The sequence below is a fragment of the Dipodomys merriami genome, unplaced genomic scaffold, assembly GCF_024711535.1.
Source record: "Dipodomys merriami isolate MVZ:Mamm:240054 unplaced genomic scaffold, mDipMer1.0.p SCAF_4, whole genome shotgun sequence".
Classification (NCBI taxonomy): Eukaryota; Metazoa; Chordata; class Mammalia; order Rodentia; family Heteromyidae; genus Dipodomys; species Dipodomys merriami.
The window spans coordinates 25,929,909-26,001,997 of record NW_027205603.1 but is presented as its reverse complement, the minus strand read 5'-3'; positions in this window follow the sequence as shown (position 1 = coordinate 26,001,997).

The following is a 72,089-nucleotide window of genomic DNA, read 5'->3' as shown; positions in this document are numbered from 1 at the left end:
TAGCCAAAGTATCATATTCCTCCTGTGTATTTCTTTGGGAACACTTGATTTTCAAAGTGCATTAAGTATTAATCTGTGATGTTTTATTAAGGTGCACAGTGTGCTTAAAGAGCCAATTATTCATTGCTATGAGAACAGGGAGTGTGGGCTAAGTTATTATTTCAGTGTGTTGAGTAGAATCTCCAGAGACAGAAATCTCCAATACCCATTTGATCAACAATCTCTGAATTTGTGCCTATAATTGAGGACACTGTCAGTGATAGGAAGATTGTCTCATCTTAAGTGCAAGTAGAAGTCTCCAGCATAGCTTGAGAACTATTGCATCAGCTCCTTTAGAACCAAGTGTTCTTGGCTTCCAAATAAGGAATTTAACATTTAATATAACCATTAGTAATTTGTGCTCATTTGGCAGCATTACAATTGTACAATTGTGGAGCATAATCTCACTATGTGTATAGCAGTGCTCAAGGGAGTAATGGTGAGGTGAAGTGATCCAAATGTGCACACGTACATATACCATATACTCTCACACATATGCACATAACACACACACACACACAAAATGCCTTCATACATATACATGTTCACACAGTGTATGCACATGAACATGCATATACTACATACACATAAGCACACCCAAACCACCATTCATGCACACACATGTGCACACCCCTCACATACATATAAATGTACACACACACATGCATACACACAAATAATAACAACATGCAGTAAAATTATTATTCTTAAAATCTTTTATCATGTAAGGCACCTGTGGATCAAATGTGAGGTGCCTTTAATCCTAGTTACTCAAGAAACTGAGATTTGAGCATCCCATTTCTTGATCTGAACTCTGTCCCAAACAGACAAATCCCAGAGACTCTTATCTCCAGCTAACCAGCAATGAGTCAGAAGTGAAAGTGTAGATCAAGTGGTAGAGCACCAGCCTCAAGTGAAAAAGTTAAACAAAGTATGAGACCCTGAGTTTAAATTTCAGTACCACCATAGGAACAAAACCACACTCAGAGGCTCTATTAAAAAAAAACTCCAATTGGTGTAAATGAAATTGGTGTAAATTGAAATTAGTGTAAATGAAATTGGTGTAAACAAAATATAATTCATTACAAAACAATGCATTTGTTTTTCTATTATGTACAGATGAATTTCTCATACTAATGGCAGTAACTAGGAATTTTTGCTGCCTACAAAAGGAACTACAGATTGACTTTATATTTTATCAGGTTAATTAAATAGTTAACAACTACTTGTTTGCCTATTACATTATCACTTGGTTATAAACAGATATCACGTTTTTCTGTATGAGAAAACTGGGAATCAGAAGTGAACACTGCTATGATTATACCTAATGATGTGGTTTAGAAATCTTTTGAAGTGATTTATGGGAAGAGTTTGAAAATATTTAGAGAAGAAGACTAGAGAAAAGTTAGAGCACTGTAAGCATAGCTTAATGAGAGATTCAAGTGAGAGCACAGAAAACTAGAATGCTGATTCCTAGAAGAGTGTGAAGAGCTAAGGCTCTGCTCATGAGGTTTCTTGTGGGAAGGAGGAGCCCAATGGTAATTAAACTAGAGGCTATATGTGTTATGTAGGTTATATACTACCAAAGAATTTGGCTACATTTTGTCTCTGTCCTGAGACTCTGTGTGAGCCTGATTTTGAATATTACAGGCTAATATACCGAGCTAGAGGGAATTTTACTGCAGAGAAGCAGTCAGATTGTGGTATGAATATTACTGGTTGCTAGTAGCCAGATTTAAAATGAGTATTGGAAGCAAGGGAACAGAGTAGAAAGATTTAAAAAAAATGGTTTGGCAAAAAAAGCAGCTCATGTCAAGTTGCAATCAAGAAATGTACAGTTGATATGGAAATCGATGTTATTAAAAAGAAATCAAGGGAGATTGCTGTCATAATATTAAATGCACATCCTTTGAAATTAAGAAAATTGGGGTGAAAGGTTAGGTTAGGAGGGATGGGGGAGAATAATGAAAGGGGTGATGTTATTTAAAATGCATTGTACTTTTTTTAAAATTTCTTATTGTGAAAATACCATACAGAGGGTTTACAATTACATGGGAAAGATAATGAGTACATTTCTTATCAAGCATTGTTGCCTCCTCCTTTGTTTCCCCTTCCCATCCCTTCCCAACTCCCCCCCCCCCGCAACCCCCTCCTTACCCCTCCACCACCATCAAACTTGGAAAGTTCGTTTTCGACATAACGACTTGTACATCTCATTGTTGCAATGGGTCCACTTGTATCCTTATTTAAATGGTTTTTTTTGCCCTTCCCCTCCACAAATTATACCAACATCAAATACAGTGAAAGCAAGGGTTATACCATGGGGAAATACAAAGCAACAAAGAAATCATCTTAACAAATATGTTAGAAACAATCGCAAGAAAGAAAAAAACATTTAAATAATTATCTTGGGGTTCATTTCACCTAACATCAACTTATCTGACTGTTTCTGCTTGTCTCAGACATATACTAGTTATTGCAAATAAGGGAAACCGTGATACCTATGTTTCTTTAGACCTGGCTTACTTCACTAATATAATTTTTTCCAAGTCTTTCCATTTCCTAACAAATGGAGGCAATGCCATTCTTTCTTATGGAGGCATAGAATTCTATTGTGTATATATGGCCAATAGACACATGAAGAAATGCTCAACCTCTCTAGCCATAAAAGAAATGCAAATCAAAACAACACTGAGATACCACCTCACTCCAGTTAGAATGGCTATAATCAAGAACTCTAATAACAACAGTTGCTGGAGGGGATGTGGACAGAAGGGAACCCTACTGCATTGTTGGTGGGAATGTAAACTTGTTCAACTACTTTGGAAAGTAGTTTGGATGTTCCTTAAAAGATCCACATAGAACTCCTTTATGACTCAGCAATCCCACTTTTGGGCATTTACCCAAATTATCACAAACAAGGCTATACTAAAGCTACCAGCACAACTATGTTTACTGCAACATATGGAACCAACCCAGATGCCCCTCAGTAGATGAATGGATCAAGAAAATGTGGTATATATGCGTTGTACTTATAAATTGACATGTTGACTGGTAACCCCTTTGTACAACTATATAAAGATAATTAAAATACAATATTTATTTTTGAAATCAGCTACTAACTCCGAATACTATATACTCTTCATCTGAGAAGACAGCCTTTAGACACCATGCTTCTAAAGAGACACATAGGAAATTGTTTCCATAAAACATTCCTTGTACTTCATGGTCTAGCCACTCATATGTGGTTATAGCTGTGGTTCATAAAGGCCTACCTACTGGTTAAACCTGTAGCAGACATGGTCTAGAACCATGGGATGCTGGTTTTGCTGACATGCAGAATGCAAGAATTGTGGATCATGAAGGCTTCCACCAAAATTTCAAAGGAAGTTCTTATAGTCTAGGCAACAGGTGATAGGTTCAGATTCTCTGAAGGCAATCTCTGAGAGGGTGATGCATAAAGCCTAGATGTTAAAGGGCAAAGCCTAGATGGCAATGGAGACCCCCATTGATTTAGAGACTCGAGGAATTTGGATGTTGTGTCAAAGGAGACTGCAAGAAGTGAATGGAGCCTGCTCAATGGCTTTTGTAAGTCCTTTGAAAGTTACATCACACCACCATCTGTTCTCGATATCAAAAAAATTCAGTATGTAATATTTACCCTTCTGGATTTCTGTATTGCTTTGGTCTGAGTCTTTGTTCTTCTCATTCTTTACTCCTTTATGAAATGGAAATGTTTACTCTGTTGTACTGTATCCAGAGAGTATGTAACTTATTTCCTGCTTTCTACATGGTTACAGCTAATTTTTTGGCCTCAGGTTTCAGGGGATTTTAGGCTTGTGTTTTGTTTTTTAATTCTTTTTTAAATATAATTTTATTGTTATTATTAAGTTGTTGTAAAGAGGGGTTACCATTATATAAGTCAGGTAATAAGTTCATTTGTTTTTTGGATAGTTACCCTTTCTTTTGCTTTCTCCCAGTTTTTCCTGTCCCTACCCACAAGTTGCATAGTTCATTTTCCACATAGTGTATACTGAATACCATGACTATGTTTGTTTACCCTTCCTTGACCCCCTTTATGTGCTTCTTCTTGCCCACTCAAATTCCAAAAAAGACAAAATAGACTTGTATTTTTGAGAAATGCTAGCACTATTGAGACACTGGGGACTTTTAGACATAGACTAATTGTATTTTAAATTATGAGGAGACACCTAGGAACTCTTATGGAATTCTGTTGGAATTGTACTGTCCCACCAAGGCTCATGTGTTGATCCCAATGCAGCAGTGTCCAGAGGTAAGACATTTTAGAAATGATAGGATCATTGGGGGCTTCAAGGTCATTAGGTTAAGCTGTTGGTGGATTTATGGCTGACTATGCTAAGAGGGGGTAGAGCCTGATTGGAGAAAGTCACTGGGAGCACAACTTTGGAAGATGTATTGTGTCTTGCTCTCTCCTCTTCCTTCTTCTGTTTCCTGGCATGAAAGAGGTGTGAGCAGCACTGTTCCACCACATGCCTTTGCCATGATGTTCTGCCTCACCAGAGGAACAGAAACATTGGAGTCAAGTGACCTTGGGCTGAAAACTATAGAACCATGAGCCAAAATAAATCCTTTCTATAGGAAGTCAATTTCATCAAGTATGTTGTCAGAGTAACATAAAGCTTATTAACATAGATTTTAGGGCTACCCAAGTCAGAATATGTGGACTTGGATGGCTGAGACCATAGATTCTTATTTTTCACAATCTTGCAAAACCATATAGTCTTATATTGTCACATGGCCTCTCTCTGTACATGCATAGAGAGAGAAAAAGAGACCTCTGGTTTACTCCTTGTTCTTCTTCCTGTGCAGATCTCACATTAGTTATCTCCCCCATACTTGTGATCTACTTTAATCTGAGTTACCTCCTTAATGTCCCAGTCTGCAAATAGTCATGTTTGGAGAAACTGTAGGATTAGGATTTCAACATATGAATCTTGGAGAGAAAATTTAGTCATAAGTGATACCCATTACATATATAATATTATATATATATATATATATAAAATATTACAGTAGTGAATTTTGCTGTTAGGGTAAACATTTATATCCTATTTTGTTATCATCTTAAACTCTTAATATATTATAAAATAAGTAAAATTAAATATACTCAGTTCAATTCAACTTCTGATAAGCAGCAAATAAGATTTAAATATAAATATATCTCAAAGATTGAATGGTACTTATTTATTATGAAAATATTTTCACTATAAATGTATTTTATTTACTTGAAATTCATGCTGAAAAAAATGAAGGAGGCAACAATGCTTGATAAGAAATGTACTCATTACCTTGCTCATGTGATTGTAACCCCTCTGTATAGTATTTTCACAATAAAAACATTAAAAAAAGAAATGTCAAATGACAAAAAATTCATATTGAACTAAGAATTTAATACTTTTGTTTATTAAATAAGTTCACTGTAACACTTCCTTACTACCCTCAAGACAAAATATCTACTCTCCAGCCACAGATAGCACAGTCTGTTTACAGGATTGCTTAGCTGAATAGACAGCCTTTGGACACATTTATGTCCCTTTGTTGAGCCTGCATGCATTCAATAGATGTTTCAGAAAAATGCATATATATATATATATATATATATATATATATATATGTCAACATATATATATATATATATATATTCCAATTTAAATCCAAAAGTCCATTCCAGATCCAGAGCTCTCTGATAGTTCCTGATAGTTCTGTCAAGGCCTTGTTATAGATAAAAATCTTCACTTTCTACCTACTCTCACATTCTGCACATCTTTTTTAGTAATGCATCCTTTAGTAATGCAGATACTAAGAATTGATTTTCTGGGGCCCAGATCCATTGGCTGGCTATCTCAGTGCCGCCCTTACTTTGAATGGGACCCAATGAAGAAAAGGTATCTGCAAAAGACTGGTTAGTCTTTTTGCATTATCAATACGTCTCTCTTTAACACATCTATAAAAAGCCTCATAGGCTCTTTTCTCTCTTGGTGAAAAATACTTCATGGAGTCTGGAGCAAGCCCCAATGATAAAATTACATTACCTCTGGGATATTGAGGTAATATTTAGCCATCTGTAGAAGAGAACCATGCATGGAAATAAAGCAATTTTGGGAATGCTTCTGGATCTGTCAGAGAAAGCACCTGACAGTGGTGCATTAAATGATCTTACATCAGAGCTCCTCATAGCTTTAAATGTATCAAAACCACTAAGTTATAAAACCACTGGGCCCAGCAGTAATGCATGTGAAGATGGATGAAATACCTCGTGAGTGAACACCGAGGGCAGGATGCACATGGCAGGGTCCTAGACAGTGTCTCTTACTTTGTAGTGGGGTTAGTCCTTATGGCAGTGGTAGATGGATAATGAGCAAGCTGTTCTTGGGCAGTACCTTAGCTCATAATAGAAAGCCTAAATTCAAATAGAAAATAATACGTTTGAATCCTAGCCATAGATGTACGGAAGGAAATGGTTAATGAGAATCTACCAGGAAACAGTACAGTATCCACTATATATGGAGAGAAAAGTGATGTGAGATAGGGACATATATCTATGCATGTTTGTCTCATTGACCAATGACCTAGAAAGAAAAAGATTAGAAGACTGAGGACAGTGATGTCTAGAAAAAGACTAGATGAATGGACTGTTTACACAGGCTCAGAATGAAAGGATAAGTGTGACTCATTGGACCATCCGTCTTCTAGAGTTGATCTACTATAAGTTTGATGCACATTAACCAGCAGAAAAGATCAAGATGATCACTAGGCCTGTGCATATCTCTGTTACTGGTTTTTATTTTTGATTTTGTATTTTTAGTAATCATGTAATTGAGTTAGACATCTTCAAGGCAGGAAAGGAGGTCGTGAAAGGGTTTCACATTAGGGTTTCTCACAAGACAGTGTCTTCCATTAAGTACTTGTAATCAAGACTTACACCACGTCCAAACATAGCACAATGCCCTGGGATGATGGCCATTCTATCTAACTTCAAGCCCATTAGGGGTCAGTGATTTCATCATAGGAGAAGACATGATTTTCAAATGCATGTTTCTTTGTCCACACTATTTTCCCACACAATTTTCTTTTCTGTAGACACCCAGAATGTTTTACTTACCAAGATATTGCTCCATAAAACATGGTATTCCACAAAACACTGCTTCCAGCTAAGGGATGTGCTCTACAGAGAAAGGACAGCGTATAAGCTTTAACATTGGCTCTTTGATCCTCATCAGCTGTTGACCTGATAAATCTGTGAATTGAAGATAAGAAGGCTCAGCCAGCCATAGTACCCAATACCTGGACTAAATGAGGCAGATAGACGATTACAGGCTGTATCTTCCAGGAAATAAACTTAGAGAACATTTACTGTGCTTCTTGGTATTGACATCTATGGGAAAGAAGGAAGGAACAGAACTGGTAAGAAAAGGCAATCCGTGATTCAGAACTAAATAGCCTGAGCAACCCTGTAAGGCATCTGAAGCCAGATAGAGCTAAACTATCCTTTGGCCAAAAGATGAATGATTTAGCCCCATCTGATTGGTCATTGGACATGGGACACATGGAGAAAGAAAGTGACCTTCATGGAGTCATCTTGCATCGCTCTAGCTGATGGGCTAACTCTGACAACCATCTGCTGATGACACTCCCATCACTGGGCCAATAGTCCTTGGACAGAAACTTAGTCATGTAATTCTGTGTCTCCTAAGAGCAGCACTTTAGATCTGGAATTTGACCCTGTAAGATGCACCATTGCTTTAACCACATGAACAATATATGATACTATTTTCTCCCCACCCCACAGCACATATTCAGATGAAAGACTGATGAAAGAGATTAAATACTAAGTTCTATTTCACCTGAAGCCAAAATGAAAAATTTCTTCCCATCTCATTCCTGAATTTGATGGTTTTGGAGGTCCTGATTCCTTAAGGAACTAAGAAGGAGCACATAGCACTGGATGTTCATCCTTGGGGCCATTAGGCCACTGTGTGTTGTGAGTCAGGAAAGCCGTGACTGTTAGCACAGAAATTGGATTTACTTGCCATGAGAAAACCATTTGGACAAATGGGGACAATGTGTATATGTCCCAGGTACTGCTGAACCATCTGTAAATGCCAGAACAGGCATCAGTGGCTTGTGACTATGATCCTAGCTATTCAGGGAGCTGAAATCTGAAGGACTGTGGTTTAAAGGCAGCCCGGGTAAGAAAATGTTTCAGACTTCATCTTTATAATAAAAAGGGAAAAGCTGACTGGTATAGCAAATGGTATAGCATCAGTTGAGCAAGCAAGCCAAGTAATCTTGAGGTCATGAGTTCAATCCCCAGTAATACCATAAATAAATTAATAAATTATTTTTAAACTAAATGGTGTGTAGACCCAGTGTGTGGGTAGAGACAAGATCAGTAAGGATGCAGCCCAGTCAGGATGGGAGTTTTGTATCACAACACCTCATTTAGTCCAGGTATTGGGCAAAGGTAAGAGAAACATAAACTCCACAATAGAAGGAAAATGTGTGCATAATCTTAATCTAATAATCATTTATGGAGGTCAATTGTGAGTGTTTTTAATTTAATTATTCCTTCCTACTTCTCATTCAGTATTTTCTTAGTGCATAAAGAGACTAACACCCTAAATTAGGTTTCCCAAAGAGGTACAATGATATTTACATTACATCAGACCAGATGATAGTGAATGACACTTAATACTCTGTGAAGTAGCTATGATTATTCAGTAAAACAGAAAATGGAATATATGATTAGAAGAGATGATTTACTAAACTAGCTTATATGATCAGAATCTAAATAGTTCCCCAGTACTGTCTGTGTTTGGAAATGGAGAAACAGGTAGATGTTTCTTTTAAGAACCTTGAAGCCTCAGGACAAGAGAGAGGGCCCAACAATGTAGCCCCAGTCTGAAGTTGAAGACTGATGGCTTGGAAAAAGAGACCTTAAGCCAGGCACTGGTGGGTCATGCCTGTAATCCTAGCTACTTAGGAGGCTGAGATCTGATGATAATGATTCAAAGCCAGCCTGGGCACAAAAGTCTGTGAGACACTTATCTCCAATAAACCATTAAGAAAACTGGAAGTGGCACTGTGGCTAAGCAGTAGAGTGCTGAAGGGCTGAGGGATAGTGCCCAGGTCCAAGTTCAAGCCCCACGACCGACACACACACACACACACACACACACACACACACACACACACACACACACAAAGAGACCCTATTGAAGCAAGTTCTTGGTCAAACATTGAAGGAGAATCTAGACACTGATGCCCACGGGCAATTGCAACAGCAAATTGTGCCTTCCTTGAGGGCAGCTCATAGACACACTCACAACATGCCTTACCATCTAGGAATAGCTCTGTTGAGTGTGTTAATAACAAAAATTAATCATGCACATGTTGTACTGAGGATAAAATTTTCTTCATGTGAATAAAAGGTAGATAAAGAATGCTCAGTAAAGCTGGGAGCAATGGTTCATGTCTGTAGTGTTCACTACATGTGAGGCAGATATAAGGAACATGATTTGATGCTATCCTAGGCAAAAAACATTAGCAAGACCGTTATCAAACAATAAGCTGGATGTGGTAGTTGATCTCTATATCCCTGAAGGATCTCTAGTCTAAGGCAAGACCCTCTTTAAAAAATAACTGACACAGGCCGTGTGCTGGTGGCTCACGCCTGTAATCCTAGCTACTGAGGAGGCTGAAGTCTGAGGATCATAGTTCAAAGCCAGCTCAGGCAGGAAAGTCCGTGAGACTCTTATCTCCAATAAACCACTAGAAAACCAGAAGTGGCACATGGCTCAAGTGGTAGAGCATTAATCTTGAGCTGAAGAGTGCAGGGACAAGGCCCAAGCTCAGAGTTCAAGCCCCATGACTGACAAAAAAAAAACTGACACAAAAATGGACTGAGAGTGTGGCTCAAATAGTAGAGTGCCTACCTACATGAGACCCTGAAATCAAACTCCAGGACTAAATACTGAATGAAGACATTTTTTAATTTACCTCTCCCCATCAGATTTTCTTCTCTATGGGTTCAAGGCTCTGACTAACATGAAAGACCTTTTGTCATTCAGCTTACCATTGAGGAAGCCTAAGAGGCTGTCACTTGAAGGTGGCATGAAACAGAGATCAGAACAGTTTTTAATACCTCCTTCATGTCACAATGCCATGCAACGCCTTGTTACTTCAGATATCTCAGCATTACTGGCTGTTTTCCCTTAACCTCAACCACAATCCATTAAACTAAAGTTGAAACATTATTGAAACCATTTTGGATTGAATTTCTTTTTGCCCTGTACACAATTTGCTACAGATTAATTGAATTAATAGTATCCATATGGCCAAAGGTTTCCTTGAAAATGCATCAATGTCTATGAACCCAAACACTCATTAGCCTTGTTCAAGTATGACCACACTGTCGCACTGAGTTACTTGCATTTCCAGATTCATTGGCAAGTGTCACTATTCAAGGTAATTGTCACTAATAACCTGCTCCCAATTAATTTGTCCTGGCTATCAATATAGGGCTTCGATCAATACTCAGTAAATTAAAGTGCACTCTCATTTGAATTGTCTGCAATATAAGAACAGCTTGGAAAAGAATTTTAATTGAATCAGAAAGAAAGGTAACAGGTACTGACCTGCTCTTCCCCCTCCCCATACCATACTACAGAGAAATGCATATGTGATGACTCATTTTGAAGAAGAGGCATGGCTTCTAAGGATGGGGTGACTTACTTGCACCATAGTAACTAGGGGAAGCTGGGCAACAAGAATCACACCAGTACCATTGCTTGGAGATGCAGGAGCCCCATTCTTACAATTTTCTGTTTTTGGATTGGTTTGGGGGCTCCTTCCTCTGTGTTATCTCTGTTTTATGAAAAATAGTTTAAGGAGTAGAAACCCACCAGAAATTAAATTAAATTAAACTTTAAATTAAATTAAATTAAATTAAACTTTAGATCACTCCTGAGATTGGGGGAATAATATATATTTAAAATGGAAATTTTACGTGCTTCAGGCTGGTGCATCACCTTATGAGCTCAATGAAAAGTCTTCTTGAAAGTAAGACATGCTTTTGACAGATTGCAAGGGTGTGGGGCAGAAAACATGAAGCTATTGCTTTAACCACGCTGTAGCAGCTCTGTGGGATCCATACTCCTTGGTGTCATCATTCATTTTTTATTAAATGCACTGGCTGCTACCACACGCATCTAGCTACTCCTTACAAAGTTATTATTTCTGTACTCTGTGACAGGAGATAGATCAATGTTGCCTGTAGAAATCTAAATACCATCAGTAATATAGACGAGTTGGTGATGTCATTTTGAACCTGTCTAGATCAGTTTTTTGAGAAGGAAAGTCTATAAGTGAAATTTTGAGAAATTTTCCTTTGATTGCTATTTTCAACCAATAGAGGAGTCATATTACTATAACAAGAAAAATTTAAAGGAGTGCATGTTGTTTTCTTCTGTAGTCACTTATATTAATAACTGTAATATTTTAATAGCATAATATATTAAACATATATTGTTCCATAAGAAATCATATTTGAAATGTTTCTGATTTGTGGTACTAGAATGAAACGCAGGTCCTTGCACATTCTCAATACTTTATCACTGAGTTGTAGCCTATTGAGACATTTTCAGAAGAAATTATGGACATATAATAAGACAGATGCCTGCCTAGTTAACAAACTCGAATGTGAACTATGAGCTTATCGTGTTTGTAGTAGTCTTTTTGGGATCTTGGTACTACAAACAAATAGTAAATATATGAAACATGTTAGAAGTTTCTAATATTCTAAGTTTAAATGCTATTGATCCAGAAAAGCACTACTTGAATATTTTAATTTAATAATTATTTGTTATATTGTTTTATTCAGCCTATAAGTACTTTGGAGAACCTAAAAAGGGAGTAATTTTTGAGCTTCCACTGTTATGTAGTAACTATTGTTAAACTTGAAAGTGAGATTGTAAAAGTTTCATGTATATATGTTTGCTCTACAATACAAATCTATAATTTCCAGAATATTTCTAACTATTACTCTCTTCCTTACTTATATTTTCATCCAAGAAATGCAAAAATATGCAACTTGTTATTATAGAGTGGTGATCATGGTCTGTGTAGCAAGCATCATGGGTGGTGTGTACAAGAGATGACTACTTACTGTTATTCTAATTGCTACAATTTATGGCGTGCTTCTATTCTAGCAGGGATTGAATATAAAACTTGCATTTAATACAGCAACCCAAGTACTGTCGTTGTCTAAGTGGTGCACATGAGAAAACCAAAGCTAACTCATAGTAAGGAACTTGCTCAAGGGCTACATTGGGCATCTCAGTATTTGAGCACAAACATTGCTATGAGAAGGCAAAATGCAGGCAGCCTGATGTTCTTCCTACACTTCTCTCTTCTGCAGAGTTGGAGCTCATCTGACTAAGAAAGTAGAACCTCTGGAGTGGTCTGCCTCCTGAAATTAAAGGAAAGACCTCCTGTGACACCGAAAGCAAAGTGGATATTTTTTTGGAGAAACATCACAGAGGAAAAATTATAATATGTGGTAAGTCTTGTCTGCAATAATAGTACCCTGGGTTCCAGTCCCAGCTGCATATTCTTCTACTAACATGGTGTCTAAATCTATATGAAGAAAATTCAGCTTAACTATCGCAACCTGATGTCTTCTTGAAACATAGCTGGTAGTTCTGCCCCTTCAGAGATGTATTAACTAACATCAGACAATTGCAGAAGAACACATTGACTGATACAAACTTTAATTTTCAAGAAAGTGTTGTATTTATATAGCAGGCATTTTAAAATGTTGATACCTTTGAACAGTATGAATGAACAGTATGACACGAATCACTACACAGCATGCAATTACTTGGTAATGAGTTGTAATCATAAGTAGTTTCCCAAAGAGTAAATTAAGCATTCATTAGAAAAAGTAATCACTATTAATTCTATTAATTAGAAATTGCATCTTTATATGAATCTGGGGATTACTTAGATTCCATCTTGGAAAAGCCTTTCATTCTCTGAACCTAATAAAAAGTAAGTTGAGGAGACTTTAATTTCCTTCTCCTACAAGGTGAGCAAGAAATGTTTTTCTTTTTTCCATTTCTTCCTACTTTATGTTATCCATGATAAATAAATAAATAAATCTATGATAAAATATCTAAAATATGTTGGGCATATAAATATATATTATGGAGATGTTCATAAAGCTCATTTATTGGCTTACTATTTGTAGAAGTTATGTAAAGTATTTTTCTTGTCTGTACTATATGATAAATCTTTTATATTTTAACATTTTAAACCTGTATGATGGCTAATATTTTAATTTTTAAGTATGATATTATTACAAAATCTATTCTCATAATTATATTAGAGTCAGACTTAGCTTTCATTAGTCCTCATTATTTTGTATTCTAGGACATGGGACTGTATCCCCAGACATAAATACTATTGGAACACTTTAACCTCTATATTTTAGTTTGCATGATTTGTTACTTTTCTTTCCATTTTTCTTGTTTTTTTTTTGATTCATCATTTCATTCAGTTATACTGAGTTTATTTGCACCACACATCATAAAATAGTGTATATGTAATATTAAATTGATAATTGGAAAAATAAACAATTAGACAAGTAGTATCTTATATTTCTGCTGGAGCTTTGGCTCAAGAGGTAGAGAGCCAGCCAATGTTGAACAATTCTTTCATCTATGTAAATTTGAATCATCCCAAAGGATATGAAGAGTCTCTAAACAGTGGTCCCTGTTTTCCTTTCCATCTTCTCTCAACTAGCAAAACAAAACTCACTGTAAGAATTTATACATTGGACATGATCTTGTACTTAAAGAATCCCTAGACTCCACTCCCAAATTACTCAAGCTGATTCAAAACTTTGGCAAAATAGCAGGGTATAAAATTAACCCTAAAAAAATCAATGGCTTTTCTGTATGCCAACAATGAGAAAAATGGGGCTGAAATCAGGAAAGCAACTCCATTTGTAATAGCCCCACAAAAAATAAAATACCTAGGAATTAACTTAACCAAAGAAGTGAAGGACCTCTATGATGAAAACTTTAAAAACTTGAAAAAGGAAATCAAAACAAAACCTAGAAAATGGCAAAAACTCCCATGCTTCTGGATTGGAAAAATTAACATCATGAAAATGACAATACTTCCCAAGGCTATCTACAAATTTAATGCGATACCTATCAAAATTCCAACCTCATTCTTCAAGGAAATAGAAGAGGCCATCCAAACATTCATATGGAACAATAAAAGACCCCGAATACAAAAAACGCTCCTCAATGGAAAGAACACTGCTGGAGGGTTATCAATACCAAATTTCAAACTCTACTATAAAGCCATAGTAATCAAAACAGCTTGGTACTGGCACAAGAACAGACCTCAAGACCAATGGAATAGAATTGAAAACCCAGAAATGAACCTACAGACCTATAGCCATCTAATCTTTGATAAGGGAGCTAAAATAATAGAATGGAAGAAAGATAGCCTCTTCAGTAAATGGTGCTGGCAAAATTGGTTAACTATTTGTAGAAAACTAAAGCTAGATCCTTATATATCACCCTGCACCAGAATCAACTCCAAATGGATCAGACCTCAGAGTCAAAGCAGACACTCTGAAAACATTACAGGATGGAATAGGAGAAACCCTAGGTGTCCTTGGCTCAGGCTGAAATTTTCTTAATAGAGACCCGGAAACACAACAAATCAAAGAAATGTTGGACAAATGGGATTGCATGAAGTTGCAGAGCTTCTGCATGTCAAAGGACAATTAACTAGCAAGATCAATGGAAAGCCCACGGATTGGGAGAAGATCTTAATTAGCCATACAATGGGCAAGGATCTCATATCTAAAATATACTTGGAACTCAAAAAATTAAATCCCCCAACAACAAATCCTCAAAGAAACAACTGCCCAATAAATAAGTGGGCTAATGACTTAAAGAGAAACTTCTCTGAAGAAGAAAGAAGGATGACCAATAGACACATGAAGAAATGCTCAACCTCCCTAGCCATAAAAGAAATGCAAATCAGAAGGATTGGGATTGGGGGGGAGGGTGGTGGCTGGGAAGGGATGTGAAGGGTAAACAAAGGAGGAGGCTGCAATGCTTGGTAAGAAATGTATGCATTATCCTGCCCACATAATTGTAACTCCTCTGTACAGTATGTTCACAAATAAAATTAAATTAATTTAAAAAAAAAAGAAATGCAAATCAAAACAACATTGAAATACCACCTCACCCCAGTTAGAATGGCAAAAATCAAGAACTCTAATAAGAACAGATGCTGGAGGGGATGTGGACAGAAGGGAACCTTACTGCATTGTTGGTGGGAGTGTAAACTTGTTCAACCACTTTTCAAAGTAGTATGGAGGTTCCTCAAAAGACTCCACATAGAGTTCCCCTATGACCCTGCAGTCCCACTTTTGGGCATTTACCCAAATGTTTACAAACAAGACCACACTAAAGCTACCAGCACAACTATATTTATTGCAGCATTTTTTACCATAGCTAAGATCTGGAACCAACCCAGATGCCCCTCAGTAGATGAATGGATCAAGAAAATGTGGTATATATACACAATGGAATTCTGTGCCTACATCAGAAAGAATGACATTGCCCCATTTGTTAGGAAATGGAAAGACTTGGAAAAATTATATTAAGTGAAGTAAGCCAGGCCCAAAGAAACATAGGTCCCATGATTTCCCTTATTTGCAATATCTAGTATATGTCTGAGTCAAGCAGAAAAGGTCAGATAAGATGATGTTAGGAAAATGAGCCCTAAGATATGTATTTTAAATGTTTTTTTTCTTTCATGCATTTGTTTCTAATGCAATTATAAGATTATTTCTTTGTTGCTTTGTATGTCCCTGCCCCACAGTATAACCCCTGCTTTCAGTGTATTTGATGTCGGTATCATTTGTGGAGGGGAAGGGGAAAAACAAGTCGTTTAAATAAGGATACAGGTGGACCTGTTGCAACAATGAGAAGTACAAGTTGTCATGTCGAAAACGAACTTTACAACTTGGGGTGGGGGAGGACTAGGTGGTGGGGAGGGAGGATGGGAAGGGATGGGAAGGGGAAACAAAGGAGGAGGCTACAATGCTTGATAAGAAATGTACTCACTATCTTGCCCATGTAATTGTAACCCCTCTGTACAATATTTTCACAATAAAAAAGAAAAAAATAAATTAAAAAAAAGAATTTATACATTGGGAATATATTGCATTAATGCTGTCTGGCATTATATTATGCTACGTATCTCTCTTGTTTCACTTTGCATAAGGTTTTTAGAAGTTTGAACCTTTTAGCTAATATGAGCACTTCATTCTTCTTGTGGATGAAAACATCCTTTTGTTCATATTCTACAATTTGTCACCCATACAACTGTTGATTGATATAGGAATTATTACATGTTTACTGCTGTGAACAGTGCTTCTATGAGCACGAGTATAGGTGTCTTTATTTCAACACTACTTTCCCCTTCTTGTGGATATGTACCCAGGAATGCAATGGCTGAATCATATATACATTTGCATTTAGCATTTTGACAAACTACACACTGTTTTTCCCAGTGGCCGCTGTACTATTTTACAATCTCACTAAATGTATATATGGTCCAACTTCAATTTCTTGCCAGCATTGGCTACTTTCTTATAATCTCTCCCTCCCTCCCTTCTTCCCTCCCTCTCTTCCTCCCTCCCTCCAACTTCCCCCCTCCTTCCCTCCCTCCCTGCCTCCTTCCCTCCTTCCCTCCCTCTCTCTCTCATCATTTTTTCCTTCTTTCCTTCATTCCTTTCCTTGATTAAAATTGATTAAAATTTCCCACCCCAGTAAGAATGAAATGGTATCCCAATAGTTTTGATGTACTCTAGGTGGCAGGGGAGATATGTGCCTCTAAATCTTTCAACCCCTATACACCAGGTACACTGCGTGAAAGTCATTCCAGCCAAGGACAGAAGAGGGGAGTCCCTCAGGGACCTCAGAAAGGTCAAAATGCAGTACTTCCACTGGGCACCAGTGGTTTATTCCTATAATCCTAGTTACTCAAGAGTCTGAGGACTAAGAATCATGATTCAACACCTGCATGAGCAGGAAAGTCTGTGAGTCTCTTATCTCCAACTAATGAGCAAAAAGCCAAAAGTGGAGCTGTAGCTCAAATGGTAGCATGCTAGACTTGAGCAAAAAGCTCACAGAAAGTGCTCAGGCCCTGAGTTCAAGCTTCAGGAATTGCAAAACAGAAATTTTAAAAAACCCACTTTAGTAACATGCATTTTCAAAGCCACAGAAGCTGTGAGAGGATTAGTTGCCCTTGGCTTTACCACACTACACCAGGGACATGAATCACCAAATCTCAGCCAAGAGCTTTGCAGTGAACAAGTCACCAAAACCTCATGGTGATTTCTTGTCATACAAATCCCATCTTTGTCTTCATTATGCAATCTAGTTGGCCCAAAATTTCTTTCCAAGATTCTCTTTTGATATGAAATTGTTTTCTTATATTTGAGTCTACATTGTTGTAGTGTTGTTACTGTCTGTCTTCAGTTTCAAACTAACTTCAGTTAAAGTGAACTTTTATTAAACTCAAGTTAGGCCTCTCTGACTTGCTTATCCCAGTAAATAACAATTTGGTTTTTCCCATTTTCTTTTAGTTTGTCTTACTTTTCTGACATTTAAGCTATATGACATCAAGACTTCCACTGAGTTCACTTACCTGACCTTTTTATGTAGAAAATCTAAGCACTTAAATATTTATTGAGTAGGTGTTGAGTTATCTACTTCCCATAAAATGTTACTTGGACTTCAGGTATGAATAAATCTCTCCTATTTACATTACACTTTGTCTATTCTTATAATTCATATTGCAATCTACATTGCTCAGCAGTCATTTATGCATTTAGCTATCTGGAGTAACAGACTGTAAATGCCAGAGAACATGTTTTGTTTACCTTCACAGTACTTGGCCAGGCATAGATAGATGCTCAGCTACTGTTCATGGTGTTTAAATTCCATATGGAACTTTAAAAAATTAAAGAGGAGATAACTGTAGGAACGATTAGAGACTATACAACTTGGCCTTTTCTATACATAGGTGCATTTCCATATCACTCTGTTCAATCAGTACAGTAAGTCAACCTTACTTGTGGATTTACTGCATAAAATTTTGATTAATCTCAGTCATCTTCAGTGTGTGAAAACAACTGAGTGATCTGAGTGTTCTGCCCTTAATTTACAAAATTCTGCCTCCTAACAAGGAAATGGAGCCCTCAAAGCAAGGTGAAAGGGGATGTGATTACTCTGAAAGGATAATATGAACATTTTAGATGTGCTGAAAAATGTGTGTCCTTAGTGGAAGTTGGGTGGTAGTATGGGAATTGCATATCAAGCATGCGCACTACAGTACTGAGGGCTATGCATCCTGAGCATGCGCAGTCTGCCCTTGAGGGTAGTCTCTTTGGAGCTGAGTGCTTGCAGACACCGAGGGGCTATGACACTAGATCCTTAATTATGGTGATTCATAATAATTTTTGCCTCTGGTCTCATGTCTTGTGGAGATTGACAATGTTACTGTATTTTTCGTTTTTGTTGTTGTTGAAGAGTTTATGTTTGGTTTACTTGGATCGTGTAATCATTGAAGATAATCAGGAGTTTGGGGAATATAGAATAAAAAATAATTTCAAGGGGCTCTAATAGGAATGATGGTTGTTTTCTCTATTTGCAGTGTTCTGTTATTTATAAACACAATATCCTTTCGATGAGTTGCAAATACAACTGCTTCTGATTAGTACATTTTTACTCATCATAGTATTTCCAATAAAACAAAATGGAAATAGAAAATATTTGGGATTCAGGATGAACTTTTTAATTTAAGCATTGATAACTATATTGATAATTATAAGCTGTTATTTATAGGTTCTTAAAATATAGTAAATATAAAATTTAAGATTATAAAATATTTGGTTAATAGGGAATACACACAAGAAAAATTTTAATTGTTAAATAGGCAATGAAAAGATTTAATTGGGACAAAACAACATTTTCTGATAATTCTACAGACTGACATGATTCAGATTTTATTACTATTCTCAAAATTACATGTTAGTTATTCAAATATGTGAAGGAAAAAATTATAGTATTGATACAAATTTGAACCTATTTATAATTCTAAGTGTTATCTACACTGTATTACAACCCCCCAAAAAAATCATATCTATTTTCTTGTATGTGCTAGTTCTGGGACTTGAACTCAGGGAGTAGACTCTGTCCTTGAGCATCTTTGTTCAAGGCAAGAGCTCTATGACTTGAGCCATAGCTCTCCTTCCATCTTTTTTGGTAGCTTATTGGAGATACAAATCTTACCAACATTCCTGTTAGAGTTGTCTTTGAATCACTCTCCTCAGATCTTAGCCGCTTGAGTAGCTGAGATTACAGGGATAAGCCATGGGTATCTGGCTAAAAATCACTTTTTAAACACATTTCCAACATTGAAATTGAAATACTAGTAAATTCATGAAAACACCTCGAATGGCCTTCAGCAGGTAAAAGTTAAGTATGCTGTCCTCCATCCATACCATGAAATATTAACAATGAAAAGAAACAAACCATCAATACATATGAAACCATTGATAAATTTCTAAAGCTTATACTCAAGGAAAATATCTAGTCCCTACAAGTTTAAATTCTATGCGTTTGTCTGTGAGTGTGTATGGTAGTACTTTGGTTTAAACTCAGGGCCTGGTTGCAGTCCCTTTCCTTTTCTGCTCTACCATTTGAGCCACAGCTCTACTTCTAGTAGTTTTTTGTTTTATTAAATGTTTTTTATTGTGAAAATACTGTTCAGAGGGGTTACAGTCACATGAGCAAGGTAATGAGTACATTTCCTATCAAGCATTGTTGCCTCCTTTGTTTTTCTCCTACCATCCCTTCCCTCCCACCTCCACAACTACACTCCCTCCCCCCCCCCATTAGTTTTTTTTTGTTGGTTAAAATTATGCACTTTCAGGCTGGCTTTGAACTCTGATTCTTAGATCTCAGTCTCCTGAGCAACTAGGATTATAACTAGCCTGTTTCTATGAGCTTTAGTCTTTTTATACAAACATTCATAAAATTTATGACTAGTTGTTGCCAAGGGACCAATATGGGTGGGAAGGAGGATGGTAGTATACAAATGTATGTGGCCCTATAGGGCAGCATGAGGGTTTTGACTGCCAATGTGATTATCCTAGCTGTGTTTGAAAGGATCTGGCATATCCATCTCAGGGGACCATGCAGAGGTGGGCAGGCACAGCAGAAAGATTATTACAAGGTTTATTAGAGGAGCCGTATTTGCTCCAGAAACAGAGAGAGGAGAGAGAGAGAGAGAGAGAGAGAGAGAGAGAGAGAGAGAGAGAGAGAGAGAGAGAGAGAGAGAGAGAGAGAGAGAGAGAGAGAGAGAGAGAGAGAAAGAGAGAGAGAGAGCACACATGGCAGCCTCTGCTATCTAGGTGGCAGCAGGATCTGGGGATAGGAAGTGAGGTAGATGGGAGTTCAGGTGGGCCTAGGCAGAGAGAGAGAGGGGCCAGCTGTGTGGCAGGAACTCCAGGGCTGGGAGAAGCTCAGGTTTGGTTAGAGCTGAGGACGGAAGGTGGGCATAATGCTTACAGTGTTTCTGTGCTGTGATTTTATAAGATTTCACCATTGGGGCTGCTGGTCTAAGGAGCACAGAATGTTTGCACTATTCCCTACAATTACATGTAAATCTATAATTATTTCAGAATTTAAGGATCAGTGCTCCAGATTTTAAAATAGTGCTTGAGCCTGTCATATCTACAAGTAATGGACAGTCAAGGATAATTCCCTTTGAATCTGAATTTTCTACTTGCAATGTGAGGCTCTTAGCTTGAACCTAGTTAGAGGTTAAAATTGGGATTTTAGACCCCAAGTCAAAAATTTGTCTGGCTGTTGCTGTTCACACAGCGAGACCCGGGAACACAGTGTCTGGTAGGCAGAAATGGACCATGCCATGTGGGTATAGACAAAGTTTATTAAAACATCATATGCTTATATAGGGTATAGGGGCATAGAAGGTAAGTCTGTAGTCAGAGGACATTCATGGGACAGTCACTGGACAATCACAGGACAAAGTTGACCTTAAACAAATTTTGGGGAATGTGGACAATTAGCAACCTTGAATCAGTGGGTGAGAAGAGTTATTCAAGATAATAAAAGAGGAAGCAGGGTGTAGGTGGGGCTCCATTAGAAAACACAAAAGGAATATCTTGAGGCATTGTTGGCCATGATTAACTAGGAGGAGCACAAATGGCACTTTCTGAAACCCATTGCCTGAACCTGGCACCTGGGCACAGGACCTTTGCCCTGCATGGAAGAAGGGGTGCTCCCTTTCCTCCCCAGGGGAACGTATGCCAGCATGCACCCTCATGGCACACAGGAACTCAGATGGGGTCTTGAGAGTCAATGCCTCCAACATCTGATGACTTTCTCTTACATACAAAATAAAGAGACTTGTTGAAGGGAAGCAAAAGGAGATTTATTACATTACAATCATGGGAAGATAGTACTGTATGACATTGTCAGCTGTTTTCAGATGTACAGACATTGGTTCAGGTTAAATAGAGAGAGTAAGTTATGCCTGGTTAAAACAGTCTCAAGCTGTGGGTAGAGTTCTGTGATTTTTCTCAGTCTTTGTGTCTAGACATCTGGAGGGTCATCTGTAGCCTTTGCATACTCCTTGTTGAGAAGATGGTAAGAAGATGGCATTGCCTGTCTGAAGGACAGTTTACCTTTTGTCACCAAATGCTTATTAGTTATTTTAGGTCTTTCCTGAAGCCTAAGATGATTGTAAAGTGACTGAACCAGGGACTAGCTCAGATCAAAGGGCACAGATGTAAAATGGCAGGGATGAAAGCTTGGTTTTCCTAACTTTAGTGAATTCACAGATGTAGAAAAAGCATGTTTTAAGTTGCCTTATTAGTGAGTAGTAAAGGAGATGAAAATCTCAGATTGTTGGTGTTTCCAACAGAGAATTGAATGAACACACACACACACACACACACACACACACACACACACACACACACACACACACACACACACACACACACACACACACACATGGGAAGGCAGGGAGTTTAATAGAAAATACATTGCAGGTTGGGGCTGGGTGTCTCAAGAGCAAACCCATGGTTAAAAACATTTCATCTTTCTCAGATTTAGAGTGTAGGAGGATTCCCTAATAAAGATGGGAAGTTAATGTTAGGAACATGAGGGATCACAAGTTGGAAGATTTTTGAAAGGGATATACCACTAACATTGCCATTCCATGGTTGTAAGTATACATCTAAGATGCAACACATATGCAAGAAGCCTTAAGAAGGAATTTGTTGAACAAAAGTCAGGCTAAGGACTCATATAGTTCCACTGTTAAGGCTTGGTTAGAACTGGCCTGGAATTTCTCTGAACCTAGGGAGAAGTCTGAATCACAAATGAACTAAAATTTCCCTCAAGGAGTGGCCATGGGCGGTACAAAAGAGAAGAAAGAACTCATAGATGCCTGCTAGGGCTTGGCCAGAAGTGGGGGTCAATTCAGCATTCTTTCTCTATGGCTAACCTACCCCACCCAGCCTTTTACAAGCTTATATACATAAAAGCATATATTAAAATAAAGTTTAAACATATACATTCTGATTTAAATACTCAAGAAAATCCAACATTTTTGCAATGTGTACATTATAAAAATGGTTTATATGCCCAGATTGGTATGTAATAACGTATTAGTTCCAAGCACTTAGCTGCAAGGTCTCAGTTTCAGAACTGTCACAGGTAGATTGAGGGCTGGGGCCACATGCCAGCTTCTCTCTCCCCACAACTGGGGAGACTCTAGGCTCCAAGAAACCCACATAAAAAATTACTGATTTCTGTCACATAGAATGAGACCTGTCAAAAGCACGTGCAAAACCACTCAAGAACAGGTACATTACCAGGTAGATTCAGGATGAAATATTTTGGGCTTTATGTGGATTAGCTCATTTAATCCTCTTAGTAACTAGAAAATTGATATTATTTATAAATCCATTATGTAGATTGAAATAGAAGGGGATAAATACGTTTTTTAAGTCATTCACCAGAGAAATAAAAAGGTGCATGCAAATCAAGTAGATTCAGGCCTCAACTTTCTGGATACTTCTAAAACCTAAGTATACAATTCTTCCTTTATCTTTTAACCTCTGTTTCTTATTAGTTAGACACATGAATATGTGAGCTGGGAAGGGCACCCTTTTTGTGCCTGTGGATTGAATCTGCCTGATGATTTCAGAGAAGGGTGCGGAAATTTGACTGCCAAATCAACTTTTTTTCATAGACCAGTATGCTTTTGATAGCCAAAACTAACATTGACTCTTTTAAAAAATAGGAATTATTGAGCAGCAAGGAAAGCTGTTGCAGTTTTTGATGGGTACTTGGAACCAAAACACAGAGGCTGTCCTTACATTTCCAGAAACGTACAGCTGTTCTTTCTAAACTCTGCCACTACCCTGGCAAAAAGACACAGCTTCACTGAAACAAGAGGCTGCCTTCTCCTGGGTAGACCCACTGGAAATCAAGGGTCTCTCTATAAGGAAAAGCTTCTGTCTGCTAGGATGGTGCCTGCAGGGCATTTACTAATTGACAGGAAATTTACTAATCCACCTGTCTTTTTCTGCCATTAGTTCTTTCTTTTCCCTGGTCCATAGTGCCTGGGACATACCCACTTCTCTTTAAGTGTTTACACTTTAAAGGTATACTGTTTAATTTTGAATATTTATATTGTGGCTATTCTACTTGCTGATTCATGGATATCATACATTCTATTATTCTAAAAGAGACTTATTCTTAGATTACTGCATGTAAAGAACTGGAGAAGAGCACTAACCAACTTCACAAGGAATATATTCGGCAGACAGGTACATTACTGCGTGAGAGTTCCTTCTCAAATGTCTGAAGTCTAGGTGCTCAGTTAGGACAGAAGCAAGCCCCTGTGGGGAGGTAATTTGTGATGGAACTGGACTAGTTCTACAAACTTGTAGTTTGTGATGGAACTGTGCACTAGAAAGGTTGCTTGATCAGCACCGAGACTGGAATGCTCCATATAAAGGTGGCCCAATGTTCTAATAAGGCTTTGGCATCTGTTACAAGGTAAAAAAAAAAAACAAAACTGTGTTCTATATTCAGAACAACTGTACCCCACTGGGTACAGTTGAAGTTGGGTGACTGAGCTAAGTAACTCCTAGAGGGTTGGCATAAGACATCACATTTGGGTACTAAAGTTCAAACTATGGGTATGGAATCAAGTTAAGGCTGCATTAGCAAACCTGGCCTGTCAAAACTTAAGCTCTAACGGATGACCTCTTTGGATGGATTCTTACTGTTCTGCTCAGTTCATATATCTTTCAAATATCCCAAATCTACTTCAGAACAGTTTGACACACTCAATGAATTGATAAAGTACCATTAATTAAAAAGCCGTTACTGATTCATCCATCTAAAAAAATGTACAAGCTACTGAATAGTTGTCTGTCAACATTAGACAAAGGGGACATCATTACATTATTGTCCTTGTCTTTGGCATAATTGGGTACATTTGCAAATGACTCAACCATCTTATTATAATAGTGTTTTATCTCTTTAGGAAATGCCATCAGCATTGGCTAGTCACCTATCTCTTGGGGAATCTTAGTTGTCTATTTTAATTACTTAAACTTTTCAGATAAGCATTCTATAATTATCATACCCCCTACTGTCAACATCAAAATAATTGTTGCTTATCACTGTACTATCTTCTGTCTCTAATCTAAAGTGATATCCCAGGTGAATTCACTGATAAATATTTCATTTCATAATATGAAAATAAAATAGACATTTCAAGGACATGACTTAATTCATTAAGTGTCAAGAATAAATTTAAACCACCTGAAAAATGGCCCTGACATTTCCTGACTACTGTCAGAACATTCATTTATTCATGAATTATTAAACTCATACTTTATAGCACTATTCCAAACTCAGAACAAAAGACATCTACCTCAACAAAATCTGAAACTTTGTAAAGGAGAAATTAATACAGTATGAAGATATATTAATGACAAGAATGAATCATTGACTACTGAGACAATTAATACAGAATTCTCATAAAATATTACATTTATGCAACTGAAAATACAAAAACAGCAGAATAGCCTGATACATTGAAAAAATTATATTCCAAAGTGAATATGTTATTATATTAACATGTTCATATTACCATATTATATTAACATAATGTTAACATTAAGTGAAATCAACAGATGTTCAGAGTTTCAACATATGACCAAGGTCTGTCACATTGCTGACAAGGTACTTCTAAAAGACTGGTTTATCTGCTAGATTTATTATTGGAAATGGTTTAGCAATAATCTCAGTAAAAAGAAACAGTCTCTTTCATACAGGAGTTCATGGTTGGTTCTAAGTATATTTTAAAGTATCTCATTAATAGAAATGGAGAGTGCTAGTGGCTTGTGTCTGTAATCCTAGCTACTCAGGGAACTGAGATCTGAGAATCAAGGTTTAAAGCTAAGTCATACAGGAAAGTCCAAGGGATTCATAATTTCCAATTAGTCATCCAAAAGCCAGAAATGAAAGTGTGACTCAAATGGTAGAGTACCATCCTTAAGATATAACAGCTAAAGGACAGAACCCAGGCCCTGAGTTCAAGCCCCAGGATGAGCTCCCTCTCCTGCCACTGAAAGAAAGGAAGAAAGAAAAAGAAAGAAGAAAGAAAGAAAGAAAGAAAGAAAGAAAGAAAGAAAGAAAGAAAGAAAGAAAGAAAGAAAGAAAGAAAGAAAGAAAAGCAGGAAGAAAGAAAGGCAGGAAGAAAGAAAGGCAGGAAGAAAGAAAGGCAGGAAGGAAGGAGAGAGAAAGAAAAAGAGAGAAAGAAAGAAAAGACAAAGAAATAGAAGCTACAATCAGCTCCTTATCTAAACAGAAAGAAAAAATGGAAAAAGAAGAAACAGATTGTGCAAAGGTACAAGGTAAAGAAAGAATGCTAAAAAGGAATAAATTAATTGATATGTGCTATGGGAAACAATATGGATCAGAGATCCTTATTTCAAGCCTGCAGAAATGTGCTGGTACCCGACTAATTGGTTCTTTAGCTGCTCCTGGGAGGAGGGGAGAGTTTACTTTGTAATTGTAGAAGAGTAGGAGCATCAGAGAAAATGTACTGCAGCTGCTGTAGGCAGCAGCAAATGCACAGTAAGAAGACCTCTTTTCAGGTTTCTGCTTGAAATCCTCCTTGGGTGTCTGAATCCACACTAATGATCTCCCTGTTTGCTTTGAGAGAGCCAAGAAAATCAGTCACCTGGCTTTATGTTATATATCTATTTCCCTTGACCATGAATCAATAAAAATAGCTTGAAAATTCTGACAATAAATTTCATGCCCATTCACATTTTTAGTGTTTATGTGGATTTGGTGGTACACTACTGGATAATTATCTTTTAGCCCCCAAACCTCAACATTTGTACTGTTATGCTACACTCTGCGGACTGAAATAGGACAATAGCACCTCGAACAAATTCTCCTCATAGGGAAGTGGCTGTGAAGAAGGAGCCTCCTCACGGCAAAGGATCCAGCAAGGTTCAGGTACAACATCAGGGCTTGGTGTGTGAGAACCTTTGGTGAAGGATGGGAACAGCAGCATTTCCCACACAAAGACCAATGTGCCTGAGGATGTTATGATAGAAATCAGAGGCTAAGGCAGGTCTTCCTGCAGAAGCAAGATTAAAAGAAAGGGTGGATCAGAGGATGTGTTTTGACAAATGAACCCAAAGCAATGCCAACATATTATTAAACAAAGCATTTCTGCTCTGAAAATAGACCTGTGTATTGGGAACAAAGCCACAAGAGAAATTACCAGTAAGTCGGCCCATGCAGGACTTTTTTCCATCTAAGTTTCATCAAAAGGCTTCAGACAGTACAGAGCAAAAAGGTGGGTAAGTCAAGCAATCTGTGTTGGTGATTGAAGTAAACAGAAAAATAATCTTGGAAATGGAGGGACTCAGAAAATATGTGCCTTCTTTTTCAAGAATTTTTTGAAAATATACTTCCTGTGTTTATAAGATGAATTTAAAAGGAGAGTTCAAGAGTTTCAAGGGACCAACCACATAAAAATGGCAGTATTTATATTGAACCTGGACATAAACACCCCCACATCTACCTCCTTGAGTGTGGGGAGTCCACATGCTCCTATCAAGCATGGATGTCAGTTTTGCCTTAGGGTACTTTCCCTTCCTCACCTCTGATTAATCCTAAATTTCTAAATTGTTAATGGGAGAAAGTCAACATGTTATCATGAGCTGGGATAGAAGGATGAGCAACAGTCTAAAAAGAACTTAGACTGAAGTACTACATCCAGTGCTTTCAAAGTTCGGCCACTAGCAGGAGGGAGGGCTGTCATCAAACCCACAGCACTTTGGCCCTTGGTGAAGCCCATGCATGCTCACACCCTCTTTCACACAAGGCTGTCATGAGGACAAACGTAATTTTCCCTGGCTAAGTCCCTAGTAAATACAAAACAACACTTTCCTAAAGGCAGCGTATTTTCAAACCTTCCCCTGCCCAGTAATGAAATACAAGGCAGGAGACCCAAATACAAAACTGAGTGTAAAGTTCTATAACAGAAACATGTTAATGAATCGCTGAGTGAAAATAAGATACAGGTTGTTTTTCTGTCCTTTGCTCACATAGTATTAAAAAGGCACACAGTTGCACTTTCTACATATAAGAGTATGAACCAAGGGAAGCATAACCATATCCACAATCCATGTTTAGTTAAGATTTTCTTTTGGTGTCCTCAAAAGACTGATTGTTTTTAGTCTTGCAAAGTTATTTCTCCCAGAATAAGAAAGAAGAAACCATCAGTCACTAACTTTATTTACTTGTGTGGCAAGGTCAATGCCTTTCTCTTTTGTACTTACTGAATTCTATTTTGCATTTAAGCTATATCTCCCCTTACTAATTAATTTCTATAATTTTCTTATTTTGTGTGTTTAGGTGAACCTGAGTGATTATTGAGGTTTTGCTTCTATTTTTAATTAAAACAAGTTTTAAAATCTGTGTAGAGTATATTAATTGAACAAGATAAATCTCATTGTGACATTTTCATATATGTTTATCATATACTTACCTCCCATTCCTCTGTTTTGTCTATCTTTCTTTTCTTTCTGAATCATTTATTTTCAAATAGTCTATTCTTTACTTTTATGTGTTCTTTTGTTTGGTTGTTGTTTTAAAATCTGGATTCCACATATGAAAGGGAACAGGAAGAACTTGTCCGGATCTGGCTTATTTTGCTTAATATCATGTTTGCCAGTTCTGTGCATTTTCTTGCAAATGACATAATTCTGTTATTTATGGCTAAGTAATGCTCTGTGTATGAACAGTACTTTATTTTCCACTAACTATTCAGAAGTATTGAGGATAATTTTATGACTTGGCAGTTGTGAATATTTCTGTGATAAGACACTGGACTGCTTTTCCCCCCACTTTCACAGTACTAGGATTTAAACTCAACATCACAGGCACTGTATCACTTAAGCTAAACCTAGGTTTTGCTTTTGTTTTTTACTTTTGGTTATGAGACAGGTTGTAGTTACTTTTTTCCCAGGATGGCTTAAAATCACTATCTTCTTTCTTCTATTTCCCAGTTGTCTGGGATTACAAAACATTCTAATCTTCAATGTCAGAAATAATCAATTTTTTTTTACTTACATTATTTTCTGCTTTTCATTGTTTATAGGCAGCTGTTCAGAGAGTGTATTTTCAGTAATTCCTCATGCCCACAAACATGATAGAAGTCTTTAGAACATATTAAAATTTTGATAAAATGTGGTGTATATTATATATATATATATATATATATATATATATATATATAATGGAATTCTATGTCTCCATCAGAAAGAATGGCACTGCCCCATTTGTTAGGAAATGGAAAGACTTGGAAAAAATTATATTAAGTGAAGTAAGCCCGAACCAAAGAAACATAGGTCCCATGGTTTCCCTTATTTGCAATAACAAGTATATGTCTAGAAAAGCAGAAAAGGTAAAAAATTATGTACATGTGACCATATAAGATGAGGCTAAGCAGAAGAATCCCAAGATAGAGACAAAAATGGTTCTATCCTTCTTGCTGTTGTTTTTAATGCATTTATAATGTACCATGTGGTTTTTCTGTTTCTTTTGTATGTTCTTCCTCCATGGTATAACCCCTGTTTTCACTGTATTTGATTCTGGTGCTCTGAATCTTGTATAAGCATTTTTCTAATTTGGGGAGCGGAAAAGAAATAACAAAATGCTGAAATAAGGAAACAGGTTGACCCATTGTACATTGTACATGAGATTTACGAGACATTATGTTGAAAATGAACTTTACAATTTTTTTTGGGGGGGAGGGAGGATTGGGGAGGCAGGGAAGGAAGGGATAGGATAGTAGGGGAAAAAGAAAGGAGGAAGCAACAATGCTTGATAGGAAATGTACTCATTACCTTATTCATGTAACTGTAACCCCACTGTACAGTATTTTTACAACATATGAAAAAAAATAAAGTTTTGATTATCTACCTTCTCTAATTTATTAAAATTTTCAACCAGGTTCTATTGGCCCATTCCTGTAATCCTAGCAACTTGTGAGTATTGTGGTTCAAGGTTAGTTGAGGCAGAACATTTTGTGAGACCCTTTCTTAATGGGAAGTGGGACATGGTGGCATGTGCCTACTATGCTGGCTACAGGAAAATCAAAATCAGATACTCTCTTGGGAAGGAATTGAGAGCTTATCTGATAAATAGCCAACAAAAAACATGGCTGGAGAGCTGGGAAGGTGGCTCAGTGGTAGAGCGCTCGCCTTGCATGCATGAGGCCCTGGGTTCGATTCCTCAGCACCATATAAATAAGAAGAAAAAAGCCGGAAGTGGCGATGTGGCTCAAGTGCTAGAGTGCTAGCCTTGTGTTGAAGAGCTGAGGGACAGCGCCCAGGCCCAGAGTTCAGGCCCCACGACCGGACCCCCCCAAAAAAAAACCATGGCTGGAGGCATGAATTAGTGATTAGAGTGACTTCAAAGACCCACAATCAAATCTCAATGCCTCCTCTCAATTTCTATACCTATGTTATGAAGGAAAGTAGTGTCTAGTTAAATGATTTCAACATGTTCATATCTTCTTTTAACTTAAGGCTTCTCTTCTGGGTAATTTGGTGATTTTTAGGATAAGCCTAGAACTATTTTGTAGTTGTTTTCTCTGTTTTTCTTCAAGATGGCATGAGTGTGTCAGAAACAGGTCACCCAGGTGGTAGAAGGATGGAACGTGGTGGGTCCTCTGTGGAAGCTCTATAAGCATAGAGCACTTGTTTTTAAGCCTAACCCTGATATTTTATATTCAATTTGCATCAGAACTGTGTCCGTTTTGGTCTGGTATAGGAGAACAACTAAATTCTGTCCATGATATGCTTTTTTTTTTTAAACAAGTTTATGGCATCTTTATGTCTTGTTGAATGTCCTGCAAATGGGGAGATCTTCCTCTAACCCTTTGCTTCCAGTTAATTCTTTCCCAATGTGGTACTTTATTCCTATCACTTTCCTTAATCATTTCTTGTGCAAACTTTTGTTCTTTTCTTTTCCAGATGAAATTTAAGAGAAGATCCATGAGAGGGTGCTAATCAACACAAACTCTCTCTCCATCATGCTTCCTAACTGGTGGGAAAGAAGAAGAGACAGTCAAAAAGTACCCTATGTAGTTATGCTTTCAGCCTACTGTAGTTTTTCTGCTTACCCCTGCCAAATTATTTTTACTGATAAGACTTGGGGAAATGAGGTAAGATTTAATGATGGTTATATCCCAATGAAAGAACTTCTGAGACAATGCAAAATAACTAAGGGAAGTAAACTTCCCTGTGGTAAAATAAATGCACTTCATCCTTCAACCACAGGAACTGAACTTTGATCTTCAAATTGCTGAGGTGTGAACTGCCCTCATATAGAGTGTGTTGTATTCCTTTAAAGTGTAAGTGATGACTCTTCCAACAATGTGATTGCCCAGAGCTGCTGAAAGAGAGTGCTATCTGATGTCTGCTGCTCAGATTTCTTCTCACCTCTAAAGAACTAAAGCTCTGTTAAAAAAAATTAAGTAGCATTCTTTAAAATCAATAAGGGGAAGTAATCTGCTTTTCACATGAAAATCAATAAAGGGAAGTAATCTGCTTTTCACATGGAGAGTAGGCCATAATTCTTTCTTCTTCTTTTTACTTTCTACTTTTTACTTTCTACTACCTAACAGTCTCACATGTGGGTAAAAGGGAGTAACACTTACACCCCCTCTGTCTGGATACTTCTCCTTCCTACAGTCCTCTGCAGCAGGAAGGCAAAACATTTCCTTTCTTGGCAACCTGGTAGAGGCTGTCTCCTTATTTTCCCAGGTGTCTGTCTCCTTGGCCTTTTCACCAAATGGCAAAGGCATTGCAAAAAACAAACACACTTATACTGGTATACTTTGAAATATACTTTTCATATTCTGAAACATTCTGATGTATTCGGAAGTAGCCCCAAAACACAGTGTTGCTACTGGAGGTCAGTGATTGAATTTTTTCAAGGCCATCTTTATGCTATACATAGTCTTGCTACTAATTAACTTTCTTTCATTTATTTTTTTGTTTATTATGAGATATTTGGTAAAAAAAAAAAAGTTGAGTTATTTCAAATGCCATTTTATGTATAAACAAGTAAATGTTTTATTCCTTTGATGTGTGTGCATGTGTGTGAGTGTGAGTGTGTGTGTGTGTGTGTGTGTGTGTGTGTGTGTGTGTGTGTGTGTGTTTTCTAGTACTGGGGCTTGAACTCAGGACCTCAGAGTTGTCCCTTTGCTTTTTTGCCCAAAGCTAGCACTCTACTACTTGAGCCACAAACCATTTCCAGCATTTTGGTGGTCAGTTGTAGATAAGAATCTCGTAGACATTCCTGCCCAGACTGGCTTTGAACTGTGATATTCAGATTTCAGCCTCCTGAGTAACTTAATATTACAGGCTTGAGTCATTGGTACCCAACCACCTTTGGTATTTTTGAAAGTATTTCTGTAATGAATTTTGCCATTGCAAATAATATTTTTCTTAAAATGAACCAACCATATTAAGATATGTTACTACATTTAAAAGAGTAATTCTACTTGCTAGCATTTTATTTACCATTTTACCTCCAAAAGTCTTACTATAAGTGATGCCTTTATAAATTTAACTCATAAATGTTAGAAGATTATTGTTTTGTCTTTTCTTCCTTGTCAGTTTAGCATTAGAGCTGGGTTATATTATCCAAAACATCATCAAATAAATGTTTTCTTTAGGTTAAGTAGATAGTGTAAGCTGATGAGCCACTGAGAAGCTTAGATTTCTTTTTATAAAGTAAGATTATATTTACACAGGTTAGTAATATTGTACTATTGATAGCTGAAAATTAATGGGAAATAAAATTAGGAAGTTCAAATTTTAAGGAGCCTTTAGGCTAGAAGAGACATGGTATGGAAAATCTGTGCAATACAGATAGTACGTGGAATGGGTTAAAAATCTAGAAACATTAAGTTAAATCCTCACTTTTGCTTGATTCTGAAAAATTGGAGATAAAAATATCACAAAATCACCTTTTAAAATATTTTCACTTTTTTGCTCATTTTGTCAACATGTACAATTCAATCTGTAGCAATTTGGACTTATTCTTAGAAAGAGAGAGACTTGGAAAAACACAACTGGGAAATAAAGGCATAGGACTGAAGTACATAAATTACTAGGATATTTATAAATCTTTTTCCTTTTTTTTTTTTAACTCTGGGCCTGGGCTGTCCCTCAGCTCTTCGGCAGAAGGCTAGTACTCTACCAGTTGAGCCTCAGCACCAATTCCAGTTTTCCAATTCCAGTCTCACAAGCCGGGCACGGATGACTCACACCTGTAATCCTAGCTACTCAGGAGGCTGAGATATGAGGATCGTGGTTCAAAGCCAGCCCGGGCAGAAAAAGTCCGTGAGACTCTTATCTCCAATTAACCACTAGAAAACAGGAAGTGGTGCTGTGGCTCAAGTGGTAGAGCGCTAGCCTTGAGCTGAATAGTTCAGGTGACAGCACCCAAGCCCAGAGTTCAAGGCCCTCCCCCCAATAAAAAAAAAGTCTCACAGACTTTCCTGCCCAGGCTGGCTTTGAATCACGATCCTCAGATCTCAGCCTCCCAAGCAGCTAGGATTACAAGCATGAGCCACCAGTGCCAGCAATATCTCTTTATAAACATGTCTATCTATCTACTACTATCTATCTATCTATCTATCTATCTATCTATCTATCTATCTATCTATCTATCTATCTATCTATCTATCTATCACCTATTCTACCAGCAAGATGATTGGATTTTCTTATTCTTAAATTTATCATATTATTTTAAGTGGTTGTATAAAGGGGTCTGAATTTAACAAGTCAGTTTATGAGAACAGTGCATCTTGATCAATGTCACCTTTTCCATTGTTCTCCCCATCTCTCTCAACCTCACCCATTCTCTCAAGTTCTGACTTCAACCAATTCTCTCATTTTCTCATACTAACTGGGAATCACACAATTCAACTTATTCAAACATTGCTAATTCAGAATTAGCATCAAATAAATTTAAAGGCTCGCTTCCACCAGATCCCACTATCTGTGCCAGTTACAAATAGATTGCCTAGTATGTCCTACTACCTTACAACTGAAAATTTATTAGTTCCAAACACAACATTTCAAAGTTTGGTAATTTTCTAAAATGACTTACAAAATTTAAGATAACACTTTTGTTATAAAAAACACAACTTGGGGCCAGTCTAATGAAAGAGGCAGGGAAGAAGGACCAGAGTATACATGCTCTCTTGTGGAGCCCACTCTCTCAATTCCAACTATACTCATGGTCTGAAAGCTCTCCTAACCAGAGAGCCTTGGTTGCACCTTCATAATTGTTTGCATCATTTCACATTGGTGGCTTAACTCAGCCTCTAACATCTTTTGCCTTTCCAGAGTTCTGGGTGGAACTTTTTTTTTCTTTTACTCTTCAGCAGCCTCTATCCTGATGCTTTCTAAGAGTGAGTAGCCACCAGGTGCTTGAGTTTAGCAGATACTCTTCCCACTGCTGAAATTCCAAGAATTTTAGAAAATGCTTCTGGAAGCCAGGATGAAGAATAAATATTTATATGGTGTATCTTCCTTCCACTTATGTTAGTCCCACAAATCTCATCACCAACATTCCAACATGGAAGAAGTTTATGGTTAAATAACACAACATACAGGCTTTATCGGCAGAGAAATGCCATGTGAGAAAAGGACATCTGGGTGGCATCTCTAATGTGATATAGGAGCAAAAGTCTAAATGACAAACTGAAGCCAGTCACATGAAATCTTGACAAAGATGCTTCATCAGCTCCTTGGACCTGAATAGCAGGGGCTGTGCTTATTTCTGTTTTCAGTGCTCCCCAGTTGCAATGATAGATTTGACTCCCAGTACTAAACTTGAGGAATTGCCTCTGCTTTGGAGATTTTCCTTATTCAGCCAGAACAAAGAATCTAAGTGTGATTTCTCCAGGTGTACACACCATGACAGGCCATAGCATCAATAGATGTTACACTTCTTTCCTTACAAATGTGTAATAACCTTCAGGGTAGGAGATGTTAATTATCTTCACAACATGCTCCTTACTAAAACATTGCTAAGTACACCATTCTGACTTGGGGCGATGTTGGCAGAGACAAAACAGATGAACTATGAGAGGTATAGACCAATGTGAACATTGATATTCTAGGTAAAGCTCCCTGGCCTTGCTGTAGGACCTTTACAAGCAAGACCCCAAAGTATGTAATATCACTTGGAAACCATCCAAAGCTCTAACATCCGGTCTCTGAATTAGTCCATACTCAACTCCTCTGACTTCTCAGTATATGGTAGAAATAAACTCATATAGTACTGGCTTTTTATGCAGGTGTTTGGCCAAGAGCAATATAATACACTTGTATAACTTCCTGCAGAGAGCTGCACAGATTTCATTAGTGTGATGTGTTGTTCACTTCCTCCTGTGTGTTTTTAGCACCTGATAGAACAGCTTATGGATATTTATCTTTGTATGCCTGTAACTATGTTCGTGGAGTGTATGTATGAGTCTTCAACATTTTTTCTTGGGAGGATTTTTTGATCTTAATTCTTCCTGTCAATTTAAGCTTCCCTCTTTCTGTTAAACTTATCTCCACACTTAAATCCTCCCAGCGGCCTCACACTGCATAATCGCTGCACACTTTTATGTATGCCTACAATAACTTATTTGTAACATGTACTGATGGAACTTTTAAAATCCATGTATTTTGGTTTAAAGCTTGCAGTCATTGAGATTTCCTTCTGGGTTCCCAATCCAGATTAGAGAAGGAGACTAAGATCACAAAGCAGCAGTGGGGGTCAGTGAGAGATAATATTAGTCTTGACTTCATTCAACAAATATTGAACTAAATAACAATGCATAAAACAGACATTTTTGGCCTGAAAGGATCTACTTTGCAATCGATTAGAGCAATATTGAATCACTGTAACAATTACAGAGGCTCTGTACATGGCTCTGCAGCAGTAGAAATCCCTCTGAGTTCTTTGAAGGGCTCCTTAGGAGAGTGACATTTAATCTAAAGTATAAAATGTGAGTTAGCGAATCAGAGTAGAACAAGAGCATTAATGCACAAAATAATAGCATATTGTCTATACATTTTTTTGTTGGTTATGGGCCTGAAATCTGGGCTTGGGCGCTGTCCCTCAGCTCTTGAGCTAAAGGCTAGCTCTCTACTACTTGAGCCACAATACCACTTCCAGCTTTTTCTGATTATGTGGTTCTGAAGAATTGAACCCAGGGCCTCATGCATGCAAGGAGGTCAAGAGCATTTTTTTGAACATATAACTTCTCAAATTCAGTCTTGCTATAAAGTATTGGTTACAGAAGTCAGATCAAAACACACGAAATCACTTAAGTACATAATAGAATCAGTTCTTACTCACAAATGCCACTTACAATGAATAGGTTCTTGGTAGCCATGCTTCATTTCAAAGCCTCAAGATGACAGATATGTTGCCTTCTTCCAAAGCCCCTTAGCAAGTAACTCCTTTCCAGGAAGAAATAGAGAGAAAGGAGAGGAAGGAGAAATGGTATAGGGGAACACAACTGGAAAGATTTCATGAGTAGAAAAGAGTCACATTATATCACCTTATGGACTGATTTTAGTTCAATTACAAACCCATATCCAACTACACAGGTCCAGAATAATTAAGGAAAGAAAGTAATATTTAAAAAAATCAGGCCAAATACAAAGGCTCTATCTCATACAATGTCAGCTAGTCAGGATGCAGAAAACATCAAAATAAACACTTAAGATAAACCTGGGAAAAAGTTATCAATATCCCATTTCATCAAAACTAGCCAAACATTGTGGCATGGTCCTGAAGACCCAGCTATATGGAAGGTGTAAGTAGGTAGATTGCCATGTCAGGATAGCCCCAGACAAAGAGCACAAAACTTACAGCTGCAAACTAAACTAAAGCAAAAGGTCTAGGTGTGCAATAGGTGCAGTGCAAATAGTAGAGCACTCACATAAAAACTACAAGGGCTTGAGTTCAAATCCCAGTGCTTCCAAAACTAAAAAAGAAAATCAAAAGTCTCAAGGTTACAAGAAATATCAATGTTGAAGAGCTTCCCCAATTTAGAAAAGGCAAAGAAACATTGACAAGTCATTGCAATATGTGATTCAGAATTGATCCTGAGCTAGAGAAAAGGCCAAATTCAGACTGGGAAGGTGGCTCAGTGGTAGAGTGCTTGCCTTGCATGCTTGAGGCCCTGGGTTTGATTCCTCAGCACCATATAAGCAGAAAAAAGCCAGAAGTGATGTTGTCGGTTAAGTGGTAAAGCACTTGCCTTGACCTGAAGAGCTGAGGGACAGCACCTGGGCCCAGAGTTCAGGCCCCACAACCGACAAAAAAATAAAAAGAAAAGAAAAGGCCAAATTCTAATAAGTTCTGTACCATGGTTCTCCAAGTTAATATTTTAGAAGCTTTACTATACATAAAAGGTTAGAATTAGTTCACAACATTTTTACATAAAAATAATTTCAGAATAACCATTTTAAAAGAGAGTAAAGAAGAGGTACATAAACTCATAGTCTTTGTAGAAGATAAAAATAGAAAGGAATTTACTGTGTTATGAAGAGATTAAGAAAAACATATTCAAAGGAAGTAGAAGTTTTAAGAACAGCGCCATTGTAGGGTCTATTATTTAAGGATTGAAGTGTATTGTCTTAAAATCTCTATTACCTAATTATGTGTTCACTGATCTTCATTTCTGTGTGACATCCATGTGACTATGAATACAATACTCATATTTTTAAATGATGTCCTTATGAAAAGCAGAACAGGGGACAAGGACAAGGATAGTTAACTTTGAAAACATATCACAGGGAATAACACTGAAGAAACTTGGAGATGTAAGATAAGGGAATCAGAAAAGCCAATTCCATAGTTGAAAAGTGAGATTATTATGACTATGAGCAAACAAAACTCAATCATTGTAGAGTTGCTCTGAGGAACTGGTGAGAACTCTCTGAGCATACACATGTAAGAGAGGTCTATTTAGCATGTCTGTTTCCCAATGTCCAAAGTTAGCCCAAAGAGTGATAGTATCCTCATACTTCCACATGCAGGTACATTGGGAATGATACAGGCAACTTATATAGGTCCTCTATCTGGCATATTTATCCACTCACAAAGAAAGATGTATACAGTAAAACAAAAGCAATGGTTTCTAGCTCTACTTATGTCCAGTTAGTTGCTCCATAAATTGCCAATTAGAAACAATCCACAAAGAATATAGGGTATAATATATGTTCAGTACAATTCACCCCTCATTCTTGGGACCATTTGTACTTTGTGGTCTTCATCAAGGAAGTCAATGAAGATTATTGAATAATCATCATAGAATCTACAAAGTGGTAGTTGGTCACATCTGCTACTGAAGTCTCAACACAAAAGGATAAGTAAATCACATTAGATGTTTATAAAGAATAACTGGTCTGTGGCTGGAAATTCGTAACTCAAAATGCTTATACCAACATAAACACACATGCACACACACACAATCACTTACCACACAAGCATGGAAGCACCATCCCACATACCAACATAAACACACACGCACATTCACACACAACCAGTTACCATACAAGCATGGAAGCACCATCCCACCAACCAACACACAAAAACACATGTGTGCACATACACATACAACTACTCACCACACAAGCACAGAAGCAACACACAACCAACATACACACACACACTTTAGCTGAGCCATCCCATCTTTCTACTTGCTTTTTCCAAGAAATTCCATACCAACTTTGCCTGAATGACTTGAATGTCCATTATCATTCTTCTTTGATAAGATACCTTGGGTTGAGAATATCTTATTATGGCACCCAAATAAGTAAATCACGTTTTCTGTAAGCTCCCAGATGGTAGTATTGTCAGAGTTATTTTGAGCAGTGAAGGCAAGTCTATTTCCAGAGTAGATATCAGGTTTTGGTTTTTAAGCAACAGTTTCTATTCCCAGATCCAACATAATTGATGTGGTCTTAAGAAGATTCTTTACCTTTTGAAGTAATGATTTTTTTTCCCCACAGGGTAAAAGTCTCTTTTTATAGATGGTGCCCCAGCAGCAGCAATCTTGGTTAGATAGAATCCTTGAAGGCCACTTTCTTGGGTAGCCCATTATGCAAGCATGGTATGACAAACTAGAAAAGCCATTCCAACAAGCTACAGGACAAATAACCCTGTCTAAATATGAGTGCATCCTTTGTATAATGTTTTGACAAAAATGTTATTCATATATCAAACAGTATCTGGACATGGGTGAATGGAGCCAGTGCATTTGTTCAAATGTATTCTGGTAAATGGCTTTACCTTTCTTTGGTAAGATTTGGGTATTAAACATTGTATATGATTTGAAAACATTTTCTGAAATGCAGTTGCCTTGACAATTTTTCTTTTTTCACATGTATATCTGTTTGTATGTGTGTATACACATAGTGTATATATATGATATATTTACATATAACACATATATTCACATATATATGTGTGTGTATTTATTCATTTGTTTTTTGTCAGTCATAGAGATTGAACTCAGAGCCTGGGAGATGTCCCTGAGCTCTTGCTCAAGGCTTAAAGCCCTTAAAACCACAGTTCCACTTCTGTTGTTTGTTTTTTTTTTGTTTTTTTTTTTGTGGTTAATTGGAGATAAACGTCTCAGGGAAACTTTCCTGCTAAGCCTGGCTTTAAACTGTGATTCTCTGATCTCAGCCTTCTAGGTAGCCATGATTACTGGTGTGAGGTTCTAGTGCCTAGCTTATTTACTTATTTTTGTTGTTACCAGGGTTTGAACCCGGAGCCTTGAATTTGCTAGGCTGGTTCTCTACTTCTCAAGCTATTTAGCCATACTTCTAGCCGAACTTGTTGCTGTTTTTTTTCTTGGAGATAAGTTCTAGAGAACTTTTCTTTTCTTGTCGGTGGTGGGACTTGAACTCTGGGCTTGGGCATTATCCCTGCGCTCTTCAAAACTCAAGGCAAGTGCTCTACATAGCACCACTTCCAGTTTTCTAGTGGCTTATTGGAGATAAGAATCTCATGAACTTTCCTGCCCCTGCTGGCTTTGAACCATGATCCTCAGATCTCAGCCTCCTGAGTAGCTAGGATTACAGGCTTGAGCCATCAGCGCCCGGCTAGAGAACTTTTCTTCCTGGGCTGGCCTCCATTCTCCCAATCTCAGACTCCTGAGCAATTAGGATTATAATTGTGAACCACAGGCACCTGGACTGGCCATTTGTTTTTAAATTGTCAGTCTAGCACTGGATTGAGAATTTGGGGGGAAGTTGCATTTTTCCATTGTTAAATCTCAGTTCATCTTTTTAAACTATTGTTATTTTCCTCTGGGTAACTCAAGTCACATTTGTCTCCAATTCTTATCTTCTTTTAGTTCCTTTGCCATCATTTGGGTTTAGGATTTCAATGTTCATAATTGGGAAAGAGGACACATTCAGTCCATGGAACCTATGTCACTTTTGAGTTGTCATTCCATCTGTCTTGCTTGCCATCTATGTACCATCCCCTAAGGTGTGCTGTGCGGAATCTTTTCTCTAATATTGGCATAGTAGATATCAAAACAAATCTTTTTGTCGGATTCATCTTACAATAACATTCTAGACCTAAATTTAGTTCATTCTACCCTCCAGTTTCAGGATATAACTCTCTGTAACTACTGTTATGGGAGACTTTTATCTTTCTCTGGATGTGTTTGGCTGAAGGTAGGTTAATCTAAGTGTACTATTATCTTCTTCAAAGGAGTATAAAACTTTGAACAAAGCCAAGCAGTTACCAGGGCATGGTGCACTCATTTGCCATACACTAGTGCTTCAGACAATGCATCATTTTAAACTAGTATATCATTGTAATAAACCACTGGTCAAGTTTTAGCAACTATGTTTTTACACACTGACACCTTTTTAATATTTTAATTTCATCTGAAGATTTGAATCTCTATCCTGAAGGAATTTTTCCAACAATACTAATATGATTGTCTAGGATTTTTATAAAAGGCAGTGGCTGAGAATAAGAATTACTATAGAAAGCAGTAAAACAAAATATAATTAAGAATATAAAAAAGAAACTCATAAAGAGGAAAATCCAATGCAAAAATACATATTGAGCTAGTAACTTTTGTGGGTTATTAAGACTTAAAGTAGTTGGGGTTTTGAAAATCAGTAAAAATGTGCCTTAAATCTTCCTTGTGAAAATTAAGAAAAGGAAATTATAATATACACCTTTACATATTTACATTATTTTTTAAATATCCATGTGTATCCTATTGTTATACCATGTGGAAGTTGTCGATTATTTCTTAGTAGAGGACAAAGACAGAGAAATGATGCAGAATATAATAAACAAAAAAGCAAACAAACAAAAATAAAAACCTTGTTGAGGTCAATACTTGCTTTGGTTAAGCTTAAGCAAAACAACAACAACAACCACCACCAAAAACAAACAAAAAAATAAAACAGTTGTTAACAGAATGTTGGTAGAGAGAGATGACACTTAAATGTCCACTTTCTTTAAGTCTTTCCTGGGTCACAGCTACTCATTAGTCTTTCCAAAGATGACCACTGTTTTGTAATTCTCACAGATGAGTCTTGTCAGTTTTTGAACTTCATATCAACATGTATACATACAATCTAAGTACATACTTTTAGGCAGTTTTCAAAGTAGTTGCACAATATTCATCAGTAATCCTATGATGATTCCTCCCATTTCAATGTCACTCTTGCATTTTGATTTTTAATGTTTGGATTGGAATTTTACAAAACACCATCAAATCTTGCATAGCTGTGACAAAAATGCCAGAGAGAAAAATTTAAAGAAGATTTATTTGGCTCACTGTTTTAAAGGTTTTGGTCCAGGGTTGTTTAATCCCTAGCACTTGGGAGGGAATAACGCAGCTTTGGGAATGCGTGGTAGGAGAGCTTGTTCGTACCATTGAGGATAGGAAATAGAGGTGATGAGACGGAAAGTGACCAGGAACAAGGTATCTCCAAGGACTCAGCTTCAGTATCCTCTGTACTTTTCTGAAGCTCCATCTCCTAAAGTTCCTAGGGCCTTGGAAAATCCCCCATCTGGAGGCCAATTCTTCAACACATAAACCAGTAAAAGACATTTTTCTTTTCAGACTGTAACATTTAGAATCTGATAACCTTAACCAGATAACTAATACAATTGAATATGCAATAATATGTTCACTGACTTTTATGGCATAGATAGGTAGAAGTACTTTAAATTTACTCAAACAACTTTTGGCACTTTTACTTAGGTTTTTCTAATTGTTCTCAGTGAGAACTTTCATATGTGGCAAACTTCTCAGTCAACAGTTAACAACAAAGTTTCTAAAAAAGTACAGGAGTTACTTTTTTGAAGTTTTTTTAGGGTTCTTTTGTTGTTGTTGTTATGACTCCAAGCTATTTCCTCTATTGGTGATCCCTCTCTTCTCTCCCTTATGTTTTTAACCTTTCATTTGATTAAGACTGTTTTCCTTTAACTATGATAGTCTTACTTTTCTACCAGCCCAATGGAAAGAAAGAAACACAATTTTGACCTTGTCTCACTCTCAAAAGTAGTTCTTTCTTATTTGAAGTGAAGTTTATATAAACAAAAAGGTTTATATAAATAAAAAGGTATTATAACTTATATACAATTCCTTATAAAATCTCTACCTCTGAAATTTTTCTTCTAAGTCTACCACACTGATAAAACAACCCTAAATTTTATAGATACTCTTATTTAATTCAAAGGCTTTTTCCTTTACTGAAATTCATAGTTACATTTATCAATATCTTTCTGAAACTAGAGGCCATTTCTCTTTTTGCAGTGGGCTGCCCCTCCGCTTCTCCAAGGATCCCTACCCCTAGCTAGATGTATCTATCTTACCTCACATTTTCTCTAAATCTCTCTCTCTCTCTCTCTCTCTCTCTCTCTCTCTCTCTCTCTCTCTCTCTCTCTCTCTCTCTAACACATATATGTATATGCGTAAATAAATATACACACACATACATATTATGCATATATACCTATATATGCATGCATATATTCAGAGCTTCCATTTTTCTCCTTTTGTTCTTAATTTTCTGCTTTACTTTGAGCAACTTCATAATTTCTTGTGGTTTCAGCTGGTTAACATACCAGATGCTTTGATGGCATCAATTTTTCACTCAAAGTCTTCTCTGTTGTCATGACACCATGATTATTAAGACTGGGGAATCTACAGTTATATCTATGTGTGAGCTTGTCCTTAGTATGAACTACTGTTTGATGGAGCTTAGTAAGTTAATTTCAGTAAAATAACCATAATAATAAAATACTTCGTAGTGTTTGTGGAAATTTTCCACACTGGTTCACACACTGAACTCAATGGGATAAGCCATTGAGCTGTAACTTTGCCTTCTTTTTCTCTTGTGATATAAACTTGCTTTTTCTCCTTATGTGAGAAGACAAGAGTGTTAAAAACACCTTTTTTCCATTTAAGAAAAGGGCTTTTTACAGTACAGCATTGTTCCTTCAGAGTGGGACTTTCTTGTAATGAGCACTCTGGAAAGGTCCTATAAATATTGCTTTTCTTGCTCCCTTCCAAGACACAATGAGGTCCTTTTGAGTTGATGAAGGCAAATTTCATTAAAATGGCAGACTCTAAGACCTACCCTGATATTGTTGATGTCACTCACAGGATCTCCTAGAATTTGGGAGTAAGTGGTGGATATGTGTAAGTTAAGGAGCCTAATGGAAAAGTGGATAAAAATGTCTGTGTCAAGTGGGAGGGTGATGTTCTGGTGTTTAAGACCTGGATGGGCACCGTGAATGGCAACTGTGTGCCCAGCATTTTACAAAGCTATAGGAAGGATTTTGAGTTTATCTGCCATAAGGCTAAATGTTTAAGAAGACTATGCTTAACCTGGCTTGAATATTGCAAAGTGCACTTATATGACTACATCACAGGGTACTCCATGAATATAAACAGCTTTCTGGGTGTCAATTTTTATATATCAATTAAAAATAAATTAAAAGTTAAATGAAATGAAAAACATTTCTCTTTCTCAAAATAGTTACTAGAAGGAAGTCTGACATTACTTTGGTACCTTATAACTAATGAGAACATTATAAAGATTATGAGATTAATGATGAGCATACTAAAGATTTATGAAATAATAAAAATAGTTGAGAATTGTTTAGAATTTATTCCCTTTAGTAACATAAATTAGTTTCTTGTAGTATATCATGTGTGTGCAGAACTCAAATTATAACCTCAAATATGTGGCAAATACGCAGCTATTTTTTATCCTTCTCCAATAATTTATATATTTTTCTGTGTGTGTGTGTGTGTGTGTGTGTGTGTGTGTGTGTGTGTGTGTGTGTGTGTGTGTGTGTGCGCGCGCGTGCGCTGAGACTGGGGCATCAACTCAAGGGTCTCACACCTTTGCTTAGAATTGCCGGTACTTTATCATTTGAGCCACAGATTCACTTTTGTACATTTTTCTGGCTAACTAGAGAGAAACACCAAAAAAGTTCCACGAACTTTACTGAAAGGGATGGCTTGGAACAGTGATCCCCAGATCTCAGCCTCCAGCATAGGGAGAATCCGTGATCTCGCCTCCAGAGTAGGGAGAATTACAAGCACCAGCCATCAATACTCAATCATTTTGCATTTTGTGGAAAGTTGTCTGTGACTTTTATTATGTATTTACACTCAGTTTTTCAGGCTTAGATTAACTTAGAAGTTTACTTTCTTTTAGAATAAAAATGATTCTTTGAATAATTACCTCTTCCTTCAGCTCCTGTGATATAGTTATCCTTATTCTAGCACTAAACCACATATATATAATTGCTGATAGAAGTGCAATGATATTTAGCAGTTTCTTAACATTTAAGGCATACTTTAGTTATGCATTACTACATAATTTTATTCTAGTTTGATTTTTTCCTTTGCGATGTTGACCCTCTAGTTAGTAATTTTTTAAATGAAGGGGTCTATGGACGTAATTTCATTTCTAAAACTGCCTTTAATTTATTTTTACTTTTGGATTATAGTTTGCCACCATATTGGCACAGAATCTGAATAACACCTCACATTTAAAAGATGTTAATATATATTACACCATTTTATCAACTCTGAAACAAGTGTTGTTACTCTTTTATTGAGGCTGCAAGGTTTTCAAATGTTTTACTATTCTAATTTTTCATTTTCACTCCTGAGCCGAAGTATGATAGTCTGCTTCATATAGATGGTGGGTATTAAATTCTATTCCTCATTTTAAGGTACTAAATTAGGGATCTGTTTATTTATATTTAGAATGGGAGTTAAAGTTGGACAGCTACACTTGGAAGCTGGGTTTTGCCTACAAGCATGTCCAGCAATGGCCTTTGTAGTTATATTTCTTGGCCTTTTGTAGTTATATTTCAACTTCAAGGTTAATAAAGTCACATTTCTGCCATCTGTCAATGCACATACATGCTCAAACCATCTTCTGTGTGTGTGTGTGTGTGTGTGTGTGTGTGTGCATGTCAGTGCTTGTGTGAATGTACACATCTATGAATATATGTATATATATGTATGCACATATATATGCACATATGTATATATGTATATATATATATGATATGGCTAGTCCTTGAGAGGCATTCTTGAACTACCTGATAGTTTTTAATATAACAACTGACAATAGCTTACTCAGCAATCATTTTCACTAAAACCTCTAGAACTTGCAAATGTTTTAGAGTCAAGAAGCTTGAGTTATTCATCTATCTTTCTACAATAATTGTCTAAAATTGCTGATAAAAATCCTTGAGTATGCTGACTTCCTTCTGATTCCTGTAGATTAACTCATCACCTACTGTGTATATTGCATCCTCCAGGGAATCCAAGCTGATTCTTGACATATTTTTCAGTAAGCTTACCTTCTATTTGCCAAAGTATAAATGTTGTTGCATTTATCATTATTTGGGGCCATATTTTTACTTATGATTTATCTTTAAGTAGCTGTGCAAAGAGGTTTCCATTCAATGTATCAGTTTATGAATACATTGGATTGTGATTAATGTTCCCCCTTCCATCATTCTCCCCACCCCATCTGTTTCAACATCACCCACAATCTGAGGATTAGGTCCCAACTCTGGAAACACTCTTGGCCACAGCCCTTACATATTTCTCTGCACCTTGTTTTCTGTTTTTTGTTTTCCAGAAATTTCATTAAATATATGCTTTAGCTTTTCAACTTGTGTTACCGTGTCTAAATCTTTCTTGAAGGTCTCTAAATCTAACCTCCTATAATCTTCAAACTTTGGCTTTTTGCCTTCCTAGTTTTGTGAAAGACAATAATCTGTCTATTAATTTTTTTCTGGCAATTTCTAGTATGTTGTATAATTGTTATTTTATTGGTTATGGTTTTGGTTTCTAAAATGTTCACTTATTTTTAAAGTTAATGGTCTTTTATTTGAAAAATAGACTAGCTTAGTACCTTGGAATGAACATAGATTGAATAAGGAGTGTCTTTGGTGCTTGTGCTGAATGCTACAGCCAAAGCCAATTCTGCTGCCTCCAATTCATAGTTCAGCAAAAAGTTAAAAATAGAGCTCAAAATTTGCTAATTTTTTAAAATAAAATATATGTGATCTACCAGTGACCTGATCTTCACATCACTATAGTCCAATGCAGACAATGATAAAACCAAAATACAGGGGGCATGCCAGTAGGGAGCGCCACTGTCACCAGTTATCAGGGCATATGAAAGTTCAAGAGAACCATCCTATTATTCAGCTACACTTTAGGCATATCTTTCATCTATTTTCTGACCTATTTAATATAAAAAGTATGAAACTACAAGTATTGTTTGTTTGTTTATTGTTGTGATAGGGACTTGTTAGCCCAGGTTTACTTTCAATTCTGTGTGTGTGTGTGTGTGTGTGTGTGTGTGTGTGTGTTGGTACTGGGTCTTAAACTCAGGTTTAGGTACTGTCTGTTAACTTTTGAACTTAAGTTTGGTGCTCTAGTAATTGAGCTGCACCTCCACTTTTGGCTTTTTGCTAGTTAATTGGAGATAAGTGTCTCAAAGACTTTTTTGTCCAGTATAACTTCAAATCATGATCCTCACATCAGCCTCCTGTGTAGCTAGGATTACAGGCATAAACCAATGGCATGCAACTTGCTTTGAACTCTTAATACTCTTGTCTCAGTCTACTCAATGCTGTGATTACAATCGTGTATCATGACACATGGTAGACAACTCCTTAAAATTACTTTCATCTTTAAGAAGCTATACAAAAGAGTTGTCATGATGTGAACAAAAATACCTTTTAGAGACATTCTGAGATTTATATTGCGACCACAGTGATTAATGGACACATATTGTTCTTATTTGTGAATCAAACACAAAATATACACTAATACTTATTGGAAAATTAAAGAAGAGTTGTCATTCAACCACATAGTGTATAAATGTAATAAATCTTGATCAATGTCACCCCTTTCATCATTCTTCCCCATCTTCCTCACCCCACTTCCTCCCTCAATTTTCTTAATTTTGTAGAATATCCACTGAGTTTTATGCCTTCATCCACCGCATTGATCTCTTTAATAATATAGTTTATTTTTATGGTTTTAAAAATCTACCCTAGCTAGGCTAGTTGCTCATGTTTATAATCCTAATTACTCACTAGGCTGAGATCTGAAGATGTGGTTCAAAGCTACCCCAGGCACAAGTGTCCATGAGACTCTTATCTCCAATAAACCACTCAGAAAAAGCTGGAAGTGGTGCTGTGGCTCAAGTAGTAGAGCACTAGCCTTGAACACAAAAAGGTTCAGAGACAGTACCAAGGCCCTGAGTTCCAGCCTTAGGACTGAAATAAATCTATCCTTACTTTTGAAGAGAGTTCTGATTATTGATTTGATTTACAAGTTGAAAAATAAAAGTTATATATCCAAAATAGAAGTAACACAAGTTTAGGACAATGATTCTTAATACAGTGATGGCTGGCTTAGAAGCAATTTTTACCCTAGGCATAGCCATTACTCGGGGGGTTCATGTTTGGTGCTTGTAGAGCTGTTTGTGGGACTGTTCCTGCTGGAAAGCACCTTTGTCATTTGTTAGTAGAGACCTATTTGTGGAAAAGAGCATGGGTGAATATGTAACTTTTTAAGAAGCTGCAACTTTATAAGAAGCTACAAAACTGCCCTATGTGATGGCATATTTGTAATCCTAGTACTCAGAAAATGGGAGGAGAATCCTAAGCTGCAGTCCAAGCTGGGCTATTGAAGAAAGGCCTTACCTTAAATTAAACAAGACATAAGCTACACAACCGTTACTCAGTAATACTTGATTCTTCTACATCTTGCAGAATTTTCTTCTTGTCATTTCACTTGATTTCCTCATTTCACACAACACTATTGCACTATGATTTGTTGTTCTTATACTTTATTACTTTATTTTATTTTTCATTTTTGACCTTTTTTATATGTTTACATTCCAGACTTGGCTTTTCTTTCTTTCTTTTTTTTTTATTGTGAAAATACTGTACAGAGGGGTTACAATTACATGGGCAAAATAATGAGTACATTTCTTATCAAGCACTGTAGACTCCTCCTTTGTTTCCCCTTCCCATCCCTTCTCAGCCTCCCCCTGCCCCCCAACCCAATCTTCCCCCCCCACCAAAGTTGTAAAGTTCGTTTTCGACATGACAACTTGTACTTCTCATTGTTGCAAAGGGTTCACCTGTATCCTTATTAAAATGCCTTGTTTTTCCTCTTCCCCTCCACAAATTATACCGACATTGGCTTTTCTTTTGTTAACAATTTTTCACATTTATCTATCTATCTATCTATCTATCTATCTATCTATCTATCTATCTATCTATCTATCTATCTATCTATCTATCTATCTATCTATTTATATTTATTGTAAAGATACTGTACAGAGGGGTTACAGTTACATGAGCAAGGTAAAGAGTCCATTTCCTATGGAGCATTGTTACACCCTCCTTTCTATTTCCCCTACCATCCCTTTCTTCCCTACCTCCTGAGACTATGGCTTTTCTTACTAGTGTCTTTTGGTGAGTAGAAGATTCAATTTTAAATAATTTTAATTGATCATTTCTTTAATTTTCTATATATGATTTTGTGTGTTAAGTTTTCTTTAAGAAACTTAAACATTCCCTAGTTCACAAAATTTTCCTTCCATATTTTCTTAGAGGAAGCTGCGTAATGTTAACTCAGATATTTAAACGCAGTAGCTCTTAAAACCAATGGTGCAGGTGGGCTCTAATGATCTTGGTTCAAAGTCAGCCCAGGCTTTGAAAGTCTTGGATAAATAAAAAAGACTTTTATCTTTAAGCAACCAGCAAAAAGCTGAAAGTGGAAATGTGGCTCAGGTAAAGTACCGACATTGAGTCAAAAACAAAGGAGAGTGTGAGGCTATGAGTTCAATCCCCAGTATGGGCGTCATCTAATACAAACATCAGTGATACAGATCCCAGATTGAACCCTACCCAAATTGAATTTGTATTCAAAGAAATAAATTGGTAAAGTAATAAATTCATACACATATGAACAGTTTAATATTGTGTACCTTTTGTGTGGAGACTTTGGGATTTAATACTAAGGCAACAGGAATTGCTTCCTACAGACTTGCTAGCTTGTGCTCCTTAAGCACAGAAGATATTTTAAGGTATTTGGATCTTACTAGTATCATGATTGCACTAGAGGAAAAAAAATCTTCAGAATGATGAAGCAGAACTTAACATCTCATCCTCACAGGCAATCTGATTTTGTATACCAATTGTGAGTCCCAGGGATACTAAGGACTTACTATTACTTGTGAGTCCCAAGCATTCTAAGGACTCACTATTACTTGAAAACCACATTGGAAACAAAAGTATACTAGGAATTCTGTATTGTTATGCTTAACTTGAGTCTGTGAAACCATCTTCTGATACCTTTAGGGTTTCAGAACCAAATAGTTTTCTTCGGCTTCTTTTATTCTACTCTCACTGTTATCATCCCTTAAAGATGCAAGGTATGGCCGGGCGCTGGTGGCTCACACCTGTAATCCTAGCTACTCAGGAGGCTGAGATCTGAGGATCGCGGTTCAAAGCCAGCCCGGGCAAGAAAGACCATGAGACTCCTATCTCCAATAAACCACCAGAAAACCGGAAGTGGCGCTGTAGCTCAAGTGGTAGAGAGCTTGCCTTGAGCTGAAGAGCTGAGGGACAGCGCCCAGGCCCAGAGTTCAAGCCCCACACAACCGACAAAAAAAAAAAAAAGATGCAAGGTATGGTGTAATATATGTGGGACATTGGTTTGCCACAGTCACATATTTTGCCATACAAATTTGTTCCTCTAACAAATAGTGTATCTTGTATCTTATTTTTATTTTTTCATATTTTTCTTTACTTTCTCTTCAAGGACATGTTAGACATACTACTTCTAGACTTCTTGACTACCAAGTCAGGAAGGATATCAATCAAACCCCAGTGATAATCAAAGCTCATTATTTCCCATGAAAAGGAGGAACATGGCGATCCACACAAGGTTTTCTGCAAAATTGTGAGCAATTTTTCATGCATTTCCCTTCCACTCTAATATGTATATGGGAGTTGTATACTTTAAACATATTTTCCCTAATTAAAAATATATCTTCTAAGAAATATATTTGCTAAAGAGAAAACCATAAACTACAGAACACTCTTTTTGACTGAAATATATTTGATAGGATACTCTGCAGAATTTCTACAAATTCCACAGATCTTTCAGCAAGAGGTACTTTAGAAATCCTAAGTAATCATTGTTCTTTGTCTCATAACTTAGGTAAAAGGTTAATCTCTGTGTGATTTCCTATTGACACAGGAGGAATCTCATAAGCTAGATGATTAAAAACTATGTACTCTGAATACTATTATAACACAATTTTATTCCAAGTAAGTGAAGTTCTTTAATATGTACATATATATAAATATATATATATATATATATAAACTCATTTTCTAAAACTTTTTTCATGTATCAAAACCCAATAGTGCAGGTGTGTACACATGGCAATATATACATTTTTCTAATTGGGGAGGGAAAGGGAAATAACAAAATGCTAAAATAAGTTCAATATTTTATTGTAATTAACACTGAAGACTTTCTACATGGTTGCAAAAATAATAATTTGCTAAGTTATGTAACTATTTCTAAATAAATAATACAAGATAAAACAAAAAAATAAAAATAATAAAAAATAAATAATACAAGAGCTAAAAGGAATCAGAGTATAATCTATAGGTGCATTCACCTCTAAAAGGTACACATCACTTAAACTTCTAAAATTTGCATAATTTAAAACAGAAGTTCTGGGGCTGGAAGGCGGCTCAGTTGTAGAGTGCTTGCCTTGCATGCATGAGGCCCTGGGTTCAATTCCTCAGCACCACATAAGCAAAAAAGAAAAAAGCTCGAAGTGGCACTGTGGCTCAAGTGGTAGAGCACTAGCCTTGAGCTGAAGAGCTGAGGGACAGCGCCCAGGCCCTGAGTTCAGGCACCATGACCGGACCAAAAAACAAAAACAAAAACAAAGAAAATGGAAGTCTGATAAATAGAAAGCCTTAGAAGGCAGGACACCCTATATATGGAAACATACTTAAGGTGGTCTCCTGCTGAATTTGTGCAAATTCTTCAAAAATTTCAGAGACACTTGACTAAAGTTGTAGTTTAAGTTGTTTAAGTTTAGTTTTTCACTCAAGGCTAGTGCTCTACTACTTTAGTCACATCTCTTCTAGTTTTCTGGTGATTAATTTGAAATATTTTGGTGATTAATTTGACAATTTTCTTGCCTAAATTTACTCCAAACCATGATCCTCAAATCTCAGGCTCCTGAGTAGCAAGCTTACATGCATAAGTCACCAATAGCTGGGTATTTGTAGAACTTTTTACAGCACATTTCCCCCAATAACTCACTATTAATTGTACATATTATGTTTATATCATTGTATAAAATAAGGATATTTAAAAATAAAATATGTATTTATAAGATATCAAAAGTGTCTTATCAAGACTGCATGATGAAGTATTGAATTCACACTAAGAAAAAACTTTGCCCCTGTCTATCCTACCCAGTTACTATCACAGTTACTACCAATGTCAGCATAAGAGAATTGTGAGGTGACAGTGTGTTGGGTATAGTACCACCACTTAGTATAACACTCATGACTTCACTGCCTGTTTTTTTAAGTATCTATTGTAAAGATACTAAAGCAATGAGTATATTTCTTATCGACCATTATTACCCCCTCCTTTGTTTTTCCTCTACTATCCTTTCCCTCCCCATCATCCCTACTCCTCCCCCCCCCACTCCAAAGTTGTAAAGTTCATTTTGAACATATAGTTTTGTAGGTCTCATTGTTACAGTGGGTCAATCTGTATCCTTGTTTCAGCATTTCGTTATTTCCCTTCCCCTCTCCAAATTAGAAAAATGTATTACAGGGGTTATACCATGAGGACGAAAATTTTGAGTTTGTTATTTTTTCTAGACCTTGGGTACTATCCCTGAGCTTTTGCACTCAAGGCGAGCACTACTACTTGAACCAGAGCTCCACTTCCATTTAATTTTTTAAAACTATTTTGAGGCTTATTTTCTGATGAAATAACACTTCCTTATTTTTTCTGTAACACTTGATCTTTCAGATCATACAAATTTCTAGATTATTAAACACCATTTATTGTAAATAATGTCATGGGGTGTATTAGTGTCCACTCTTCTAATATTAAATTCAATTTCAGAAAGATAAACCATGTTATAATAAGTTGATGTTACAGAGGAAGATACTATCAGTCATTCAAATTTTATCACAAGCTTGAGAAAGGAAAACAAAGGATAATACCATGGTAAGTGTCTTTGCTAATTTCCTGTAATCTGAAAGTCAGAATCAAATTCAATTGCAGTTTTGTTACATTGGATACATTATATTAAGATTTCCTCCTTTAAAATAAGTTCATTCATCTTGCTATTTTAACTTGTTTATGTATTTATTTTTCTTTGGCTTTGAATGCAGTGCCTGATGTTTGCTAAGCATATGCTCTACCACTTTAGTCACAGTTGTTTTTAGCAGCACTCATAGCAAATATCCATCAATCCTTATCTTCTCTCTGTCTCATCATCCTACCCCTATCTCATTTTACTCCCTAGCATCATCCTGTCTTTGTCTCATTTCTAGTAACAGAAGCCTTGGGATTGGGCAAATCCTTATCAATTGAAATGAGTATGAGAAGCCATGCCTATTACCAGTCTACAGGAGTTCATCATTAAGTTAGAGAACAATGTGTCTCTGAAACTTCTGATCTGCAATATTCTGGTCACAAAACTCCAGTACATTTAGGAGATAAATAAGGGAAACCATGGGACCTATGTTTCCTTGGGCATGGTTTACTTCACTTAATATAATTTTTTCCAAGTCTTTCTATTTCCTAACAAATGGGGCAATGCCACTCTTTCTGATGGAGGTATAGAATTCCATTCCATATATATATATATATATATATATATATATATATATATATATATATATATATATATGTATATGTATATATATATGTGATAATATATATATATACATATATATATGTATATATATATGTGATTATATATATATATATATATATATATATATATATATCACATTTTCTTGATCCATTCATCTACTGAGAGGCATCTGGGTTGGTTCCATATCTTAGCAATGGAGAATAATGCTCTGATAAACATAGTTGTGCTGCTGGTTTTAGTATGGCCTTATTTGTGATAGTTTGGATGAATGCCCAAAAGTGGGATTGCTAGGTCATAGGGGAGGTCTATGTAGAATCTTTTGAAGAACCTCCATACTGCTTTCCAAAGTGATTGAACAAGTTTATGCTCCCACCAACAATGCAGTAGGGTTCCCTCCAGCATCTGTTGTTATTAGATTTCTTGATTATAGCTATTCTAACTGGAGAGAGGTGGAATCTCAATGTTGTTTTGATTTGCATTTCTTTTATAGCTAGGGAGTTTGAGCATTTCTTCATGTCTATTGGCAATTCTTATTTTCTCTTCAGAGAAGTTTCTCTTGAAGTCTTTAGCCCACTTATTTATTGGGCAGTTGTTTCTTTGAGGATTTGTTGTTGGGGGATTTAATTTTTGAGTTCCAAGTATATTTTAGATATGAAACCCTTGTCTGTTGTATGGCTAGTGAAGATCTTCTCCCAATCTGTAGGCTTTCTATTAATCTTGCTAGCTATGTTCTTTGCCATGTAGAAGCTGGGCAGTTATATGCAATCCAATTGGTGCAACCTTTCTTTGATTTATTGTGTTTCTGGGTCTCTATTTAAAATATTTTGGCATGTGCCAATGAACCCGAGAGTTTCTCCTAATCCTTCCTGTAATGTGTTCAGGGTTTCTGCTTTGACTTTGAGTTCTTTGATCCAGTTGGAGTTGATTCTTTTGCAGGGTGATATATAAGACTCTAGCTTGAGTTTTCTACAGGTGTTTAACCAATTTTGCCAGCACCATTTACTGAAGAGGCTGTCTTTCTTCCATTCTATTTTCTTTTTAGCTCCCTTGTCGAAGATTAGGTCACTATAAGTCTGTGGGTTCATTTGTGTGTCTTCAGTTCTATTCCTTTGGTCCTCAGGTCTGTTCTTGTGACTGTACCAAGTTGTTTTGATTGCTATGGCTTTGTAGTAGAGTTTAAAATTTGGTATTGATATTCCTCCAGCACTGTTCTTTCTGCTAAGGATCGTTTTTGCTATTTGGGGTCTTTTATTGTTCCATATGAAATTTTGGGTTGTTTCTTCATTTTCATTGAACAATGAGGTTGGGCTATTGATAGGTATGGCATTGAATTTGTAGTAGCCTTTGGCAGTATTGCCATTTTCACGATTTTAATCCTCCCAATCCTGGAGCCTGGGAGGTTTTTCCACTTCCTAAATACTGCTATAATTTTCTTTTTTAGATTTTTAAAGGTTTCATCATGGAGGTCCTTCACTTCTTAAGTTAACTCCTAGGTATTTTATTTTTTGTGGGGCTATTACAAAGTGTTCCTTTCCTGATTTCAGCCATGTTCTTCTCATTGTTGGCATACAGAAAAACCATTGATTTCTGAGGGTTAATTTTATACCCTGCTACTTTGCCAAAGTTTTAAATCAGCTGGAATAATTTGGGAGTGGAGTCCAAGGGATTCTTTAAATGCAAGATCATGTCTTCTGCAAAGAGGGAGAGTTTTACTTCATTCTTCCCTATTTGGATCCCCTTTATGTTTATTTGTGTCTTGTCTCATTGCTGTAGCTAAGCATTCTAAAAGAAGTGGAGAAAGTGGACATCTTTGTCTCATTCTAGAGTTTAGAGGAAATGGCTTTAGCTTTTGCCATTAAGTATAATGCTGGCTGTAGTTTTGTCATACACAACCTTTATTATATTGAGGAATGTTCCATGGATTCCTAGTTTTTCCAGAGCCTTCATTATAAAAGGGTGTTGGATCTTGTCAAATGCCTGCATCTATTGAGATAATCATGTGGTTCTTATCTTTGCTCTTGTTGATGTGATGAGTCATATTGATTCTCATATATTGAACTTAGCTAGGATTTTAAATCAGCACTAATTCCATGGAAAATGGAAATAGCCTTAACAAATATGTAAAGATTCCTAGTTGGGAAATGGGTAAGGGAAGACTCACTTTTTAATGTTTAAATTAACTTAATTTTGGTTCCCTTATTATCCATTTCCAACTTCCTGAAACAATAAAGTATGCAGTTTTTGTAAGTTTGTATATCATGCTACAATAACTGTTATTCAATAATCATTACTCACTAGACATCTTGGATTCACACTCTAGAACTGCAATAAGGTACTTAGTCAATTTCAATTTCTTCATCAGAAAGTGGTAAGTTAAAATAACTACACAGCAGATTCTGTGAGGATGCAAGTAACTTGATATATGGAAGGCAATTAATACTCCTTCAATACATGTAAGTCATATTTCTATTAGTTACACCTTCAGCACATACCATGATGAATTTGTTTCAATAATTATATCTTAATAGGTAATAAAATTCTGTATTAATAATGTTTGCAATATGATCAGTCATAATCCCCTTGGGCATAGCAAGTATACTTTATTCAATTTTTGGATCTTCTGACCCAGATAATGCATTTAGTATGTTGCAGACGTTTTGCTAATGTACATTGAATTTGCACAAAAGAAGTAATTGTGGTTAAGGTAGCAGCACTAGACCACAAAAATCTTGAGAGAAGAAGCTAATTTTTCATCATTTATTATATCTCATAAAGTGATATCTAGTGGGTGATCAAACCTCCATTTGATTAATCCTCATTGATACATTATATTTATATACATGCCCTTTATCTCCTTTGACTTCTTTATTAACAATTGACAAAAACAATCAACAATTCTGAATTTTATCTTATTTATTTATTTATTGTTGGTCATGGGGCCTGAACTCTGTGCCTGGGCACTATCCCTCAGCTCTTCAGCTCAAGGCTAACGCTCTATAACTTGAGCCACAGAGCAATTTCCTGCTTTTTCTGCTTATGTGGTTGTGAGAAATCAAACCCAGGGCCTCATGGATGAAAGACAAGCACTCTATCACTGAGCCACCTTCCCAGTCCAAAGATTCTGAATTTTAAAACTGCAGGTAATGGAAGAAATAATTTCATGAGAGTGAAAATGTTGACATGTAAATTTTCCTTCTAACTCATGCCATAGAATGGAAAAAATACACTGTTGTGCCCTGAAGATGCAGCCACCAAACATTAGTGATCTTCTACCTGTGCTCTGATAAACAGCAGCAAAAAAAAAAAAAAAATAGAATCAATAAAAAACAAACAACTTGTGTATGGAGCCATAAAGCTTTCTAAAAGTATACATACATACACACACACACACACACACACACACACACACACACACACACACACACACACACACACACACACAAAGCAAGGAAGGAAGAAAGGCTTGCAATAAATTGAATTTAACAAAATTTGATTGAATAAAGAACAAATGTCTGATTAGACAACCTTCAGAACTAGAAAAGATTCAGAGCTCCTCTCCCCATTCTGGATAGAAAGCTGTTGTAAATGTACTCATTACCTTGCCCGTGTAATTGTAACCCCTCTGTACGGTATTTTCACAACTAAAAAAAAAAAAAGTGAGGTACAGAACCACCTTGATTGATTACAGCAGTACATTTGCCTTATTTGAACATGATCTGATTGATTGACATCTTGTGATTGGTTGGAGTTCAGCTGGTGTGATTGGCTGAGAAACAACCAGATGTTAGAAATAAGCTCCTCAGGCTGTTACACTGTTAATTTGTTTACATAGTAAGTTAGACTGTAATGTGTTACTTAAAGACGCAATGTACAGAAGCAGCCTCAGGCTAAATTTAATGTGCATGCTATGTTTTTGTCTTTTTTTTTTTTGCTGTTCGTGGGAAGGTGGCTCAGTGGTAGAGTGCATGCTATGTTTTTATACTCCTTTTATTAGATACCACTGCTACAGCAGAGGAATTAATTTTTTATGAGGCAGAGGCATACCAAAAATATCCTTTATGCTAAAGGTATGATATAAAATATATTCTGAACTATCTGGCTTAAAAAAAGCTTGTAACAAAAGGATGACAATATTAATATATCCATTAACATAAGATATCATAGGTTGCATTATTTAAAAATACTAACAAAATAGAAAATTATTTTTTCTGTATTTTATGCTTATAGATTTTCTTAATTATACACTTATTTAAACATATTTTTGTGTCATTTATGTGAATATAAAAATGAATTCTTAAAGTTTTAAATTAAAATTATTAAAATAGAAAATAGAATACAAATTATCAAGATATTCATAAAACATCTTTCTCTCTAAACTTTAAGTCATTTCTATAGGATTTTAATTCAAAATTATTAGCATGCATGTGAGTTACTTTTGATTGCTGTCACAAAATAATCTGACAAAAATAACTTGCAGAAGAAAAGGTTTACTTTGGCTTATGTTCACTTGGCACCCTTGCTGTGGTGAAGCAAAGCAACACAGCAGGTAGCATGTGGCAGAGCACTGCCTAATTTCAAAGTGGCCAGGAAGCAGAGATAAACAGGAAAAGGACTAGAACAAGAAATCCCCTTGAATCATATGCCCCACTAAGCTACTATTTCTCAACAATTCCATCAAATTATTAATCCATTCACAGTTTCACTCTTGATTTTATATAAGCCTCAGTTTTCATTCAGTTCCCTGAAACTCTCACTCCTGGATATTCCATCGAGAACTATACCTTCAATATACAAGGTTACAGGAGGGGACATTACATATCCAAACCATACCATCATATTTTTCCACAAATTAATTTCTCTTGTGATATGAAATGATGCAACAGACGTTTTCTTATAAGAAAGCTGCTGTCTAACATTTTCTTCCAAATCACTGATATCTATCCCATAGGTTTTAATGCTGGTGCTTTCTTGGCTATACTAAAATACATATTGGAAGATATTCAGCCAACAAGCTGAAATCATACTCTTTCTTATAGTGATTTTTTTACTATAGTTTGCATCTGAAATGTACTCCAAGCACTTCATGTATTAAAAAGTTGGTTCTAGGCTGATTACTACTGAGAGATGATAGAACTTTTAAAGAGTGAGGCACAATTAGAGGAATAAAGTTTATCTGGGTTTTGCCCTCATGGGAACATTTATTTATATCTGATTTTGCGTGATATGGTATCATTTTGCAATATTTCCACAGCAGTACATAATATTTTTGTCTGGATGTATAATTGTAATATATGATATATGTAATCTTAACATATGACTTTGATATATAGTTTATGTGTAATTTTGGGGTCTTTTGGGGGGCTTGTACTCAGGGCCTAGTCCTTGATCATTTTGCTCAAGTTTAGCACCCTAACACTTGAGCCACAGCTCCAATTTCAGTTTTTGGGGTGCTTAATTTGAGAGGAAAGCCTCAAGGATTCTCTTGCCCATTGAACTAGCTTAATGCTCAAATCTTAGCTTCCTGAGTAGCTAGAATTATAGACATGAGGCACCTTCACCCAGCTTATATGTAATTTTATATGCAATTTTATATGTAATTTTAACACATGAAATTCTAATTAAGACAAAAATATAATCATTCATATATCTCAAAATGAATGACAATATGGACATGTTTCCAAATTTGCACATTGACAAATATGACAGTTGCCTAGCTGCCAGTTATCTTCAGGCATAATGATGGAAAGTTTCACTCAGTTATGGAGATATTAACATGTGAGAGCTTAACACTTAAAATAATTTAGCAAAATTCATCTAGTAATAGAACAAATTAAAAAGAGAAAATATTTTTTGTGTTTTTGAACAACCAATGGCATGGACAAAATTTAGATTACCTCTTGTTTTGTAAATAAAATTTTCCACATTGATTCACTATTTGTTGCTAATGCATTGCAATATAGCAGTTTTGAGTTGCTACAATAGATGCTTTCTAGCCTGGAAATATTAAAAGACTTTCTATCTCTATCTTAACTATAAAGGTTTGCTGACTCCTGATTTAAATAAATGTGGTTTACCAGACAAGCAGAAAAGGTCAAAAGCTATGTACATATGACCATATAAGATGATGTTAAGCAAAATGAACCCCAAGATATGGACACAGGAGGTTTTTTCTTTGTTGCTGTTGCTTTTAATGTACTATGTGGGTTTTTTTGCTTCTTTCATTATGTTCTTCCCCCTATGGTATAAATCCTGTTTTCACTGTATTTGATTCTGATGCTCTGTATCTTGTATGTACATTTTTCTAATTTGGGGAGGGGCAGCGAAATAACAAATTGCTGAAACAATGATATAAGTTGACCCATTGTAACATTGAGATGTACTAGACAGTACTTTGAGAATGAACTTTACAACTTGGGAGGAGGAGGGAGGAGTTGGGGAGGTTGGGAGCGAAGGGATGATAGGGGAAAAGAAAGGAGGGGGTAACATTGCTCCATAGGAAATGCATTCATTATCTTACTCATGTAACTGTAACCCCTCTTACAGTAGTTTTACCATAAAAAATGTTAAAAAAAAAAAAAAAAAAGCAAAACACTTTTTTCCAAGTTTAATGGCTCTTCATAAAATTCAGAAAACCAGGTATCGGAAGTGTACTAAGCTGATAAACAGTGTTGATGAAAAACCAGTTACCAACATACTTAGCAATGGAAATTGAAGCTTCCCTCTTAAAATCTCTGAGAAATCTACTTCCATTCAATATGGTAACAGAGGCCCAGCCAGTGTAAGAATGTGCAAAGGAGAAACAATGGATTGCAAGTTGGAACAACAGAAGTCCAATTGTCCTTACACTCATGTGAAAATGATAATAAGTAAAAAAAATACTAAGAAAACTATGAAATATATATTAAGAGGAAAATGAAGTTGTGAGAATACAGGATACCAAGTCAATATAAAAATCAATTTATTCTCAAGAGTCAGCAAAAGTGCCATGATAAGAAATGGGAAAACTCTCTTCTCCACAAAAGAAAATAAAAATTAGGAAGAAATGGGCAGCATCAACAGTTTTAGACTCTACGAGTTAAGCCAGGATTGTTATAAAGGAAAAGCCGGCAAATTTTTATTAGAGTATGATGTATTTTGTTGTTTTACAACTTGGCCAATATCTACCCTTTATAAGCTTACTTCCTAGTGGGCAAAGCTGAGCTATTTAAAGCAACCCAAAGCAAAGCCACGAGCCTGGTAGTGATCTGCATGGACAAAATCTGGATGGAACTTCTTTCATGTCTTATTCTTAGATAACTGTCATTATTTTTCCTGGAAGACCCCATTCACAAGACTGGGTTTATTTTACCTGGTAGGAACTCATTTAGATTGAAAAAAAAAAAAACCTTTTAAAACAACAGCAGAAAAATCTCTTGTGTCTATGCTTTGGTGTTCATTTCACTTAGCATCACCTTATATGGTTATATGCACATAGCTATTGAGCTATTTTGCTCATCTGCTAAGATTACCCTAGAAGTATATTAATTATTACAAATAAGGGAAACCATGGGACCTGTTTCTTTGGGTCTGGCTTACTTTACTTAATATGATTTCTTTCCAAATCCTTCCATTTCTTTACAAATGGGGCAATATCATTCTTTCTGATGGAATCACAGAATTCCTCTGTGTGTGTGTGTGTGTGTGTGTGTGTGTGTGTGTGTGTGTGTGTGCGCCACATTTTCTTGATCTATTGATTTACTGAGGGGCATTCTTTTTCCTTTTGTGTTATTCCCCCTATGGTTTATCCCTTGTTTATCATTGTATTCGTTTAGTACCCTGGGTATTGTATATACGTTTATCTCAATTAGGGAAGGGAAGGGGAAAAACAAAATGGTCAGACAAGGACAAAGGCACAACCTATGCAACAGTGATACTCACAAGACAATATATTGGAAATGATTTGTACAATGGGGGAGGGGGGAAGGGAGGAAAAATAAGGAATAGGAGTAACACGTTTGACAAAAAAATGTACTTACTACCTTACTTATGTAACTGTAACCCCTCTGTACATCACCTTGACAATAAAATTAAAAGAAAAAAGAAAAGGAAATTTATTTATTTACTTTTTGTGTGATACTTTTTGAGGGTTCTTACCGTAAAAAATCACAATTATCACATCTAAAATAATAATACCAAGGATACTTTTCATAGTATTGTTTGGGATAGGGAAAATATAGAACTAATACAAATAACTATCAATAGAAGATTAACTCTGATGCCAGGCAATGGTGGCTTTTGCTTATAATCCTAGCTACTTAGGAGGCTGAGATCTGAGTATCGGGGTTTAAAGCAAGCCCAGGCAAGAAAGCCCATGAGACTCTTATCTCCAATTAACCACCAGAAAACCAGAAGTGGCATTGTGGCTCAAATGGTAGAGTACTTGCCTTGAGTTGAAGAGCTGAAGGACAGCACCCAGGCCCAGATTTCAAGCCCCAGAAAGAAAATTAGTTCTATAACATGATATATGACTATTCTGCAACATGGTATATTCACAAAACATACTAAAATATTATAACTTTTAAAATACATTAAAATGATAACAATTGAAACAAGCCAGGCTTCATAGTGCTCAACTACAATCCTAGATCAGAAGATAGAGGCAGGAAGACGGGGAGTTAGAGTCCAAACTGGGCTACTTAGCGGGTTATTACAGCCTGGCTTGGATTATGAGACTGTCTCCATAATATCAGAAAAATAAACAAATGAAAACCAAAATAAAGCATAAAATGCAGAGCAAGGTTTATAATATAATTGGTTAAAATTAAGAAATGTATGTTCATATTATATGAGTAAACATGAAAAATTTCCACTAGAGCAATCATGGGGAAAGTGAGTAGAGTGGGATTTGCAGAAAGTGCATCCAACATTGTAATATTTGCTATTTTGAAGACTACACAAAAGCTATATATATGCATATATATCTATATGCATATGTGTGTGTGCACACACGCATGCACATGCCACACAAGAGCTTGCTCTCAGGGCCTGGGTGCTGTCCCTTAGCTTTTTTTTTCTCAAGAATAGCGCTCTACCACTTGAGCCATACCTCCACTTCCAGGGTTTTTAGTGGCTAATTGGAGATAAGAATCTTACAGGCTTCCCTGCTTGGTTTAGCTTTGAATTTCAACCTTCAGAGCTCAGACTCCAGAGTAGCTAGGATTACAGATGTGAGCTGATGGAACCTGGTACAAGCTATATTTTTTATTGACATAAGTAATGAGAGAAGTTTGACAAAATCTTCTTGGATTATGTGAATAGCTTGGCAGGCAGAAAATAATTTTATGTGAGATGCAAATAGTTAGCTTATCTAGAGATTTCTAGATTATAAGACATAAGAATAGATTTTTGAAAAGTGAAGAACACTTTTATGGAATCCCTAGAAATTATTAGAGAAATATTGGAATGAAAATTACAACTCTGATATTTATTAAGCTAGTTTCTTTATCTGTATTCAATCAGCATCATATTAATTGGAAAAAAATTAAGTATCTACTGAAGCTTACTAAAACAAGACTTACATATGCATCTTAAAAGCCTAGCTTATGACAATATATTACACTAGATAAGAATGACATGGCATGGGGACTTAGAAATTATAAAGATGAGAGAGAACCTAATTTGAATTTTTATTATTAAAAAAGATGTTGTAGAAACTCATGAATTGGATGTGGGAGGTCTCCTCAGAATGCAGGTAAGAGTCATTCCTCACTCAAAAGCTAGTCCATACTGACCAACAGAAATGAGTGAAACTTATATTGACATGTTCTGCTCTGTCCTAGCACAGCTTCTCTGTATTTGTTGGATTCCTCAGCTTCTGGAGGACTAGATTTTGGGGAACCTCAGTTGTTTAAAGAGAAGCTGTTGATTTTCAGACTGTCTACCTTTCTTTTATTGTATTCAAGGGGATCATGTTTACCAGGTTTTTTATATGTCAGGCCTAGAAGTGAAAATATGAAACCATTTTAAATTTCTTCTGTTGATCTGCTGTTCCATTCTTGTTCAATTACTCTTTCCTGGAGAATTTCTTTTATAAATTTTCTTTTCTCACTAAATCTCAGAACAAGCTGACAGGTTAATTATTTTGATAACAACTACTAAAACTGCTTTTGCTGAAAAGCCACTGACTTCTTACTTGGTCTACAAGCTAGCTAAAAGCAGAATAAAAACTTGATATTCCTACTACTATGTTATATCTGTTGCCTTACCTCAGGGCACTCTTTCCTGTAATCACATTGGGTTCCAGGATCAACAGGAGTATCTTTATAAAATCAAAACTATCCATATGGAAAGAAACAACAGAGTCTCACAGGATAGACCACTTCCAAGCAACACTGACTTTCTTATGATATAAAACCCCATTTGGCCAATCTTGAGGTAACAACCACCTCTGACTGAAACCTGGTTTTTAGACCCCAGGCGTAAAATTCCAGAGTCCCACATTAGGTCCAGACACTCACCTCCTTCACTAAGTCAACAGACATGGCAAAGGGCATAGAAAGGAAACTTATTATACAGCAGCCATGGAGAAGCAGTATATCTCCATCCATCTTCATGGATACAGACACTGGCCTTGAGTTAAATGGGAAGAACTGAAGTCACAGATATGGCCTGGTTTACTATTTTTTTTCAGATGTAACTTTTTTATTATTATTATTGTGAGAATACTGTACAGAGGAGTTACAATTACATGGACAAGATAACGAGTACATTTCTTATCAAGCATTGTTGCCTCCTCTTTGTTTCCCCTTCCCATCCTTTCCTACAACCCCCTTCCACCTCCCCTTACCCTAACCCCCCCCCCGCAAAGTTGTAAAGTTTGTTTTTCGACGTAATGACTTGTACATCTCATTGTTGCAATGGGTCTACCTGTATCCCTAGTTAAATGATTTGTTTTTGTCCTTCCCCTCCACAGATTATACCAACATCAAATACAGTGAAAGCAGGGGTTGTACTGTGGGGGAAGAACATAGAAAGAAATTGCATGAAAGAAAAAAAAATTGATTACTTATCTTGGGGTTCATTCTCCTAACATCAACTTATCTGAACTTTCTTGCTTGACTCAGACATATACTAGTTAGTGCAAATAAGGGAAACCATGGGACCTATGTTTCTTTGGGCCTGGCTTACTTCATTTAATATAATTTTTTCCAAGTCTTTCTATTTCCTAACAAATGGGGCAATGTCATTCTTTCTGATGGAGGCATAGAATTCTACTGTGTATAAATACCACATTTTCTTGATCCATTCATCTACTGAGGGGCATATGGATCAAAGACCTCGGAGTCAAAGCAGACACTCCGAAAACTTTACAGGATGGAATAGGAGAAACCCTAGATCTCCTTGGCACAGGCCAAGACCCAGAATCACAACAAATCAAAGAAAGGTTGGACAAATGGGATTGCATGAAATTGCAGAGCTTCTGCATGGCAAAAGACATAGCTAGCAAGATCAATAGAAAACCCATGGATTGGGAGAAGATCTTCACTAGCCATACAACGGACAAGGGTCTCATATCTAAAATATACCTGGAACTCAAAAAATTAAATCCCCCAAATACAAATCTTCAGAGAAACAACTGCCCAATAAATGTGGGCTAAAGACTTAGAGAAACTTCTCTGAAGAAGAAAGAAGGATGGCCAATAGATACATGAAGAAATGCTCAACCTCCCTAGCCATAAAAGTAATGCAAATCAAAACAACATGGAGATTCCACCTCACCTCAGTTAGAATGGCTATAATCAAGAACTCTATTACAACAGATGCTGGAGGGAATGTGGACAGAAGGGAACCTTACTGCATTGTTGGTGGGAATGTAAACTTGTTCAACCACTTTGGAAAGCAATATGGTTCCTCAAAAGACTCCATATAGACTCCCCTATGCCCCAGCAATCCCACTTTTGGGCATTTACCAGAATGATCACAAATAGGATCATACTAAAGCTAACAGCACAACTATGTTTACTGCAGCATTATTTACCATAGCTAAGATATAGGCCTGGTTTACTATTATCTCAGCTTTGTCTCTTCAGGAGTTCTGGAAAAGCTATCATTTTATCATTGGGACAGGACAAATCAAGTTGTCTGGCAAGTGGTCTCCTATGTTTTTGGCTGTTTCTTTAACATGATGAGATGGCATTGTACATTTAAGAGACAGTTTGCCCTTTGTCTTAAGATACTCATCAGTTAATCCTATCTTTCCTGAATCCCAAGATTATTCTAAAGTAATTGAAACAGAGAATAGATCAGATCAAAGAACAGAGACAGAAAGTTGAAAGAATTTTACTTAATTTCCAGGACCCAGCAAAAGTATCTTTAACAGTGCCTAGTTTACATTCCCATCAACAGTGCAGTAGCATTCCCTTTTGGCCACATTCCCATCAACATCTGTTGTTATTAGATTTCGTGATAATGGCTTTTCTGACTGGAGTGAGGTGGAATCTCAATGTTGTTTTGATTTGTGTGTTTTTTTTTTAATGGCCAGAGATGTTGAGCATTTCTTCATGTGTACATTGGCCATTCTTATTTCCTCTTCAGAGAAGTTTCTCTTTAAGTCTTTTTTTTTTGGTGGGGGGGGTTCGTTCATGGGGCCTAAACTCTGGACCTGGGCGCTGTCCCTCAGCTCTTCAGCTCAAGGCTAGTGCTCTACCACTTGAGCCACAGCGCCACTTCCAGTTTTTTTCTTTTTGTTTATGTGGTGCTGAGGAATCAAACCCAGGGCCTCATGCATGTAAGGCAAGTGCTCTACCACTAAGCCACCTTCCCAGCCCCTCTCTTTAAGTCTTTAACCCACTTTTTAATGGGGTGGTTGTTTGGGGATTTGTTTTGGGGGGATTTAATTTTTTGATTTCTAAGTATATTTTAGATACGAGGCTCTTGTCTGTTGTATGGCTTGCAAAAAAAAATCATATAAATTAAGCCAGACCCAAAGAAACATAGACTCCTTGATTTCCCTCATTTGTAAAATAATTAGTATATGTCTAGGATAGTCCTAGGATAGTCAAAAAAGCTTAATAGCTATGTACATATGACCAAATAACTAAGTGAAATTAATGCTAAGATATGGAACAAGAGGTTTATCTTTGTTGTTGTTTTTAATGTACTATGTAAAGTTATTTCTTTTTCCTTTCTTTTTTTTTCTTTTTCTGCCCCTATGATTTATCCCTTGTTGTCACTGTATTTGATTTTGGTAACCTGTGTATTGTATATATCTGAATTGGGGAAGGGAAGGGGAACAGCAAAATGGTGAGACAAAGGACAAAGGGTCAACCAATGAACAGTGATACTCACTAAACCATATGTTTGAAATGAACTTTACAAGTTGGAGGGGAGCATTTGGTTGGAGGGAAAGTGGAAGAAAAATCAGTGGGGGGGGTAATAAGTTGGACAAAAACTTATGGAGGTGGGAGGGAAGGGATGGAAGAGGAAAAATAAAGGAGGAGGTAACAATGCTAGATAGGAAATGTACTAATTACCTTGCTCATGTAACTGTAACCCCTATGTACAGTATTTTTATAATTAAAAAACATATTAAAAAGTACTCACTGTCTTACTTACATAACTATAACCCCTCTATACATCACCCTGACAATAAAATAAATTTTAATAAATGGTGCCTAGTATATAACTACCAGGAAACACTTTTGAATACAGGAAAGAAAGAAAGGATTGATTGATATTTATGTATATCTTCTCAATGCTGGGGAGCCCAAGTTTAACACTTGTGTTTTCAACTGAAGTAGGAAAAATCCCTTTCCCCTTCTCTCTGAACACTGGGAAGGAATAAACTGCTTTCAGGAAAGACATATGATTCAGGGATGTGATATCAGTAAACCAGGAATTAAATATCCAAGTTATCCATCCAGAATGAGGTATGTACTCCAGAACTGAGTCTCTGAGCATCCTCTTTAAAGAGCAGATATATTTCTCAAAAGCTTTGAGGCATTTGAAGTTCCCTGTCCTTATTTGCTTGGTACATAATAAATAATATTCTGTATTTCATTTTACTCAAAACTCTGTCCTCTTTTCTGTGAATAAATAGTCTGGGACACAAAGGACTGAATTTTCAACAATAATATTATGTCTTTAGCAGACGTTCAGTGGTGTTATTGGGAAAACGAAACAACCACCTACAGCACAGTACTGAATGTTATGCATCCTAAGCATGGAGTTTGTCCTCACTGTGGTACATTCTTGGAATTACATGCACATAGATATGAAGAATGGACTCTAGTAATTTGGGATAGTGTTTTTCAGGAATATTTTTCAGACTCAAATTTCAGCTCTGTTACTTTAAACCTATACTTTATTTCTTTATATATTATCAATTATTTCTTTCTCTGTGTGTCAGGCATTAGGCTTGAATTTAGGGCCTGGGAGCTATCCCTGAACATTTTTGCTCAAGGCTACTGCTTTATCACTTTAACCACAGCTCCACTTTCAGTGTTTTTTTTTTGTGTGTGTGTGTGCTTAATTGGAAAAAGGAATCTCATGGACTTTTCTGCCTGGGCTAGCTTTGAATCATGATCCTTAGGTCTCTACCTCTGGAGTAGCTAGGATTACAGGCATGAGCTACCAGCACCTGGCTTCAAATGCATTTTTAAAAGGATAACAAAAGGCTTCTTTTTCCTCTCTGAAGCTATACTGAAATGAACTGCCATATTAATAGGAAGATAGGTGTTTAAATTTATTTACATGTACACAGGAAATTTATAGTATGGTAGAGAAAAGGTCAGTCCTACACAAACTATGAGTATCCCTGAAGGACTGCATGGAGTCCCAGAGAAGAGTAGAGGCTAGATAGGAAGTGTTTGAGGGATACTGGAAGTTGATCAGGTCATATGCTGTGGGAAGGGTGAGAGAATGGACAAAGGGCAGAATGAAACTTCTTAGGTAACCTCTAGCTTTTCTCAGAAGTGAAAGTCCATTCCCATGGCAACTTTGCCATAGTTAACCTTTTCTTGATATTTGATAATATTTCCTGGGAGGAATTTTAATACAATTGTTTTCCTTTTGAAAGAAACTGCTCAATCAAATAAGAGAATTACTAAAACTTCTTGTTTAAAATAAGGTTGGTGAAACCTTGATTTGCAGACAGCTTCTAAAGTCTCTGATGTAGATCATATGCTTGACATAATACTGAGCATATAGCAAGTTCTCAGGAAGTGGTAGCTCTTATTTTCTTTCTATCTTTCCTTCCTTCCCTCCTCCTTCCTTCTTTTCCTGTTCCTTTCCTCCTTTTCCTCATTCTTCCTTTTCTTATTACATAGTATGTGAATGTGAGCAATATCAACCAGCCATATATCCTCTTGTCTTTCTTCCTTGCTAATATACGTAAGTACTAAAGTCATATATGTAGGAATTTAATGCAACTATTCTTCTGCCAAGATAGAGTGCTTGTTTTCAACACTACAATGAATTAATGTGCCAAAAGGCCTTTATATGTTTTTTTTCCAATTAGCAAAGGGATGTCTTTTAGTTCAAATGTTGACTTAAAAAAAAACATATTTGTGCTAGTTATTTTAGGAAAGTTGCCTCTGGGTAAAATCTTACCCTCTCTCATTTTACATAATGTATTACAGACTATACCCCATTTGCATATGTACTGTTCAATTTTTGTAAGACTAGGAAACTAGGGCTCAAATGTTCCACATACTCTTTAAGGCTACTGAGAATATTAATATCGAATGAATTATTTACTAGATTATATGGAAACGATCAGAGAACCATGAAATTCAAGCATTTAGTTATTGAAGCACAATAGAAGCACACCTTAGAACATGTTCTACCTTGAAAATAAAAAGGTATAGAGAAAGCCTGGATGAGAGTGATCAACTCAACTTCAAATACTTTGAGGATTGTTTTTATTAAAAATGGTTATTTATATCTTTTTATTGAAAAGGTGATGAGTTACATAAGTAAGGCAATGAGTATATTTGTTTTTAATCATTGTTACCCAATTCTTCATCATCTCCCATTTACCCCTCCTTATTCCCCTCCCCACAAAGTTGAAATGTTCATATCCAATATAGTGTCAAGTGGGTATCAATGTTGCTTTTCTACTTTGAAGAGTGTGAGATTGTTTTGTGGTTTATCAGCCATTTATTGAGCAACTTGGGTTTAGCAAAGGTACAATTCTCACCAGCTGCATAGTGCCTACAAGGGTTTTAGAAATCCTATACCTGTGTCTTTAAGAAGGTGAATTCAGGACCCTGCTCATTTGATCATTGCTGCTTTTTTACTTCAGTATTACCAGAAGAAGGTCACATAACTGTCTTCAAATCAATAGCCAACCACAGGTTCTCAAAACCAATGCCCAACCTGGGTATGGAGAATGAGTTGGTTACAGAGGACATAGGGCCATCATTTTAATCATTGGCCCAAGATGTGGCCATCTGGGATGTGAGTGCTCCTTCTCAATCAAAAATGGAATCTTATTTCCCAGGGCATTTCCTCCTTTCTGTTTGTGCATAACTATATGCTGTTCTAACAGTTAGACTAGGTGAACATGATGGTGGAAAGTTCTACTCTCTTCATGTTTCTCAGAGTCAGTCAGTTGAGTCAACAGAAAGAGTTTCTCTCATTGTTAGATCTCATCAAAGCCTAGTTCCATGCAAAACTCCAGATCTGTGCAATACATGTAGACCGTAGTTTGATTACTGGTGATGACTCTCATAGGAGCTTCTGGAGACTTTTACCTTTTGGATTCATAAAACAATTTTAACTCAAGTGACTTTAATAAACCAGTTTTCATAAACTAGAAATAAACATATAGTGATATTAGTTGGGAATACTAATATGGAACTACCAGAAGAAACTTGGTGCTTCATTTAGGCCAAGATCCTGTTTATCTGAATCTCGAACTGATTCTATCCCAAACTTAAGTCTGTAATGACATGTTTGACATAATTTTCACTTGCTATGTCAGTTTCATCTTTCATCTCCTGTATGTGTGTATATATATATATATATATATGCATAACAACATTAGTATTTATGTACATATGTGATATGTATAATATATGATATATATATATATTAATTTACCACAAGTCTTGATTCAGAAGTCTTGGATAGAAGTTTCTTATGTCTGCCAACCCAGCCACCTGCTGGGAGGAGCCTCTCTAAAGATGTTTAAATTCTCTAGGCCAGAAATCTGGAAAGTGTTTGTATGATATCATTTTATATGAATATGATATATGTTTCCTTAAAATTTTATGGTAATATTTATAGTTGGCACTACAAAGTAATGTTTTCAACAAACTTGAAAAGTAGTCTTTTCTAGCTGACATTTCAATCTCTGGAATAAAATCATACACGGATTCCTATATATTTTTATTCTGAAAAGCTGTTTAGAAACATATTTCTTGTAAACTGGACTTAGTGCTTTAAGCTTCCATAATATCTGATCATTATAACCTTTATATGAGTAAACTAAAGAATAGAGGCTGAGGTTCTCCCAGAAGAGAACATATTGCTTTAAGCTCATAGTAAGATAGTTACGAGTTCCTGTTGAAGCAGATGTAAAGGATACAAGGTCTAAGGGAAGAACTTTTGCCACTGCCTGAATTGCCTAAGATAATTTTGCAGATTTCACTTTTAATTTAAAATCCATTTCTTCTACTTTCTCTGGGGCTTTTTGAATACTGAAGGTTCTGAGTGGCAGGCAGACCTTACACTCTATCATAATTACTGTTACAGTGCAATGCATTTCCTATACTAGACATATTAGCAGAAAATCTAAATGAGAAATAAAGGTTCTGATTTCTTTACTATTATCAGAAGAGTTGCTTTATATCAAAGTAAGCTTTCTTACCAATCAGTGCAGAGAGTACAGGATGGATGTGTTTATAATTACCCAATTATTACAATAGACTTTGTTTAAGGGTTTGGGCTTATGTTCATCCATCTTCATAGTTATCTCATTAATGGTGTAGAGCTACCAAGTCAGATCTACACAGAGAAATACTCAGATTACATAGCAAATTTTCCATAAGAATGAATATTTAAGATGCATTTAGGATTTTCTTTGTCATGTAGATCACAGCATGAAAGTTTTTTAGGTGACATGGGCTGTAGAGCATCACCTTTAGCACAAATATCCGCTACTACATTTCCTTTTTATTCTCATTGCTGTTGCTCAGTGTGTGCCTCCATATTAATGACTGCTCCCTCTTTCTTGTGAAGAAGCAGAGCATCTAAAATGAGTGATTTATATTTGTTTTTTCTAATTACAGTGCAGGATGCAGTTAACTATTTTCAAAACAAACCAAAATCTTAACAAAAGAATCACTACAAAATAATATTTTCTCTGAGTGCATGCCTCATTCTTTTATTTTGAATTAACTATTAGTTTAAATTGAAGCTCCTCATTAGAAAACACATATATTTGTCCAGTGAGAAAGGTTTTAGACAAGAATAAATCCCAACAGGTTGTGATTGTATTTTTAAGTTAATAACCTCCTTGCTCAGTTTCCAAGTGAACTAATCCTGGTAAAGTTGTAAATCTGAATCTTCAAAAGGGTATTTGATATCATTTTAAGATAAAAAAAAATTCCTGAGTATGTTATTTACAGCATCGAATTTCCACTCTTAAGTGAGGAAGAAGAAAAGTGAAGTTTAGGTTACTGTGCCATCTGAGAAACTATGTAGGGTTAAGAAGAGAATTCAATACATTTTTATTCAGAAGTAGAAATTTTCTAGACATTTATTA